The 72,089-nt window shown below is 42.3% G+C and overlaps 1 protein-coding gene across 3 annotated transcripts; it reads right to left on the bottom strand.

Moving 5' to 3' along the window:
• Window positions 1-24,807: 24,807 nt before the first annotated feature.
• Window positions 24,808-35,770, bottom strand: LOC110692134 (probable serine incorporator). Of its 3 annotated transcripts, none has more exons than XM_021869131.1 (7): window positions 35,637-35,770; window positions 35,141-35,366; window positions 32,694-32,933; window positions 28,488-28,599; window positions 28,193-28,367; window positions 27,044-27,284; window positions 24,808-25,524 (listed from the first exon to the last, which is right to left on the bottom strand). In XM_021869131.1, exons 2-7 carry the CDS (start codon window positions 35,322-35,324, stop codon window positions 25,235-25,237), a joined length of 1,242 nt encoding a protein of 413 aa, XP_021724823.1. In that variant the 5' UTR covers window positions 35,325-35,366; window positions 35,637-35,770; the 3' UTR covers window positions 24,808-25,234. The 3 variants fall into 3 exon arrangements, with proteins under 3 accessions (XP_021724823.1, XP_021724824.1, XP_021724825.1); XM_021869132.1 differs by lacking the exon at window positions 35,637-35,770 and adding an exon at window positions 35,473-35,626; XM_021869133.1 differs by lacking the exon at window positions 35,637-35,770 and adding an exon at window positions 35,463-35,617.
• Window positions 35,771-72,089: the final 36,319 nt, after the last annotated feature.

The following is a 72,089-nucleotide window of genomic DNA, read 5'->3' as shown; positions in this document are numbered from 1 at the left end:
TGTGGATAGTGAGGAAGAGGAGAGGCCAACATGGAATAACAAAGGGGATCCACTTCAAATCCATATTTCAGCTAAAGACAAGGCGAATCTGGAGAGGCACCTGGAGAAAGTTAAACTCAAGCGTCCTCTAGGAAAAGGGTACACCATCTGGGTGTCGTCTGAGCTAGGGACCATAACCTGGAATGATGACCAGCCCGACGCCAATAAATATTTCGACTGCTATGAGGCGGCATTTTTGGCTGGGCTCCGCTTCCCCCTTCACAATGCAATAAAGGCTATCCTGAGAGGATATGGCCTAGGTGCGTGGCAGTTAACCCCAAACTCCTGGGTTAACATCTTGGGCTACATCGGCGCCTGTGAGATGCAGGGTCTCCAACCCGGCTAGGAGGATTTGCCAAGATGCACTATTTAAGCCGAAGTCTAGGCGGGTGGAGGGCATGGTACACCTTAACCACCTACCCAAAATACTTGATGACCCTAGACAAACCGTCTAAGTGGTCAGACTATAAAAACCGCTTCTACCTGGTTTCTGCCCCCACTAAGCGAGAAAACTTTGAACTTCGCACATACAATCGAAAACTAGACCTGCTTGGGCAGAAGTGCAAGTTACCTCAAATCCCGGATGAGGATTATAAAAAAATAATAGAGGCGGGGTTTTTTGAACTTACAACCACCGCTCTCTCAACCGGAGAATTAATTAGTGTACCCAAAAACTAGGTACCTAAACATGAATTTTTGAGGGACGAGGCGCTTTTGTCCGCTTGTGGGTTGAGCACCCAATTTGACAGACGTATGTAGATTATTTTTCCGGCTATGTGTTGCCGTCTCTATCTTTTGTAACTTGTGTTTTTTTTTTCTTGCTTGATGATCTAAAAGACGATTTTCTTTTGCAGAAACTGCATTAAACATGCTTCTTGTCGAAAAAAACGCCTGCTAAGTCCGCTGTAGACATCCGTAGGGAGAATGCGGAGAAGAAGAGAGCTGCACAGGCGGTTAAAAACAAGGTATTAATCGCCTGAACCAACTTCCAATTTATTGCTTTATTTCAATGTGTACAGACGATGATAAACCGTTTGTATTGTTTGTGCCTGGTCCCAACTTTATGCCTAATTTCTGACTTGTTTTTCAGGAGGGAGACAGGGATCCTAGGTCCCTCTCCAAGGTCATCAGACCAAGGTCTGGTGAGGAGACTTCCGGCAACAAAACTAGGAAGACCTCGTCTGCTCAAACGGCTTCTCGAATGTTTGTTGGAGGAAAGAGTCTACCATTCTGCGTTGACCTTTCCTCCCAGCCGAATGCTGCTGCGGCGCCGTCTGGTGTCCTGCCCCCTAGGGCTGTAAGCGATTTGAACCTTTAGCCGCCTCTCCAAGGTACTGCTGAAACCTTCATCTCCTTTGAGCTTGGCTGGCCCATGCGGGTCAAGTCACATTCTCGTCTTCAGTCAGAAGGTTCCTCTGGCAGCCGCCAATCTATTGGAGGTGGTTATGTTGCTTTCTCACCATCTCTTTCTGGTGCAGATCTGTCTCCCCGGTGGCCGAATGTACAACAATTTTCCCGGGCCATGCTGAAGGCTGTCTCCAAGGAAGACAAGGAGGTCATCCTGGGTATACATGCGTTCAATGTTGACCGCATCCTGGCCCAGCTGTCTGAGGTATGAGTGTTTCACTTCTAATTTTTTAATGACATGTTCTACCGAATGTGTCGGTGTTTGCCAAATTTTGCTTCAATTTTTCAATTCTTGCAATTTTTGTTAAGTATCCGAATGCATGTGAATTTTTTGTTAAGTAACACATGCGGTTTACCGGATGCATTGGCTTTATCTGCCCCTGGAAAGTTGTTTGCTTGGTAATTGCCCCACCCCAAGCAGGCAGTCGTCCAGTCAAGCATCCGGCCGGAAAGTTAGACGGTCATTGATCGCCTCTTAAGAAATTCTTCAAATTAATTTCTAAGTTGGAATAGCAGACGGTTTTGGCTAGGGTCCTACCTAGATTACTCGATTAACCGACTGTGAATTAACCCTTAGGATAATCAGTCTTCGCCGATTGTTTAATAGCAAGCGGCCATTGGCCGTGTGTAGATGCCATAACCAAGTTATGTTTTAGCTGCTAAGGTTTTGACTTAGCTTAATTTTTCAATTATAACCGTCTATAGTGCCTTTGAGCAAAGACCGGTTATATCTAACCAAGATATCAGTTACCGTCTGTAGTGCCTTTGAGTAAAGACCGGTTTTATCTAGGTCTCAATTGATTATTCAAACGGCCTTGAGTTATCTTTAATCTAGACAGGCGGTTAAATCCGTTTGAGTTAAGATTTATAGAACAATGTACCACCCAAATGGGAGATGCTCTCTTCGACGAATTCACCCGAATGGGCGTCGCCGGCTGCTTGCTCATGTTGGAGCAGGTGGCGCTGCTAAGTTTTTGGACTCAGCTTATATCTACGCACGTTGGTGCAGACGTAAAATATTTAGATAAGTCCGTCTGTACATTGTATAGACGGTATATATGCAGAAAGCAATAAACATGTGAAAATAAAGCTTCTTTTATTGATAAACTTTATTTACAAAAAATTAACAAGTCTCAGAAGTAGTACGTTTTCATGTTGTCTACATTCCAAGTTCTGGCTAGCTGCCTACCATCTGGAGTTTCTAGACGGTAGGTGCCGCCTCTCACTTCTTCATAAACCCGGTAGGGGCCTTCCCAATTGGGAGTCAACTTTCCTTGCTCATTGGCCCTACCGGTTGCCTCCATTTTCCGTAACACAAAGTCCCCCACTTTCAAGAGCCGTTTGTGTAATATTTTGTTATAAGCTCTTGTCATTCTCAGACAATAAATCTCATGACGCAGGGCGGCATTGCGCCTGCGCTCAGGAAGTGAGTCCAATGCTAGCCGCATGGCCTCCCAATTTGCCACTTCATCATAGAGCATGAATCGAAGAGTTGGTTCATAATGCTCAATAGGCAGGACGGCTTCTGTACCATATGTCATGAGAAACGGGGTTTCACCGATTGCCCCTTTTTCAGTTGTCCTGATGGCCCATAAGACATGAGGCAACTCATCTGCCCATAGACCGCCAGCCCTTTCAATTTTCTTCTTAATGCCATCTAAGATGAGTTTGTTGAAGGCTCCAAGTTGGTCGTTTGCTTGGGGACGGCCGACTAATGCAAAACAATATGAGATCCCTTGATCTCCCAACCAAATTTTGTGGGTAGGCATCTCAAACTAAGGGCCATTGTCAAAAACCATAGACATAGGTACCCCAAACCGAGTGATGATATTCCTCCAAATGAAGGAGATGACATCCTTTGTCTTTATGCCCTTGACCGCCTCTGCCTCTACCCATTTGGTAAAGTAATCAACGGCAACTAGAATGTACCTCCATCCTCCTGCAGTAGGCGTATATGGACCTAGAATGTCCATACCCCGTTTGGCGAATGGCGCTGGGCTGTAGATAGCCGTTAAATCAGTAGCCGGACGGTGTATTAGTTTACTGAATTTTTGACATTTATCACACTTCTTCACCATTTCCATGGCATCGGCCTCAAGAGTGGGCCAAAAGTAGTCTTGCCGCCTAGCCCTTTTTGCTAGAGTCCTGCCGCCTATATGTGATGCACAAAAGTCCGAGTACAGATCCTCCAGAACCTCTTTCCCCCTTTCTGGGGTAACACATTTCAGCAACGGCTTGAGGTAACCCTTCTTGAAGAGTTCTCCATTATGGATCTTGTTTGAGGTGAAATTACCCTATGCCACGTGGCCCAATGGGATCCAATCGGATGCTGACACGTGGTAGTGTAACCTTATAGGGAAACTGATCCTCTTCTACTACAAATAGAGGAAAATCCACATTTATTACACATTCACAAATACAAACACAAAAAACCGAGCAATATTAATTGCAAGATTCTCTCTGAATCAGAGAGAAAATCCATTTACTTTCCGCACATTTATACATCTGGAGACGTTCTAACTTGATCGTCGGAGGCGGAACTCCACCCAACCGGAGTTTCGTGGTTTTGCAGGTACAGACGGTCAGCGCGCATTCCCGGTATTTTAATTCTCCCGAAGGACTCCAAAAACCCCGAAACATTTGGCGCCGTCTGTGGGGAGAGTACTTCTGAGATGGCATCCGATTCTGTACCGCCTGATGAGGGCAAGTGGCTTACGACCGAACCTGAGGTTCATACGGACCAGGATAGTGGTAACGACTATGAGGTCGACACCTATGTGGCCCTAGACGGGTCATTCCGGACAAGGCGCACCCGTTCCAAAGAAACAAGGGAACGGGGCAAAGATAAAGCTAGCCCCAACAACCCAGCCGGCAAGCCTGCTGGACAACCCCAGGCGGCGGAGGGCACAACCCCCGTCACCAGAGACGAGCTCATGAAATTCATGACGAGTTTCAAAGGGGAAATCAAAGACATAATAAAGAAGTTAACTGGCTCCAACAAGGATCAGTCGACCAAGAAGCCTTCTCCCTCCGGCAAGAAGCACATCAAAGACCGGGTGCCTACTCCTCACCCTAAACCAAAGGGGGCCGATGGACCCCTGATTGACCTTTCCATACTCCGTTTCCCTGAATCAGGGCAAAGGAAGGCCATCTGGCAAGTTTAGCCGGATGGGTAAAAAAAGAGTTACTCTGACGCCCGGATGTTCATCCAGGAGAAGAGAAGTCAACAAATGTCTGAGTCGGCCTCAACTTCGACTTACCCAGATAGTCTCTGTAATACTTCAATGAAGTATTTGGAAACAAACCGAGAGATTCAGTCACGCGGCATGTCCGCACGTACTGGCCCTCAGATAATCCATCCGGCTCCGTATGTGCCCCAATAGCCATACATGCCGTATGGATCACCATACATGCAGGCGGCCTCTTAGGGGGTCCGGCGGCACAGCAGGTCCAGCCTATGGACTGGCAGTTCCGGCTGCTAAACCTTGGGGAACAGCCGTCGGCGTTCTCCAGGGAGATAACCGAGGCGGTTCAGCCGACCAAGGTTAAGAATGTGTTGGTTGGTACCTACTACGGTACCACCAACCTGGAAGACCACCTAATGGCTTACACCAACCTCATGTACCTACAGGGGTTGGATGACGCCGCCTGGTGCCGATGCTTCCCGGCAACGCTAAAGGGCATAGCCCAACAATGGTTTGACAATCTGCCAGCCGGGTGCATCAACAATTTTAAGACACTTGCATACCTGTTTGCGTCCAACTTCTCCATGAACATCCCTGCCAAAAAGACAAGTCTCGATTTAGGGGATATTCAGCAAGGAGACAAGGAGGGACTACGGTTCTATGTCAGGCGGTTCAATTTGATGAGAATTCAGATTCAAGGGCTGTCTGACAAGTTTCCTATATAGACTTCTTCAAGGTTCTGAAGGACGGGTCGACCTTTAAGTTCGACCTGGTCCGCAAGAGGGTTGCCACCCTCCAAGAGGCATTGATGAAGCCAAAGCCTACATACAAGCGACGGAGCGTTGCGCCATCAAGCATTCGTCGGAACCTAAGAGGTCTGACAGGAAAGAGAGCCGGTCTGCTCAGCCGGCCAAGAAAGAAGAGAGCAAGAAAAGAAAAGAAGTCTGGGCGGCGGATCGTTCTGGTCAGCCGTCCCAGAAGAAAAAGAGAGAGTTGAAGCCATACGTCCCTAAGTACCATCAACAGTCGGGACAAGAGCAAGTATTGTCAGTTCCATGAGGATGTCGGCCATGACACCAATGGTTGCTATAGCCTCAGGCGGCTATTGGACCGTCTGGCTGATGAAGGAGCTTTAAAGTCCTGTATGGTGAAGTCTAAGGGTAACCCCAAAACAAACAATGGACAACCGTCCAAGAAGCCAGCTGTGAGCTCTAACACTGATGAAGAGCACATCTTTACCATGGCAGGTGGCTTCGCGGGCGGGGGGCCTACCATCCGGGGCACCAAGGACAACATCTGGAAGCTGGTCAACTCAGTGGATGAGGTTTAGGCGTCGAAAGACACCTTCCCTGAGGTCCTCATCTCTAAGAAGGATCGGGGCAAGGTCAGGCGGCCTCATGACGACCCAACTGTCATCGAGTGTAAGGTTGCCAACCAGCGGGTGGGTCGGATCCTCATTGATACCAGGAGCTCATCTGACCTTATCAGCTATCAGTGCTTGGCAAAGCTTAAGTACAAGCCTAGCAGCATGCACAAGGCTTCTCACCCCCTAGTCGGCTTTGGGGGAGGAGTAGTGCATCCGGTGGGGAGGATTGCCTACCCATCCGGCTAGGAGAGAAGGGGGAAGGACGACACATGGTCGTCAAGTTTTTGGTGTTCGAGGAATTGACCGCCTACAATCTGATTCTGGGTCGTCCAACCCTCAACGAGTCCAAGGCAGTCATCATCCCATCCCTCATGCTGATCAAGTTTGAGAGGGATGACGGGTCAGTGGGTTCCCTGAGCAGGGATTAGAAGACGGCTAGGGAGTGTTACCTCTCAGACGTTAAGCCTAATGTGGCCACAGCCGGCCAAGGTGAGGAACCCATTGACCTTGATGACTTTGAGGAAGTCGCGCGTGCTCCCAAAGTAGCCGGCAAAAAGAGAAAGGCAGACCACCTGATGGCCGTAAAAAAAGAGAAGCAATAGCAATCACTGATCGGGGACGATCAGAGGATCTCCGTCCCCAGCCGGCTGGTGAAAATATTGATATTGTTCTAGATGACAGCCGTTCGAAACAAACCGTAAAAGTGGGGATGGTTGCTTTTGCAAAGTTGGGTGCAGATTTGCACCAACTGCTGAAGGAATTCACGAACATCTTTTCCTTGAAGTGGAAGAGATGCCAGGCGTCAGCCTAGATCTTGCTGTCCTCAAACTTCCCGTGGATCCAAAAAAGAATCCGGTTAGGCAAAAGAAAAGGAACCACGGCGAGGAAAGATCTCAGGCGGCAGCCGCCGAGGTCAAGAAGCTGCTGCATGCTGGGTTCATTCGGCAATGCTACTATCCGGATTGGGTAGCTAATGTCGTCCTTGTCAAAAAGCTGAATGGGACCTGGCGGATGTGTGTTGATTACACAGATCTGAACAAGGCATGTCCGAAGGATAGCTATCCACTTCCAAAGATCGACAGCCTAGTCGACTCTACAGCCGGTCATGCCTTGATGAGCTTCATGGACGCCTACTCAGGCTTCCATCAGATACCCTTGTGGAAAAAAGATCAAGAAAAGACGACATTCGTCGCTGATCAAGGGTTGTTCTGTTATACGGTGATGGTTTTTGGGCTGAAGAATGTGCCTACTACCTTCCAACGGATGATTAATACGGTCTTCATTAATCAAATTGGGAGGAATGTAAAGGCGTACATTGATGACATGATAGTCAAATCTAGGCTCCAAATGGATCACCTTGCTGACCTCCGAGAAACCTTCACCACCCTCAGGCGGCATAAGGTCATGCTTAATCCCAAAAAGTGCGTCTTTGGTGTTGAGTCTGGGAAGTTTCTCGGATTCTTAATTGACCAAAGGGGAATAGAGGCCAATTCGGAAAAGTTACAGGTGGTAATTGACATGAAGTCACCCGTCACTTTCAAGGAAGTCCAAAAGCTTACCGGTTGTCTGGCGGCATTGGGGAGATTCCTCAGCCGGTCAGGTGACAAGTGCCTCTACTTCTTCCAGGCAATCAAGAAGAAGACTGGATTTGAATGGGGGGGGGGGGGAATGCTGAGGCGGCATTCCAGTAATTGAAGGAGCACCTTCACTCGTTGACACGGCTGGTCGGCCCTCTAGCAGGAGAGGTTCTCTATATGTATTTGCCCGTGTCAGATCATGCCCTTAGTGCCGTTCTCTTAGCTAAGAGAGACGACATTCAGCTCCCGGTCTATTTCATTAGCCTTGTTCTCCGAAATGCTGAGCTGCAGTACCCCTTGGTTGAAAATTTTGGTCTCGCCCTGTTCATGGCAGTCAAGAAGTTGAAGCCATACTTCTTGGCACATCCGATGGTGGTCTACACAGACCAACACCTTAAGCGGCCAATGACAACCTTGGAGTCATCAGGTAGAATGCTCAAGTGGGCTATTGAAATGCAAAGTCTGGAAATTTCCTTCGAACCTAGAAAGGCAGTGAAGGGTCAGGCGTTTTCCGATTTCATTGTTGAAATGACAAGACCGGCTCAGCCGGACAATGTTGATCAGGTTTGGAAGGTTTATGTAGACGGGAGCTCTACTATGAACGGTTGTGGTGCAGGCATAATTTGCAAGTCTCCGGAAGGGGACAAATATGAATACACACTACGGTTCAAGTTCCAAGCCTTAAATAATGAGGCGGAATACGAGGCCCTGCTAGTCGGTATACGCATGTGTAAGGCGGCAGGGGCAAGAAAAGTTGACGCCTGCTCAGATTCTCTATTGTTCGTTAGCCAATACCATGGTGACTATGAGGCCACCCATTCGACGATGATCAAGTATCTGCAGGAGGTCAAAGATGAGGCCAAGACACTTGATGAATTTCATCTAAGTCAGGTACCCAGGTCAAAAAGCAATCAGGCGTATGCATTGTCCAAATTGGCATCATCCGCCACTTGTGATGCGCCTAGGTCAATCTTCTGGGAAGTCATAGAAAAAAGAAGCATTGAACATGACCCCATTAGAGTTCTTGACCGAAGCTCTACCTAGATGGATGCCATCCGGGATTATCTAGCAGACGACACTTTGCCGGACGCCCCTTCAAAAGCGGCTGCGCTATAAAAGCGAGCCTCAGGTTTTGAAATCTACAAGGGATAGCTCTTCAGAAAGGGTTACCTCCAGCCGTTGCTGAAGTGTGTTACCCTTGAAAGGGGAAAGAAGGTTCTAGAGGATCTGCACTCGAGCTTTTGTGCATCACATATAGGCGGCAGAACTCTAGCAAAAAGGGCTAGACGACAAGGCTACTTTTGGCCCACTCTTGAGGCAGACGCCATAGAAATGGTGAAAAAGTGTGACAAGTGCCAAAGATTTTGCCAACTCATACACCGTCTGGCCACAGACTTGACGGCTATCTACAGCCCGGTTCCATTTGCAAAATGGGGCATGGACATCTTAGGTCCATATACGCCTGCCACAGGCGGGCGGAGGTACATCCTGGTGGCTGTAGATTACTTCACCAAATGGGTTGAGGCAAAGGCGGTCAAGGGCATTAAGACAAATGATGTCATCTCCTTCATCTGGAGGATCATCATTACCCGATTTGGGGTTCCTATGTCTATGGTCTTTGAAAATAGCCCTCAGTTCGAAACGCTTACCCTCAAGAGCTGGTTAGGAGATCAAGGGATCTCACATTGCTTTGCATCAGTTGGATGCCCCTAAGAAAACGACCAAGTTGAAGCCTTCAACAAGTTCATCTCAGACGGCATTAAGAAAAAAATTAAAAGGGTTGGCTGTCTATGGGTGGATGAGTTGCGTCATGTACTATGGGCCATCAGAACAACTGAAAAGGGGGCAACCGGTGAAACCCCGTTTCTCATGACATACGACACTGAAGCCGTCCTGCCAATTGAACTTTATGAGCCAACACTCCGAATCATGCTCTACCGGATTTTTGAAGAAGTTAGAGGCAGCACCTACCGCCTGGAAACTCCAAACGGCAGGCAGCTAGCTAGAACCTGGAATGTAGATAACTTGAAAAAGTACTACTTTTAAGGACTTGTAAATTTTTTGTAAATAAAATATATTAATGAAAGAGTGTTTTACTTTTATTATCTTTTGTATAATATCCCATCTGTGGAATGCACAACCGGGCAACCGTTTGCTCTAATTGAGTAGAAGGCTAAGTATTGAACTTAGTTATTCATAAGGTCAATGACCAACATATTATAAACCGCCTGCTCCAACATGAGCAGGCATCCGGCGACGCCTATTTGGGTGAATTCGTCAAAGAGAACATCTCCCTTCCGGGTGGTACATTGTTACACAGGTCATAACTCAAACGACTTTAACCGGTTAGGTTGAAGATAACTCATGGTCGTTCGAATGATCTATCGAAATCAAGATACAACCAGTCATTACCTCAAGGCAATACAGACGGTGAATTAAATCTTGGTGTGCAACCGACCTTTGCCAAAAAGCACTACAACCGGCTACAATTTCCATAAATAAGGTCAAAACCTTGTCATTTAATCTGCGATTGGTTAAATTGCATACGTCCGGCCACAGGCTGCCTACATACCAATAAACGGCACTGGAGGATACCCAAAGGGTAAACCGCAGCCGATTAAGCGAGTAATCTAGGATGGGTTTAGCCGGCACCGCCAGCAGATCCAACTTAGGAATAATTCTGTTTTAAAAACGATCAAGGACCGCCTATTTATTAGTCTGGATGCTTGTATGGACGTCTGCCTGCTTAGAGTTGGACTAACTATAAGCAAACAACCATCCAGGGGCAGACAGAGCCAATGTACCCGGCGTACCGCATGTATCAATTCAAATCGCAACTGAAAAAGAAGATATTTCATTCAAGGCAAAAATTGCAAAAAATTGAAGCAAATAGTATCAAGGCATAACCGACACAGTCGGCAATTATATTAATAGAAGATTGTTAGCCAGACCTACGTCTAGGGAAATTAGATACATGCTAAAAAGTACACTGCACGCAGTTCGGATGAAGGCAGGAAGTATAAAAAATGTTAAGCTACTGTTGTTGCTGTTGTGACGGCTGGCCCTAGCCGGCAGGAGGGGCTTCTTGAGTTTACTGGGTTTGGGCTTCTCCAGCCTCACCCAGCACTATCTCTTCCGCGTGCTCCTCCTCCTCGATGCCGACCCATTCTTCAAAGGGCGTCGGCTTCTCTGTCCCGAGAATCTGAGCGTCAAATACTTCAGTAGCGTATTTGTACCTTAAGTCGAAGAAGGCATAGTCGGTGTCTGGATGGATCATGGACCAGGCCATCTTTATGCACTCCTTGCATTCACGCTCGTTCTCGGTGACCAGTCGGTCCTGCTTAGCCGTCAACTGGTCCTTGTACCCCATCTGGGTCTGGGCCAGCTCATTTTTCAGCCGGGTGACCTCAGCCTTCAACTCGGTGTTCTCCTTGTCAGCCTCCCCTAAGGTTTTGACGTCAGCCTTGAGTTTGTTGACTTGGAGTTCAAAGTCGGTTGCCTTTTTGTTGGCTGTATCAGCAGCAGCCGTGAGCTCCTTGATCAGCTCCTCCTGTTTCATCTCCCGGCTTTTAGTTTGGATTTAATACATTAGGGTTCTATATTGGGTAACATCAATAAGTTCGGCTGCCCGTCTCTGGGTATCCCTTACCTCCTCTTGCTTTTTCCGCAAGGGGACCTTCATCCCATCAACCCTCAACATCACCTACAAAGTCAGCCAGAAAGAAGTTAGCTTCTCAGTTATGCTACAACTGGCAATGAACAAAATTGCACAAAAGTACCCCAAGCGGTAAATTACCTTAGCCAGCATTGAGTTGATGCGGTCAATGTTGACCTGGTAGATACCCGGTACTGCCTCCTTTTCGGACCGGGTGAGAGTCCTCAGCATTCTCTTGGCATAGTTTTGCAGATCCGGCCAACGAGAAGAGACATATGCATCATGAGATTTAGTTGTTAAGTACTAAGCATATGCAGCGCCTACATTCTGCCGGCTGCCTGAAGAATCCCCTGATTGGGTAGCTTGGGACTTGACTCGAACAGGCCCAAGCGACCAGGGGGGATCAAAGGTGAGTAGTACCTTGATTTTCCAGCAGAGGGGTGATGCCACCCCCAGCCGCATTGGAACCGGATGCTACAGCAAGCACCCGTCTTGAGGGAACCTCAGGCTCCCCAGTTCTGGCCTCGGCCGTCCCTGAGCCTAAGCCTAAATCTCGCAGACTCTTTCCTGTTAAAGTAGGCCTCTCAGGAGCTAGCGGTCTTCCGGCAGAGGCAGGGGCAGGGGCAGCCGGGACCCTCCGCCTTTGTGAAGAAGGCTGGGCGGGCTCCTCCCCCGGCCTCTTCAGCATTTGCCTTAGAGAGCGAGGGACGTTCTTGCTCCCCGTCTGCAAAAGAAAACAAAGCAACCGGTTAGTATTAAAATGGGCTACAAGTCATACAGACGGTACAAAGATCAGCCGGTGCTTACCCCATCGTCTTTGGCCGCCAGTTGGGCCTTCTTTTTCTCTATTTGTTCTTTTCTGATCTCAGCGGCTGACTTAGTCGAAGTCTTTTCTAAAGGAACCATTTCCAGACCTTTCTCTGCAAAAAGGAAGAATAAAATTAGAAATCATTCAAACACCATACAGGCAGCATAAGATGCCGGTTAGCAATCAACGTACGTTTGCTCCAAAAGGTGTTAAGACCGCAGGCAGAAAGGAACGCCTCGTCTTTAAACCAGTCCAGATGAGGGACCTAGAATTTAGGGACAATGACTTGTGTCCCATCATCCAGAGGCAGTGTGGTCTTCTTGAAAAGACCCAGCTCCATTATTTGATCCCAGGCCCTCTCTGGTATTTTGGGGAGGGAACACTTCTTTCCCAAGAGAGCCGGGTGTTTATTGTAGCGACGCAGCCGGTGGTTAACAGACGGAGAAGGGGAAGAGACCATGTAAAACTTGCTCTTCCACCTGCTCCACTTAGACAGCTTTTCCAACGTCATCATGTACTCCGGATGCGTGGTCAATGTTGTACCACGCATTCCAGCCGCCTGGGGCACGGCTGAGAAAATGCATATGTGCAAACGCCTCCCAGCTAGGCGTTATGTCCTGCATTTCACAGGCGACTATGTACCGAAAAATGTTCACCCAAGAGTTGGGTGTGATCTTCCAAACACAAAGGTCGTAACCCCTTAGAATGGCTTTAATTGTGTTATGGAGGAGGAACCGGAGGTCAGCTTTGAATGCCGCCTCATAGGATCCGAAGTAATCATCGGCGTGATCCAAGTCGTCATCCCAGACGACGGCTGCCTCCACAGGTGGAACAACGACTTCCCATCCGGTCTCTACCGGGCGCTTTTCCAAAAATGCCGGGAAGGTAGCGTTTAGAGTAACAACGTCCCGGGCGTTCATGTGCGCCTCCGTTGGATTATTTATTGAAGGCCAATTATATGCCTCCTCATCCTCTTGAGGGGCATCCGGCTCCATCGTTGACTCAGTGGAGTCGGATAGCTGGACGGTTTCCTCACCGTCTGAGCTCCCGAATTCCTCAAGAATCTCATCTCCGGGCGTGCTAGGAACGCCCGGTTGGTCATAAGGAGCATCATCAACCGGAGTTCCGGCTGAATCACCTGATTGGTAATCAGGGTCTACAGCCGTCTACCTTGTCCGAGCCATTATGTCCTGCACATGAACAGAGATGGTCGGATTCGCAAAAGAGTAAGGATGGTACAAACACCCCCAGACGGCATCCCCAGTCCTAGATTTAGCCGTGTATGGTAACCGGTTGACAACTGCCCTAGGCCGTGTCGTGTGTGTGTTGGGTGAGTCCATTATTCTCTAACAACCTATACAACTAGGAAAAACTCAAAAAAGTTGCAAGGGGCAGAGACGGTACCTTGAAGTTGTGAAAAGACTTGGAAGGTGGTTGACTCCTTTGAGCTAGTAGACGGAACTCTGAATTGTTGCTTGAAGATACCCCAGACGGTGCCCGGATGTACCCCTTTGAAGAGCAACTAAAATTTGTAGAAGATTCAACCGTTTTCCCAAAATGTTGCTTGAAGATACCACAGGCGGTATAGACCGGATGTGGGTGTTTTGAAAGGTAAAGAAAATAAACGGATGGTCAGGCATTTTTGAAGTAAATTGCTTAAAGATGCCCTAAACGGTATAAGACCGGCTGCGGGTCTATCGAAAGCAAGAAGAGATAATTGACTAAGTCAGGCGGTACCTTAGTGAGTTGAGCAAAGAGCACTTAAACGGTATCCGGATGTGTCTGAAAAGAAGAAGCTGGTTGAACGCAAAAGCAGCCGGTGTTAGAGATTTTTACTCTCAAAGAAGTTTTTGCGAAAATTTGTAAAGTGTGAAATAAGAGGAGGAAGCCTCCCATTTATAGGAGGGGGCAGAAAGCGAACCGTCACCTCCCCCTTTAATTCAAATTCGGAATTCGAATTAAAAAAAAAATTGGAGGGAAGGAGACGAACCGTCACCTTCCCAGAATGTGACACGTGTCACAGGTGCCATGTGGCAAGCCACGTCACACCTGTGAGGGGCAAATGTTTGGGGTAAAATTACCCTATGCCACGTGGCCCAATGGCATGCTGACACGTGTCAACCCTAGAGAGGCCCAATGGGATCCAATCGGATGCTGACACGTGGCAGTGTAACCCTAATAGGGGAACCGATCCTCTTCTACTATAAATAGAGGAAAATCCTCATTTATTACACATTCACAAATACAAACACAAAAAGCCGAGCAATATTAATTGCAGAATTCTCTCGGAATCAGAGAGAAAATCCATTTACATTCCGCACATTTATACATCAGGAGACGTTCTAACTTGATCGTCGGAGGCGGAACTCCACCCAACCGGAGTATCGTGGTTTTGCAGGTACAGACGGTCGACGCGCATTCCTGGAATTATTGTAACTCTCCCGAGGGACTCCAAAAACCCCGAAACAGATCTCAAAACTTGTGGCCCGTTTTTTTATTGCAGCCGCTTCTGAATAGGCATCCGGCAAAGTGCCGTCTGTAAGATAAGCCTGGATGCCATCCATCCAAGTCGAGCTTCGGTCTAGAACTCCAATGGAATCATGTTCAATATTTATCTTTTCCATGACTTCCAAAAAGACAGACCTAGGCGTATCACAGGAGGCGGATGATGCCAGTTTAGAGAGAGCATCCGTCTGATTGTTTTCTGACATGGGCACTTGACTCAGATGAAATTCATCAAGTGTTCTGGCCTCATCTTTGACCGCCTGCAAATATTTGATCATAGCCGAATGGGTGGCCTCATAGTCACCATGGTATATGCTAACAATCAGTTGTGAATTAGAGCAAGCGTCAACTTTTCTTGCTCCTGCCGCCTTACACATTCGGATACCAGCTAGTAGAGCCTCATATTCTACCTCATTTTTTGAGGCTTGAAACTTGAACCGTAGCGCATATTCATACTTGTCCCCTTCAGGAGACTGACATATAACTCCTACACCACAGCCGTTCATGGTAGAGCTCCCATCTACATACACCTTCCAAACCTGGTCAAGATTCTCCAGCTCAGCCGGCCTTGTCATTTCGACAATGAAGTCGGCAAACGCTTGACTCTTCAGTGCCTTCCTAGGTTTGAAAGTGATTTTAAGACTTTGCATTTCAATAGCCCATTTGAGCATCCTGCCGGATGACTCCAAAGTTGTCATTGGCCGCTTGAGAGGTTGATCTGTATAAACCACAACCGGATGCGTCAGGAAGTAAGGTTTTAACTTCTTGATTGCCATGAAAAGACCGAGGCCAAAATTTTCAACCATGGTGTACTGTAGTTCAGCATTTCTAAGAACATGGCTAATGAAGTAAACCGAAAGCTGGATGTCGTCTCTTTCAGCCAAGAGTACGGCACTAAGGGCATGGTCTGAGACGGCCAAATACATGTAAAGCACCTCCTATGGTAGAGGGCTTACAAGCCTTGGCAAAGTATGCAAGTGCTCCTTCATTTTCTGAAATGTCGCCTCAGCATCCTCTTCCCATTCAAATCTTGTCTTCTTTTTAATTGATTGGAAAAAATAGAGGCACTTGTCACCTGACTGGCTGAGGAATCTCCCCAATGCTGCCAGGCAACCGGTTAACTTTTGAACTTCTTTGACAGTGCAAGGTGACTTCATGTCAATTACCGCTTGTACCTTTTCTGGATTGGCCTCTATCCCCCTTTGATCAATCAAAAATCCGAGAAACTTCCCGAACTCAACACCAAAGACACACTTCTTGGGATTGAGCATGACCTTGTGCCGCCTGAGGGTGGTGAACGTTTCTCGGAGGTCGATAAGGTGATCCGCTTGTTGCTTAGATTGTACTATCATGTCATCTATGTACGCCTCTACATTCCTCCCAATTTGATGAATGAAGACTATATTAATCATTCGTTGGAAAGTAGCAAGCGTGTTCTTCAAGCCAAACGGCATCACAGTGTAACAAAATAACCCTTAATCAGTGACGAATGTCGTCTTTTCTTGATTTTTTTTCCACAAGGGTATCTAATGAAAGCCTGAGTAAGCGTCCATGAAGCTCATCAAGGCATGGCCGATTGTAGAGTCAACCAGACTGTCAATCTTTAGAAGGGGATAAGTATCCTTCGAACATGTCTTTTTCAGATCTGTGTAGTCAACACATATGCGCCAGGTTCCATTCGGCTTTTTAATAAGAGAAACATTTGCTACCCAGTCCGAGTAGTAACATTGCCGAATGAACCCAACTTCCATCAGCTTCTTTACCTCGGCAGCTACTGCCTGTGATCTTTCTTCACCATGGTTTCTTTTCTTTTGCCTAACATGCTTCTTTTTTGGATCCACGACGAGTTTGTGGACAACGAGATCCGGGCTCATTCCTGGCATCTCTTCCACTTTAAAGGCAAAAATGTCTTTAAATTCTTTCAGTAGTTGGTGCAAGTGTGCACCCAACTTTGCAAATGCAACCGTCCCAACCTTAACAGTTCGCTCCGGACGTGTATCGTCCATAGGGATGTCAATATGTTCACCAGCCGACTGGGGACTTAGATCATCTGACCGTTCCCCGATCAGTGGTTGCTATTGCTTCTCTTTTTTTACGGCCACCAACTGGTCCACCTTCCTCTTTTTTCCGACTGCCGTGGAAGCAGGCGCAACTTCCTTGAAGTCATCAAAGTCAATGGGTTTCTTCACCTTGGCCGGCTGCGGCCACAGTAGGCTTGACGTCTGAGAGATAACACTCCCTTGCCGCCTTTTGATCCCCATTCAATGATCCCACGGACCTGTCATCCCTCTCGAATTTCAGCAGCATGAGGGATGGGATGATGACAGCCTTGGATTCATTGAGGGTTGGACGACCCAATATCAGGTTATAGGTAGTCAATTCTTCAACAACCAAGAATTTGACGACCATATGGCGCCCTTCTTCCTTCTCTCCTAGCCAAATGGGTAGGTCAATCCTCCCTATCGGATGCACTACCCCACCCCCAAAACCAACCAAAGGGTGAGAGACTTTGTGCATGCTGCTGGGCTTGTACTTGAGCTTCACCAAGAACTTGTAGCTGATAAGGTCAGACGAGCTCTCGATGTCAATAAGGATCCGGCCCACTCTTTGGTTAGCGACCTTACATTCGATGACTTTGGGGACATCATGTAGCCGCCTTACCTTACCCATGTCCTTCTTAGTGATAATGACCCCAGGAAAGGTGTCTTTTGACTCCTGGTCCTCATTAACTGAATTGACATCCAGCCGCCTGACATAGTCTTTGGTGCCCCGGATGGTTGGACCCCCTCCAGCAAAACCGCCTGATATAGTATAGATTTGTTCTTCGTCAGTGTACGAACTAATAGCAAGTTGGTCTGCTTTTTTGGACGGCTGTCTATCGTTTGTTTTTAGGGTCACCTTGGACTTCAGGATGTAGGACTTCAGCACCCCTTTATCAGCCAGACGGTCCAACAACCGTTTGAGGCTATAACAATCGTTGGTGTCGTGACCTATATCCTCATGAAAATTACAGTATTTGTTTTTGTTCCGACTTTTGGCGGAACCTTTCATTACAGCCGGTTTTTTCAATTGTCACCCGGTCTTTGATATCCATGAGGATGGAGTAGCAGTCATTGTTAAACTCGCACTTGGGGACGTACAATTTTAACTCTTTCTTTTTCTTCTGGGATGGCTAATCAGTGTTATCTGCCACCTAGACTTCTTTTCGTTTTTTTCTCTCTTCTTTTTTAGCCGGCTGAGCAGACCGACTATCTTTTTTGTCGGAATTCTTAGTGTCCGGAAGTTTGCTGATGGCACAGAGTTCGTAGGCTTCCGCCTCCATCAGCGCCTCTTGGAGGGTAGCAACCCTCTTTCTGACAAGGTCGAACTTAAAGGGCGACCCGTCTTTCAGACCTTTAAAAAAGTATGTGTAAGCCACTTCATCAGACAACCCTTGAATCTGAATTCTCATTAGATTGAACCGCCTGACGTAGGACCTAAGCCCTTCTCTATCTCCCTGCTATATAGCACCCAAGTCTAGACTTGTTTTCTTTGCAGGAATGTTCATAGAGAAGTTGGAAGCAAACAAATACGCAAGCATCTTGAAGCTATTTATGCATCTGGTTAGCAGGTTGCCAAACCATTGTTGGGCAATACCCTTCAATGTAGCCGGGAAGCATCGTCACCAGGTGGCATCGTCCAACCCCAGTAGGTACATGAGGTTGGTGTAGGCCATCAGGTGGTCTTCAAGGTTAGTGGTACCATCATAAGTACCTTCCAACACATTTTTAACCTTGGCCGGCTGAGCCGCCTCGGTTATCTCCTTGGAGAACGCAGAAGGTTGTTCCCCAAGCTTGAGCAGACGAAGCTGCCAGTCCAAAGGTTGGACATTATGTGCCGCCTGACCCCCAAAGAGAGCCGACTGCAAGTATTGTTGCCCATACGGCATGTATGGCTGTTGAGGCACATATGGAGCCGAATGGATTATTTGAGGGCCAGAGTGGACAAACAGGCCGCCTGACTGACCCTCAGATAGTTGTTGACTTTTCTTTTGCTGGATTAACATCCCGACATCCGAATAAGTCTTCTTTCATCCATCCCGCTGAACCTGTTGGATGACCTTCCTCTTCCCTGTTTCAGGGAATCAGATCTTAGACAGATCAATCAAGGGCCGGTTCTCATCTTTTGGTTTGGGATGTGGAGTAGGCACACGGTCCTTGACTGGCTTTTTCTTCTTGGCCGACTGACCCTTGCTGGAGCCAGCCGTCTTCTTGTTAATCAGATCCTTGATTTCCCCTTTGAAACTTGTCATGAATTCCATGAGCTCATTTCGAGTGACAGGGGCTGCGCCTTCTGCTGCCTGGGGTTCAAACGACTTTACAATTGGCACACTTGGGCCAGCTTGACCAGTACCTCGTTCCTTTATTTCTAGGGGACGGGTGCGCCTTGATCTGAGTGACCCATCTGGGGCCACATAGGTGTCAACATCAAAGTCGTCACCACTGTCTTGGTCTGTATAGACTTCTACTCCAGCCAAAGGTCGTTTCTCATTATCAGGCGGTACAGACTCATGCGAAGCCATCTTAGAAGTACTCTCCCCATAGACGGTGCCAAAATGTTTTGAGGTTTTCTGTGTACCTCGGGAGAGTTACAACACCAAGACTGGATTCTGGACGCCTGTACCTACAAAACAACGGAGAATCCGGTTTGGTGGAGTTCCGCCTCCGACGATCAAGTTAGAACGTGTATAGAGTTTGTAAAAAGTGCGGAAAGTAAAGTATCTTCTCTGATTCCGAGATAATATCTGCAATTAATGATTGCTCTGTTTTTTTGTGAATATTTATGAATGTGTACCATGATGGGAACATCTCCCTATTTATAGGGTCTCAAAATACGTGTCGCCATCCTAGATTACGGAAACCTAGGAATGGTGGGCTTCCTCGGGAATTGGGCCAGAAAGGCCGCCATTTTTCCCAATCATTAGAGATGCCACGTGTTAATAGGGGATTGGTTCTCTGGGAACCTCTCTTGAAGTGACACGTGTCACCTTCCCATTGGACCACGTGTCCTGGGTAAAAAAATACCCAAAACAATAAGGGTTACTTCTTAGTGTTATAGGTGTTACTAGGTTAGTGTTACAAGGGTTACTTCGTTAGTGTTATATGGGGTTACTCGATTAGTGTTATATGGGTTACTCAGTCAGCATTACAGGGTTTACTCGATTATAATTATAAGGGTTATTATTCTTTTACAAGCAATCACATAGTGTGGCCAAACGCAAGCGACCACATAGTATGGCCAAACATGCTAATTTTTGTATGGTGAAGAGAACATGACCTAACACCACTTACAAAAAACAAATTTTTTTTCTCCTACAACCCTGCACATGCAACTTTTTTTTTCAATTGCATATGAATATTTTTCAACACAAAACAAAAATTGACATGAATATTATGACCTTTGCCCTGTCTGCCATAAAAATAAAAATAAATAAATAAATAAACATCTTCTGATAATCCCCAAATAAAAAGACCTTTGCACATGATCTTTCATAAATAGGAAAAATCGGTTGGTAACCTGTTTAATGGTTTAGTATGACACATTTCCCTTTGTAATTGGTTAGTTTTTTTTTTTTTTTGTTTTTACAATTTTCTTATTTAAAAAAAAATGATTTTAATACAAAAAATTGATTTAAATTTTAAAAAAAAAATCCCCCTAGGCCACATTCTCTCTCATCCCTCCGCCGCACTCTCCACTCACCCCCACCACCTTTTGCCTTAAACTCCACCTCTCCCACCCAAACTCCAACCTCGCTTTCTCTCTCCTCACCGCCATCCCTGTAATACCCCGTATTTTTGAAAGGTATTTTCTAAATTAAAGAGTATTTTAGTCTCGTATTTTTGACGTATTATCTAAATTAATTATTTTCCTAAGAAGTATTTTAGTTTGGAGCCAAAATGATATTTAAATTTTGGCGCCTAAATCATTATTTTACAAAACTAATTAAATTGGATAATCCAATAAATGAAACTATTTTATACTTATGTTATAAATAGTATTTTTGATTTTCTCAAAATTAAATAGCTAAACCAAAATTATATTAATTCGGTAGATTAATTAAATTGTATTTTTGGTTTTCATAGAATAAAAATCTAAATTGTTTTAATATCTTTCCAAATTAATTATTTTCATGAAATATATTTTTAACGAATTAATTTTCAGATTTTATATAATAAAAATCTGATTTAATTAATTATTATAAGTCAAATTTTCGGCCACCCCAATTATTTAATAAAAATCTGATTTTATTCTTTCAAGTATTAATTTTCACAAAATAAATTTTATTGGATTATTAATTTTAGGCAAATAAATTATTTTACAAAATCCCTAAACTAACATAAGAGGACCGAAAATATTGAACAATATTTAGCTCAATATTTTCGGCCACTCATGAATTTTCTAAAGGATTTTTAATTTATTTTATTAAAAATAAAATCCTTTAAATTTCCTTATTTCTATTCTTAAATATAAAAATTATTTGATCCTATTCTATACTTGCACTCCAAGCTCAAAACCTACCAAACGAAATTTCATGATCAAATAAAATCTAATATCCTTCCATACATTTAAAACCCTAATTTCTATTCTTTAAATTTCCATAAATTATACAACCCTAAATTGCTATAAACTCATCACCTAAACACCTATAAATACCCCCTCATACCTCTCATATTCTTCCCACCAAAAACTCAATTCCCTTCTTTTCTTTTACTCTTCTTTTCCCTCAAACTTTTCCTATTTTTCTTTTCCTCTTTTCTAAAAGAAAATCTGCCCGTATATCTTTGGAGCCAATTTTCTGGCATTTATGGTCGGTTTTTGGATTTTTATATTTCACAAAAAATTATTGCTCTTGAAAAATACTTGAGGTTAGGCTCAAGAATCACCCAATTATGAGTTATATCAAAGGAGTTATGACCTCTGCAAGTTCTGCCTATCCTTTCCAACGCAAATTCAATTTCCTTTAATCCTATTCATTTGTTTTCTTCATGGTTAGTTTTCTAAAATATAGTTACCTATTTCACAGTTATAATTTTATATTAAAATATTATTTTTAAAAGAGTTTTATAGTCCATGCACATTAGATTTGGGTTTATGTCTAAAGATGTTGTGATAACCGTATGGTTATGTTAATTGCAAGGTGTATTTGTGATTGAACTTTGAAAGTGCGAAGTGTTGATTGATATTCAGAATTAAGGTACGTTATGTGGTTTGATACCTTCGAAAGTTGTCCATGAAATTGTATCTTATTATGTTCCTTATAAAATTATGTTTCATGATGGTTTGAATTAATGATTTTTGGTTAATCAAAATAGACTTTGAATTATGATTAAAATTATTAAAAAGGATTGGATTAAAATTGATTTACAGGTTTCTTAATATTCAAGAATGATGGATTTTTTTTAAAAGGTGCTTTTAAGTAAATCAATCGATATGGTTATGAATCCCACTTAGGGAATGGATTAGAGAAGACTATGGACTTTGCATGACCTAGTCTTTCCTCAAGATTGGCCTTTGTTCATAAAGTAAACCACTTGGGGGGTGTGCACACTTAGTGAGGAAATGGTTTTGGAACGTAATCGATTGAGTTTTAAACTTGTCTTGAAAGCATTGAATTGGAAAAGCTCTTACATGAGTATGGCATTGGAATTCTTTGAATTAAACTTAAATGATTTAAATTATGTTTTACTTATCTTACACATAACCTACTTAGCATAATTGCTAATACGTGCTTTTGTTTTGGCTTTGCCCTGTTTACCATTTATGGTAAGCAGGTGAATATTTCAGGTGGAAGTTGATTGATGCATACGGGAGTCCACGGGAATTTTACCTAGCTTAGGAAAAGTTGGAGTCGTTTTTGTGTCACAATTTATGAACAAGTTTATTTAAAGTTTTATTAATAAGAATAAAGAATTTCCGCTGCAAAAGTATTTTCAAAGTATGAGCCTTGCGTTATCACGCGGCGGTAATACGCCCAAGTCTATCTCTACGGTATTTATACGTATTTTCTACATATTCCGTAGAGGGAGATTTGGGGGTATTACAATCCCCTTCCAACTTCTTCACCATCTCCCACAATCCACCTGTCGGATTTTGGAGGGGAAGGGGTGGTCGAATTTGGGAGGGGAACGTGGTGGGGCTGCCGAATTTCTCCGACTTCGCTTTCTCTCTCCTCACCGCCATCCCCATTTAGCTTCTTCACCATCTCCCACAATCTTCCCATCAAATTTTGGAGGGGAAGGGGTGGGGTGGTCGAATTTGGGAGGGGAACGTGGTGAGGCTGCCAAATTTTGGAGGGGAAGGTGGTGAGCTGTCAAATTTGAGAAGGGAAGGGGGTGCACTGGTCGAAATTTGGTGGGAAAGGGGGTGGGGTGGTTGGATTTGGGAGAGGAATGTGGTGGGGCTGCCGGATTTGGGAAGGGAAGGGAAGGCGGTGCGGTGGTCGGAATTTGGAGGGAAAGGGGATGAGCTGCCAGAATTAGGCGGTGGGAGAGGAAGAGATGGCTGGGAAGGAGGGGGAGGGTGGTGGTAGGATGTATTAAGATTGTGGTTGGTGGGGAAGGAGTTTTTTTTTTAATTAATTTTTTTATAAATTAAATATTTTTTTAAAAGAAATATGTTAAAATTAAAATAAAAAAATCTAACTAATCGTAATGTGACAGTGTCCTTCCTTAACCTATTACACAGGTTACAGGTTTTTTATCCTATTTTTGGAAAATCATGTGCAAAGGTCGTTTTATTAGGGTATTATCAAAAGGTGGTTTATTTATGGCAGATCGAGCAAAGGTCATAATATTCATGTCAATTTTTCCATAATAATTAAATATGCCTCCACTAATTATCTTATAAATTTCCTCAATTGGTCACACCCTATAATTTGTCTAAAACTTTATTTAATGTCTAGTGTTCAATCATTAGAGGGAATACTCTTAAATATTTTCACATAAAACTTTTAACAGTTTTTAACAATTGATAACATAAGATATTAACGGTCAAAGATACACATTATAAATTATACATGTAAATTGTAATAGTTAAATTGTTGCATTTTTTTTTAAAAAAAAAAGGAATATTAATCTTCAACAAGGTTGTTTTAACTCATGTAAATTGGTTAGCTGAACAATTATCTGAGTTTGAGCAATTGCTATATAATACTCCCTCTGTCCCTTTTTATTGCCCCATCCCACAAATCTGCTTTATTAAGAATTGGTAAGGGAAGAAAAGGAAGTGTGATCCCAAGTCAATATTAGTGGTTTTAATTAAATGAATTAGAGAGAGAGGGAAGTACTTATAATTAGATTAACTCTTCACGCGGGGGAGAGGTTGACTATAAAGCAAACTCATTTTCCACCAACTTTACAATTGCACAAGGTCACACAATTTTCTGAAAATTTTAAAATTTCAACACTTTTTAAATTTGGTACCTAGATCGCCTCACCCCAATCCTCCTGGAACTGTTGCCTCCTTTAGCTGGTACTCGGTATAACTCATGCACACCGTCTCCGGTGTGTCAGGTGCCTGAAGTGGGGCTAGAGGAGATGTCGTACACACAACGATTGGGGGGTGTTGGGGATGAACTCCTCTTCATCATCATCAGAGTTAACTTGGGATGGGTTATGATAAAATTGAAGTTTATCCTTCAAAAATACATAATCCTCACTATTTAGCTCTGAATCAAATCCGCCCTTACCATAGATTTGTGGGTCGATTTTTTTTTGAAAATTATTGAAATTAAAATTCATGGTAATCAAATTTGGGAATGAACTATCAAAACAAACAAATACCCACACTATGAAGGAGAATTACACAAGGATAGATCTTAAGAAAGAGATTTCTACAGAAAAATAAAAAATAAAATTCTGGAATTGTAGAACTGAATTTTAGGTTCATCAACAGAGGAGAGAGAAAATACCAAATGAGTTAAAAAAAATAGGGTTTTTTACTTTTATAAAGGTAGTGAGAAAATAGAGGTAGTTGGGGGAGATGAGAGTTAAATTAATGGTGGAAGAAAATTACAGAAGAAGATAGATGGAGAGGACATTATTTTGAATGAGGAGAGAAAAAACATTAACCAGAAGAGAGAGAAAAAGTGAAGTGATAGAGGAGAGAGGGTAATTAGTGGGTTGGAGGGAGCTCTGAGGAGAAATAATACCGTGACATGACTGAGTTATAAAAATTAAATAGAGGTTAAGAAGATGGGAACCATGGCCCAAAATGGAATGGGGCAATTAATAAGGGGCATCCATTTATAGCAAATGGAGCAATTAAAAATAAACAAAGGGAGTACAAGTATTAAAAAGCAAACAATTTTGTTACGTGTTCACAACCCTCCATCCCCAAAGAAATGGGTTCAACAACTGCCCTTTCCTAAAGATGATTTAGTGACTAACCCTGAGTAAATAATTCGGCTAGTATCATTTCATATTACGTTGGGTCCATCTTGCTTGTGGTTTTGGCTTTAGTTGATTCACTCATTCCAGTTCAATTGTGTTTGCAAATTTTACATTCTTATTTACAAGAGCATTCAACGAGTAGGATACTCATGCATAACCAAATTTAACATTCTTCACAAAGCTGTAACAAAGCATTAGCAATAGAACTTCAGCAGAACATCTATAGATATGACTCCGCGGATAACATCATACAAGTTGCCAATTAGAACTCTCGATCAGGGAAAAGAACTGGCGCTACCAAGGACCATATGTACAAAGCTGCAGTTGCCCATCCGGTGACTATGCGGACCCAAACAGATGACCACCCCACATCTATCAGCTTACCACTTTCCCCAACAGACGCTGACCACCCAGTCAGAAGCATGGCCGAATACATGCTAGCGAGAGAGAAGATGATATGGAAGAAAGTGTAAGAGTAAGTGACTGGCTTAGCCTTTTCTTTTTCTTCTTCCTCAGCAGCTTTGTCGAGAGGAAGTAAGGGCCTTCCAGCACCTTCACAAAAACCAGAGAACACGTCAATAAAAGAAATTGATATACTATAATCCCTAGAACAAGTCATATATTTTGCATGTGAGCTTAACAAAACCATAATAAACAAAATGCTAAAGCACAAAGATCCAACAGCAGAAGATCACCAACAAACACATCAAGAGTAGATGTAGAGCTAAGCCCGTTACATTAACTAAATAAATAGTGCATTAACTTAACATGCCAGTCTAATTTAGTCAGCTGTGTGCAAAACCAAACAATGGTAAATCTCTAGCTCCATTGGATTTTGGAATTAGAACAGCGATCCTAGAGTTGAGCAAAGATCACAGCAACAGCAGCAGCAGCAACATCAACAACAACAAAGCCTTGGTCCCCAAATGATTACCGGGTTGGCTAACATTAATCCTCACATGATCTCTACTTTTAAGTCACATGGTGAGAAAGCCTTCTCTCAAACTAAGTGTTCATTATACCCAAGCCGTATCACTCGTATGCCAACAAAAAAGCCAAATAATCATCATTTCCTACTTCATTCGTTTTTGAACCCAAAACCAACTTACAAAAAAATAAGGATTTGAAAATATTTCTTAATTTTAAGGAGAGAGAGAAAACACACACACACACCCATCTAAAACCATGTTTTCATGGCATATATCAGAATTGTGGGCGAATATAGGCCAATAGTAATTTCTTTTTTATCACAATTTTTAAATATACGGATCACGGGCCATTAGAACTATAAAAAAGTAGGGCCAAGCGCTGATCGGATATATGATCCAATATTACATTTCAAATATATTCATATCCAAAATTTATGATGGGCATTTGTCGTTTGAGTTATTTTACTGTGGAATAATGAAAGAGATCAATTACAGGAGAGGAGACCAGGAGAAAAAAGATAGGTAGGCTAATGGATCTTGAATTTTTGAAAATTTGTCTCATTAGAGGATAGAGTAGGGGGAGTAGAAGAAGAAAAGGAATAATATATAAATAAGCGTGAGTTTTGAGCTGTGTGATTAGGTAAACGCTTTCATTAAAGACTTAAGTGCTTTCATAATTGATCCAAAGACTTTGATGCTTTGGATATTATTCCAATGATATCCACAAGTACCCGATATTTGAAAATTCTGATCAAATATCTTGAACCAATATCAAATTTTTGGTCGAAAATCCAAAAAAGCAGATTTTTGGATTTTCAGATAACATTGTTTGGCAAAGAAAGTAGGAATTGGATCCAAACCAAATTTTACTTTGGATTGTAACAGATTAGATTTGGTGAAAAATTCGGATCGGATTGGATCCAAACCAAATCTTACTTCGGATTGGATTAGACTAAATTTGGTGGGAAATTCAGAACGGATTGGATACATCAAAACCAAGTTGACCAAAAACCAAAAGTAACCCTAGTTTAATAGAGTAAAAGATATGTATACTCTCAAACCACCAACAATGCATGTGATATAAAATGTATAACCAAGAAAATATGCTATAATTGCCAAACCAAAACAGCACATAAGTTTACCAGCACGAGGTGAGCTAGGAGGGGAGAGAAGAGTTGTTGAAGAACCAGCACGAACAGCAGAGTAGACAACCGATAGCACAGTAGTAAGCAGCCCAATGGTAAGTGAAGTTGTTGAAACAGCTTGAGAATGCTTGTGAAGACCATTGCACTGATAATCCCGAGGCTCACTGGCAAGTCCATTATAACAGAGGTACATGCAATATAGTGATATAACAGACGCAGGCAAAATGCTACCATTGACCTGCAACAAAGTTCAGATTGCAAAATTGATCATATCCATACAGTTGACAACTTAGAAACATAATCTTGGAAAAACTATAAACTTCATAATTTGGTACAATTGTACATAACTATCTTTTATGCATTTAATCACTCAACTCTCCCGAAATCACCTTCAACCTCCCCCCCACACCCCCCCCCCCCAAAAAAAAAAAAAAAAAAAAAAAAAAAAAAAAAAAAAAAAAAAAAACAAGAGCAATTGCTTGCGAAATATTCCCTATGTCCTACATTAGTTTTAACACTTATCATAACACATAGTTTTAGATGTTTAACTGTTTGTTTATAAACCATTAATTTATAGGAAAAGTAGATGTGAAAGGAGATGATTGGAGTATTAGTTTATTGAAATAGTAGATGTGATAGAAGATAGTGGGGTATACTTCTATTGAATGTGAGAGTATCCGACTCTAATTTTTGGTTAAGTAAAAAAAGATATACTTCATATTAAAATAATAGTGGGGTGTTTCCTTAAAACAAAAGTTCAAAAACTAATCTCGGACGAAGGGAAAATTGATTTGTTCAGCTCATTCAGCAGCATAAAAAACAAATTGATGTACATAATAATTTGTTGACAAAAGAACCCAAAACACCAAACCAAAAGAAAAGCCACAGAAAGGAGAAGATAGAAGTAAAGACACAACATATAATTGTCCTAAGACCCGCAAAAAAGTCTACTCTTTATACTTGAACTTTGTGAAGTACAGCACTAGAAAGAAATATCTAGACTGCTTTAGTCTTGATGAACGATATGCAACAAGTAACACTAAATTTACTTAAAAGTGTAACATATACTGCAACTGATTTAATGAACGAGAGAATGAAGGACAAAATTTAGCAGTAAACAGAAAATTTGGTATAAGAGTAACTCACCGCTGGGTGTAGAGCTACTATTGCAAAAATGAAGGCAAACATAAGGGTTGTCACGATGAAAAAGGTGTTCAGCCCACAATCTTGTCCAGATGGAGTAAACCAATGGAAGAGTACAGCCGAAAAGGAAAAGGTTGCCAAGTAACAAATGAGTGAAACAACAAACAGAGCAGTGTACCTATGATTCCACGGAGATTCACAACATAAAGTCAGGAAGATCATAAATTACAAAATTTATCAAGAAAAAGCTACTTTTCATTAATATAACGGTGTTCAATAAAAGAGTAAGACAAACTACCAGAATTGCTCATTGTATCCAACCCATTTGTCATTCCACCCATGAACAAAATCTAGCAACAACACAACTTGAACAAAAAGAAATAATCCTGCCCCAAACTTCGAAGTTGCCTCTGCAAAACAGATTTACATGAACATTAACTACAAATATTCAAACAGTATAAAATGAAAAGCCAACCCTGTTTTATTCTTTTTCAAGGATCACTACAAAGGTATTGAATGCATGTCAGACTTAGGTATAGCAAGGTATTTTGGGAATCTGAATAATGAACAAAAACTAGCAACAAGAAACAATCAACTCTAAGGACGTTTACCTAAAGTTTAAGACAATATTGATACTTAGACAGCAAATGCTATACTCCAAGGCATCATAATTAGGACAGCAAGATAAAAATCATTAATAGCAATCACTATTCCCCTCTTGATGTCTATGCATACTTTTAATATAAATCAAACTTCCTAAGGAAAAGACTAGAATCTACCAACTTTTTAGGTTCAAAGAATTAATATATATTTTCATTAGAGGACCTAATCACAATTGCTACATTTGTTACCCTACCCTTTCCAAAATTACAGACACATTGCTTGCAGTAAATGCATAAGCCCAAAGTCAACAACACTACCATACCCACCACTTTCATTCCGCAGCCACATCTCGTGTGTCTGCTTCCAATTGCTATTCTCACAAAAGTACCATAATTGCAATCATCTCTCCTCTAGATAACCACCACCACAACCTCTGCACCCAGACACACCAACCACCACCATCAAAAAACATTGCCACTTCAAGAGAGATAGAGAAGCTCACCAGAAAAATAAAGATTTTAGGAAATTGACATCAACCAAAATACATCAGCCAAAGTATTAGCCAACTTGATATCATCAAGCCGTGGTATGCAATGGCCCATCCATAGCTGAAAATTGCATATGTAGAGGAAGAGTGCACTTGATGAAAGAGAGTTCAACTTGGTTCAAAGAGTAGTAGGGTCAAGGCATCACAATAAGATGTGCCCATCAAGGTGAATACATGAGAGAGAGAGAATAGAGGAGGCAGGAGGGGTAATGGAAACAGTGAAGAGGAAGTTTGGTGGAGGTTGAGAAAGATTTAATACAAAGGCTACAAGCCTACAAATAAATAAAGGGATTTCTTCACTTGTATAAATCTAGCCTGTTTCCCTTTCTATATTCCCCTAAACCAACTGGGCCTTTTAAGTTTTCAATATAATTTTGCTAGTCATAGCAAAAAGAAAGTAAATAACAAAAGACCTAACAAAACAAATCAATAACTTTGCATGAGCTTATATTGAATTTAGTGATTTGCTGACATAAGACTACTACAGGACAATCTACAAGGGCAAAAGTTCTATAACAAGTATCACATCTCAAATGAAAACACTGAATAACTAGAATAAAGAACTACATAGCAAGAACCATGAACTCCAGGTATACTAAGATAAATGTGTCAAGTTGATTTAATCAACAAATGGGTTACTATCAATTATAATTCCAATTTTCCCATCTTGATATCAGTTAACAATAACATTGATACAAGTACATTAGATCCAGTACAATTACATTTGGATATTTTGTTTACCTTTGTTGTGGGACATGATACAAGGGACTACGTAGACAATCCTAATTCGTTCAACTATTGGTTTTTCCTGGTTCACAAGTTTTACTAATGTTGCCATTTATCAACATTGCATCTTAGTGCTAAAAAACTCAAGGAGCAAAGAGTCCCTGAAGCCATGGCGCGAGGCACAAAGGGTTCCTAGAGCCCAAGGTGCAAGGCAACTTTATTTTTTAGTTTGAAATTTTATTTTATTTCATTCAAGCATGAAAAAAATAGTAAAATAAAAAGTTTTCAAAATTAATAAATTAACAATTTAAAACAATCAGAAGGGGGAGGGGGTATTACGTAACTAGTAAAATCAGTGTGGGGATACCTGTCAATATCTTACCAAAAAAATTTAGCAGCAGATCAGAGGAGAAAGAATTTAGAGAAGAAGCTTCAAGATTGAAAAGCAGAAGAGTGAAAATTGAAGAGGGCGATGAAGACAGAAAAAGAGAGGAGAATACAAGAACAAAGGGAGAGAATGAAGAAAAAAGTGCAGCTCGAAGAGAGAGAAAGACCTGGGATTCCTTGACCGAGGATGACCACTGGTAGATATGGTGCCAACAACCATGGGAGTCTCACCAGAAACGTAATCGCTTCCCAACCGTGATTTAGGATTTCCAATAGTTAGGGCTTTCAATTTGGGGGTTAAAATCAAGTATATCCATGCAATTAATAAAGGGTTTTTGCTCAAATTAGTCTACTGGAGGGTAAGAGTTGATTTGGATTTTTTTTGGGTAGTTTTAAGGTTTACCTCAAATTTCCCCCCGCAAGTCCTCACTCTTGCTTTTGAACAAATAGTGCACAAAGCGCAGAGCATCGGACCTTGAATAGGCGTGCTCCTCTGACCCTCTTAACACTTTTTGAATGTGTAACACCTAGGTAGGGGAGAGGTGCCTTTCACCTAGCTTTATAAAACTAAGCATAAGCTTCCGTGCTAGGTTGTAAAACAAGGGATGCAACAATTAACCATTAAAGGGGAGAAAAATTTTCGATCCCACAGCAAAATTACCACTTTATGTTCCACTTTTTTCATTGATCCATATTAGCAGGGTTTTATTATACATTATTCTATTTTAACTTTATAAAAAAAAAATAATAATAAAAAAAAAAAAAAATACGAAAAAAAAACACGAAAAAAAAAATGAATAAATAAAAATTCAGGAGTTAAGGACATAAAGAAGTTGGGCTTGCAGGGGCATTAGATTGAAATGAAGGAAATGAAAGGAGAGGAACATGGTTGGTGAGTACAAAAGATAAATCTTGGTTCATGTAGCCAACCCCATCTTTGGGATTCATTGTAATAATATTAGAATGCAGTCATGTTGTTTGATTGCCCTTCCGAACTTATACATTTAGCAGCAAGACTCACAGTCAGCACCAGCGGTGAGCCATACCCAATACCAATTCAAATTCAAAATTACCACCAAGTAATATTTCCTTTTTTTTTCAGCAACCCAATTTCACTACCATTTTTGGTAATTGATAGCAATAATAGTTTTGAAATCCAGATTTTACAACTCAAACCACACCCTTCTTTCCCGTCGTTCATAAAGATGGTCACTGTAGGGGGTTAATTAAATTCTTTTTGGAAAATAGGGTAGGTTTTCAAGTGTTTCCAAATGGTTGATAAATGATAACCAGCACACAGGCAATCTTTTAGATTTTGGTGATGCTTTTGGAGACTTCCAGATGAGAGTATTGCTAATGCAAATTACCAACAATACAGGTGAGGTTGGGAATCGGGCGCAAATGCTCGACTCGCCAATTGAAGTAGCTATAGTTTGCTGGATTTCATGGCAGGATGAACACAAGAAAGAAGGATAAAAATACCTTTTTTTTTCTTTGAGAAAACTTATTAATGAAGTTAAAACAAATGATGATGTGATTCAATGGGAGAGTGGCACAAGTTGTAGGGAAATCTTATGGGGCAGAAAATTAGGACTCCCATACTATCAACCAATCAATCAAAGCCTTAATCCCATAAGTGGGGTCGGCTACATGAACCAAAAGTGATTATTCCATATAGTCATCCACAAAAATCTTTCTCCTCCATCCCTTACGATCAAATAACTCATTTTCACGCAAATCCATATGCTTCATATCCATATGCAAATCCAATTTGGACTCCCATACTAGACACTACAAAATCAAAGCAAGTCACTCAATCTGAGACATATTCTACATGGTGCCAAACCATCACTTCATAGATGATAAGAAATCAATAAACATCAGCAAAACACTACATAAATTATGCCTGCTCAATATATTTTATTTATACAAAGATAAAAACCTTATGAAAGGACAAACAAATGCTCTCTCTAAACCCAAGTAATACAATTCCTCAAATTAACACTATGTAATTGTGTCATCAATTTTCAAATCCTATTTAAATTGTAAATACAACACTTCATCGAAAAATAAAAAATAAAAATAAATAAAAAGAGGGCGTATTTTGGGGGAGAGGGGGGGGGGGTTCAAAAGCTTAAACCAGAAAGAGAGGGGGGAGGGAAGAATTATAAGAAAGAAACTGAGACAACAACAAACATGCAGTTGATAGGGGAAATCCAAGAAAAATAAATAGGCTCATACCATAGAGGCTGATGATTTCATTGGGAAGGAAAAACATCAAGAGTACAAGGAGACACCAACATATTATTTTCATCATCCATCCACCATGATGCAAGCTATCACGAGGATCCTTTTGGTTTTTCACACCAATCATTAGGACAGCTAAAATGGTGAAAAATAGAAAATTTCCCAGACTAACTCGCAGCACAGCATCTGTTTGAAACCATTCCTTGTCAGGTGTTTGGTGAAAATAATTGATCCCTGCGGAAACAATGAAGATGTCACTTTCCACGTTTATGTATAAACACAATGCCAGTAGGAACCACAGGACTATTGCAGCTAAGATAAGAACATGACACGGATACATTAAGATAATATCACCCCAAGTGTTCAATCAACACAGCCAAATCCTTTTTTGTTATATCCATGCTTTCTATAAACATTATGAGTGTTTTCTCAAGATGTTTCAGAAATAAACATGCTCAGTCCTTGGATCCTGGGAGCATTTCAGAGCCATAGGATTCAGACCTGAATTAACTAAAAGAAGTCAAAATCAAGAAATTCAAACTAAACCCCAATTCATTGACATTGAGAAATTGCATCAAAGATTCCCCTTATTCCCTTAGCCTTTATAAAGCTTTAATCACAGTTCACAACTGATAGAATATATGCAAATATATTCTTGCTTGTATGACTGGTAAATAATAGGAGTACTGTTGAAACCATGTCATCACCGGATTCAGATTTAAACATATTTACAATTATATATATATAAAAAAAAAAAAAAAAAAAAGAATGAATAATAATTAAATAGTAGAATATTAGAGAAGCTGGATAAAAATTTAAAATCATAAGGAAATCAGGTGGACCATTTTAATTGGGTTGAGATACCAGTGTTTAAAAAAACTTTAAGGCACACTACAGCAAGGAGTCCCAAAAGCTTAAGGCGATAGGGGTTCCAAGTGCCAGCCATTTGAGCCAGGTTAAAGTAATAAGTGTTTTAGAAGGCTTAAGGCACAATAAAGCAATAAGGGTCCCAAAGTCTAGATTCTATTGTTCTAAGAGCAAGCGTAAGGTACAGGCCTTGTTGAAGTGAGACATAATTTTAAAAGATTATGTGAAATGAAATTCATCCAATATGCCTTTGGCATTACTCTAGTACGCTTGAGGCTAGGTGCGAATGAGCCTAATGTGTTGGCAACTCTACCTAAGACATGCTTAACAAACCAAACAAGCCAAGCAATGAATTATTTAAATTGAGGGTTCAATCATGGGGTTTTTTTTAATCATAAAGATATTGCGCATATATGAATGACATTGAACTAATGTAGTTAATCCTATGTGACTAGGAGACAAGGTAGAGAGTGACAAGGGATAGAAAAATGAGAACTAACAGAACTTATCATGACAAGTGTGCCTTACATATGACAAAAGGAGAGGAGCGACAGGGATGTATAAAACAACAAATTGTGGCCTGAATACTTCAAGAAAAAGTATAAGAGAGCAATAAAGGAAGCATTAAACATTTGGAGGGAGCCACTATGTGTCAAGTATCCAATTCTAGGTTTAAGATACCAGGATTCTAGTCTGAGGATACAAAAACTCAGCAAGGGCAAGAGTGGAATAATCTACAAAATCTAGTTCATTTCTGGTATCTTCTTTTGCCATTCATCTACATAAGGTCACCTCTAACTTCAGACTCCAAACAGATAGCAACAAAATAAATGCTTGCATTAAAAAGATGATTTCATTTTCTAAAGAAAACATAATTGTTAAAAGGGTTTTCCTTTGTTTGTTTGAATATAGAAGTAAAAGGGAGGGGAAGAATAGGAGAGAAAATAAAGGAAAATGGAGAAATGAAGGAAATAAAATTTTCAAGAAAATGTTTTTCACCAAAACAAACATAGCCTTAGTATGATATGCGCAAATTAGGATACATCATTTATGCATAGTTGGGGCTTCCATCATGGGTTCAAATTAAGCTATATCATGCAATAAGATTCAGAGAGGGTTCTTTCTCAAATTTGTATCTTACATGGAAAATGTGATAAAAAAAAAAAAGAAAAGATTGGTCAGTTTACCATTTTCAACAGTCTTTTGACTCCTTCCTAACTCTAATTTGTACAATAAGAAGAAACACGTGGTGCACTAACTCTAACTTGATAGGAGGTCGGTATGAGAAGCAAGCCTACACACTTTTCGGAAAGATATGCGCAGGGCGGCTGGAAGCTAGTGGGTCATCAAATCTTTAGAAATCCTTCAGCAATCTTAAACCCCAAACATATATAAAGCTTATTGTTTAGCTTCATCAATTTCAAACCAATAAACCTTAATTACTAAAATGATCTTCTATATCATGAAATTATTATACTAAACAAACAAACTACTAACACTATTCGACAATTTCGCAACAAATCTAAAAAGCTAAATACAAAAAGACCCGTAAATAGGCGAATGTGGGAGCTTACAAGGGATCTTCTCCATAAGAGGAGCCGCAACCTCACGAAGAATATAGGCAACAATCAAGGACAGCGCAAAGACACCGCAGTAAGCTATACGAGCTGAACGGCGGCTGATCCCGGAGACCACTGTACGACAAGCATCACAAGCGCAAGCTGCGCAGCATGACGCTAGACACGAAGCTGCCCACATCCTTTCAGAACTCTTCCGTCACCACACAAATACTGCAAAAACCTGAAAATTCATATAATTATGTAATTCAGAATACAACGTAATATCTATAAATTGATAAAATTGCTTGAATTGACATAAATAGATAGGGAATTTTACAAAGCAAAACCTAGAAAGGTTGATCAAGTAATAGAAATAGAACCCTAATTTTTTGGGGTTTTTTGGGGATTGAATTAGTTTTAGAATTAAATTTGGAGGTTGAAAACGTGTTTTCGGAAAAGATCGAAGAAATAGAAAATGGAAATGGAGGAGAAAGAGAGAGAAGAGAGTAACCTTTGGATGAATGAGGAAACGATCAAGCGTCAACAATAAAGTTGGTTGTGGCTTCTGACGGGCGAGTTGGAATTACCGAATCACGATGACTTCAGGAACATTATTAGAGCAACTACAAAAGTCCCGTGAAAAAAAAAAAAATTGTAAATTAAGGACTTGTTTGTAATTTACAAAATTAATAGGAAAAATTACCTGAAATAATCCGATCTTGTTAGATAATATATGTATTTAGTGGATGTCCATTATACCCTTATGATTATTGTAGGATATTCTAGATATACTAAACTTATTATTTTACAAGGAAACCCTAATTGTATTACATGTATATATACATATGTACTCCTACATCATTCAATAATAAGAATATCAATCTATTCTCTCCCCCACTTTTCCTATTTCTCTTTAATTTCATAACACGTAATCAGCACCAAGCCCTAGCCTATTGAGCAACCATAGCCGATTAAGCAATTGATGGAAGAGCGACTACTAACTGAGAAACGATGAGTCAATCAGACTCGCATACATCACCATGAAGCCTTAATCGAATGTTTAATTAATTACCAAGGGAATGCTCATAGCGTTAATCATAATGTGATCACTCTACACATCCGATTAAAAATCATATTCGAAATCTATGAAAGCCACACTCCACGTATATTGTTGTTGGTGGAAATATTATGCAATTCTCCTCCGGCAATTTAGAAGAATACACTAAACTGTATTTTCTGTGGGCTATGATCATTGTTAAAGGCGCAACTGAATTATATATATTTGTCCTCGGTATATGAACGCAACCAGATAAGTTCCTTCTTAATTTTATCTTATTATTAACTATCATCTTGCCTAATAAATTTTATCATGTATGTGCCCTTTTATGCATTATTTATTTATTATGATATCTTGCTTTTAAAATGTGGTGGTAGAGTTATGTTTTAGACTAACTAATAAACTAGTGTAACTAACCTTGACGAAGTAACAAAGGAAATTAATCTTGATTAAGCATTTACCTTAGTCATTACCTTACTAACTAATAAAATGCAAAGGAATAGATGCGAAGGTTGGAGAAAATGGCAAAAATGAATGAGAGATTATGAAATATTTTCCTTAGTCATTATCATTGATTGCCTCAGAATATATACAACGTATATGCCTAGCAAAAGGCTTGATTCTAGGCTACAAACTAGGAAGCAATATACAAAACATACGCTTAACCAAAGGCTACAAAATAGGAAGCTATTTATCTACTTTGACTAATATACTTACAATATAATTAACAATGAATTCTTAACTGTTCCCAAACATATAGTAATGCTGAACAACGATGAAAAGGATGAACCAAAAAAAATTGTTTTTTTTTTTTAAATATCAGGTGAAAAAGATAGACAAAAATAAATAAATAAATTTGTTTTTTTTTTAAAAAAATAACAAAATAATGCTACATTGTAAATGACAAAACAATTTCAATTTAAATTTTGGGGTTCAAATTTTGGGTTGGAATTCAAAATGAAATTTGGTTTTTATTAATTAAAAGTGGGGCCCAAATTTCTGACCAATACAATAATACCAACACATATTATATATGGGCTACTACATACAACCATTGTATGTGTAGTCTTTTCCTATTTTTGGACATGTCTCATATAGTTTTAACTATGTTTAATAGTTGAAAATCACCCACTTAACTCTAATTTCTTTACCAACAAAGCCCCTAGCCAGAGTTATTTAACTCCCTCTAAAACACCGAACCACCATATATTCTCTCTCCTCCTTCCTCCTTGCTCCCTGAACCAACAACCCTCGCCTCTGCCACCACCACCGTTACATGCACTTTGTCTCTCCTCATCACCACCACCGTTACACTTTGTCATTTCACTTTCTCTCCTCCATTCAAAAATCTCTCTTCTCTAGTCACTAACCACCAACAATTCTAGATCTGACAGTGGTGTTAGTGCACCCTAAACAACAAAATTTTAGATCAGATTTAAAAAAAAAAAAATATATTAACCATGATAAATGTAAAGGGGAAGGGAAATCAATCATTAGATCTAGAATTTTTTTTGCCAATTTCGACCGGATCAAGGTCGAATTCGGACAAGGGTTGGCTTACGGCTTTGAAATTAATGGTACTAGTTGTAATTATACATGCAAGGTGGTGGTTGTGGGTTTTTTTTTTTTTTTTTTTTTAAGGTAAAGGTAAGGTAAGGTACATATGCCTAATAATTCCCCCTTCACAGGGAAGGATCATTAGAACCTAAAAGTTTCCCTATCACTGAAAAGACTAATAGATTAGAAGAAAAAAGAAAAATACATAATACTACTAAAAAAAAGCTTCTCAAGGAAGTGAAACACAACGCCTCTTAAAGAAGCTAGCCAAAAGGGGGAAACTGAACCACCACATCTACGATCACTGACGACTAGAAAACCACGACCAAGATCGATGGCAAGACGATGACTATAGACACCCAAAAATGTCTCCCCGACCGAAATCCGGTGATGAGGGAAGCCTTTCATTGCCATTTAGTTCGGGTTTAGTATTGAAATAAAGGAGTAATTAATTTTATTTCTAGATCCATTTAATTTAACTTTAGTAGCCCATATTTATTTTAATCTTGAGCCCAATTCATTTGTTTTAATTTCCAACTCAATTTTCTAAAAATCATCTAATTCATAAAGTAATTTGAGTTTGAAACGAACTTCTAAAGATCTAAACGCGTTCAAAAACCATATAAAAATAGATAAATTTTTATAATCGGGACGTGCAAAAGACTAATTTTAATAAAACACAAAAACTGAAATCTGACGCATGGCGCCAGGTTTTGTCGCACAGTGACGATTTTCATCGTTACGCCGTGATTTTCGTCGCCGCATGATGATTTTGAGTTAGCGCGATGAAATTCTAATTTAGACGCGATTTTTTTTATTTTATATCATTTTCCCATTTATTTTCTATAAATACCGTGGCCTTTTGTGGGTTACATGCACTATTTTCTGCTCGCATATTCTCTCATGCTCTAAATCTCTCCATCTCTCTTACATAATCTTTCAAAATTCCTCCTCTGAGTGCTCCTCGACATCAATACTTCACTTGAAACTCTATTGGCGGTCCACAGCGTGAGAGGTTGATCATAAACCTTGAGGGTTTCAATCTCAAGTCAATTTATTTTTTAAATTTAATTTAGTTTCTTTTGATTTATTATTTATATTAAAGTTACTAACTGTTTATTCATAATATAGTTTCTAGGTTTCGTAATTGAAGTAGGTAGATTTAATTATTCCTTTTTTTTTAATTAATTCTACAATATTTGTTCTTACTAGCATAATGTTTAGGAATTGTGTTTTGAATTATAGTATCATGTTTAGGCGTTATATTAATCATGTTAGTATCATGCCTAGGATTTTATTAATAATTATTTAGTATCATGATTAGTTGTGATGAGGGGATTTTTCCCCGCCACATGGACCAATGGAGCCCTACCACGTGTCATCCACGTGGATCAACTAGAGCCCGCCACATGTCACCTCGTGAGAGGTCCAAGGTGGACCAATCAGGTCACGACACATGGCAGACATATTGCCAACTAGGAAGGTGGCCTTTAATGCACTACAAAAAAAATGAGAATAGGAAACAATAAACATTGTAACACTTTTATACATGTTATCTTTTGTAGTAAATGGCAACAATATTTTTTTGTTACCTTGATATTAACAATCTATACTACATTACAATGCAACAATTAAAAAAGTGTTGCTTTAGGGTATGTAAGACCACAATATCATAAAATGTTGCCCACTAAGAATCAGTTACTCATAATTAACCTCACGTTTCATCATATCTCAGAGCGCTCTCACTCAAAACTGCTTCCTTCCTACATTTCCCTTTTAACCCAACTGTGCTCCACCGAAACCAAGCTAAGCTTCTTAAAAATTCTAATGAAAATTTTAGAAATGGATGGAAATTCATCAATGACAACGTTTGACGGTTACCGGCGTGATTGTCAGAAACTGCGATCTTGAATTCATAACACTAATAGAATAAAAGAAATAGGCAACCCCCCTATGGCAACGGTTCATGAAAACCGTTGCCAACTTAAGTGAGCGCCATTTTAAATATGATCAAAATGATTAACATTGGCAACGGTTAACCATTGCCAACTGCGTTTTTTTTTAAAAAAAATAATAAAATAAAAGGTAAAGGTTTGGCAACGGTTAACCGTTGCAAAATTTTAAAAAAAATTGCGGGTTTTCCCTACTCTTCCACTGTTCATCGTCTTCATTCAATTGCAAAAAAAAAAAAAAAAAAAACGCAAGTGGCCTCCATTTTCCCTCCTTCTGCGTTTTCCCTCCTCCTTCTTCATTCAACTTGCTCCCCTCTTTGTTCCTCCATTGAAGTGGCCTGGTGCGAGGTACCTCCATTGAAGACAATTTCCCCTCCTCTCTTCTCCTTAGCACGCTGCTTCATTCAACTCATCTCCCCTCTTCGTCGTTCCTCCATTGAAGCTAAGTGTTTCGGGGTTTTCTGATGTCCTGCGGGAGAGTTACAATTCCGAAACTGGAACCGGGCGCCTGTACCTGCAAAACAAACGGATGCTCCGGATGATTGGAGATCCGCCTCCTACGGTCAAGTTAGTACTTGATTAAGGAGTAATTAGTGCGGAAATTAAAGTGATTGGGTCTCTCTAGGTGAGAGAGTTTAATGTGTGTAATCTGCGTTTTTTGCGTAATCCCCCTTAATGAGGATTAAGGGAGGTATTTATAACCTCGGGAAACGTGCCAATCTAGGTTTAGGTTAACCTTGGGCTGATTGGGCTTCCCTCGGAAGTTGGGCCTAGGTGACCGGTTATCCTAGGTGTCATGGGAAGGACACGTGTCGTGTCGTAATTGGTCCATACTGGACGGACCATTGCTTGACACGTGGCAGGCTCCTATTGGCCCATGTGACGGACACATGGCGGAACCTGATTGGTCCACTTGTCAGATGGTGATTGGTGGGGAAAAATCCCCTAATCATTTGCCCCTCACAGGTGGCACGTGACTGGTCACGTGTTACCTGTGACAGGTATCGCCCTGTAACAGGCGACGACCTGCTACAGGTGTCACTCGGCGAGAGGCCGAGAGATTCTCCTGCCAAAATTTTGAATTCTGGAAGTGACCCTTCGCCTTCTCACTTCGCCTATATAAAGGAGTGTTGACTTCGGTCATTTTCACACTTGAAAACTTTGAGAGAACATTCGGACCCCTGAACTTGCTCTGACATTTTGGACCCTTTCTGCCTACCGCCTGCTCTGACAAGCCGACTGCAAAGGATTTTCAGAACTTCATCAATCGTCACTCGTTCAGGTAACCGTCGGTTCTCTTACTCTTAATTTTCTCTTTACTTTATTCTTTTTTGAAATGGCACCACGGAAGCACTCGACACGACCTAGGTTAGTGATCAGCCGGTCACCGGGGACGGCTGAATCTAGGACTAGGAGTGCCGCCTGCCCTTTTCTGGACCCATCTTGCCCTTTATACAAAGTCCGACTGTATCTGTATCTGTGTCTATGCAGAGCATGATGGCCAGAACAAAAAAGACTGCCAGGATCTCAAACTCAGACGGCTCCTCCCACAGGGTGCCGATTAGTGAAACATCTGACCAGGCGCCAGATGTGGAAGTAAAACAAAGCGGCTTGAAAGCCGGCAATTCTGAGGGAGGAGTCAAAGTGACCCCTTCCCATTTTACAGTTGACAATTCTACATTCTCTCCTGCTCCTTTTAAAGGAGAGGAGGCGGGCCCCTCCGGGAGAGGGGAGGAGTCGTCCTCTTCGGACTCGTCAGAGGACGATCCCGAGTCTAGCTCTTCTGGCCATGCTTCTCTGGACACAGAAGAGAAAAACAGTCGCCTACAAGAGGCGAGGCTTTCTCACGCAGTTGAGAAGGGGGACGATTGGGCGGAGCCATCCGCCTCTCACCGAGAGCAAAATACCCCCTACTACTGCACGGTACCTCGGGGCCGGATCACAGCCATGCAAGAGAAAGTGGAGAGCTTTATCGCAAACCACACAATGGGCCCCGGCTTTTTAGTGTTCGTGTCGGATCCAGAAGACACAGTCGTCTGGCCGGCTGGTACCAGTTATGATGGCGCCTGCTTTGGCTGCTACGAGGCGGCCATCAAGGCTGGGCTGCGCTTCCCACTACATCCGGCTGTTCAGCGGATCTTGGATGGGTATGAGTTGGGGTTATGGCAGTTAGCCCCGAACTCCTGGGTCAACGTACTCGGCTATGTGGCCGGGTGCGAACTACACGGGGTGGAGCCGAACTTCGAGGCTTTCGCCCACATGAACTACCTCAGCCGGACCCCTAAGGCAGGCGGTACCGGCTGGTATCAATTGACGAGCCACAGGGGCTACCTCATGACGAGAGGTAAAGCAAACAAATGGAAGGACTGGCGGAGCACCTTCCTTATCATTGAGAGTTCAGACACAGAGCTGAACAAGCGCTTCAACAGGTGGAACAGGAATCCGCCCCTTCTTGCAGGCGGCCGCATCATGCCGCGTGTTCCCCCCAAGGCTAAGAAAGAGATCCTAGATAAAGGACTCTTCAAAGTAGAGTCGAAGGTGAACTCTACTTCAGGGGTACGAGAGCAAGTACCCCTGCACTGCGTCCCGAGCTTCAAATGGCTCTACAACGAGTACTTTTTGGCCGCCTGTGGCCTCAGCAGTCGGTGCTCAAGAGGTAGCCGGCCTGTCGAATACTCTGTTGTTCCGTGCATTTCTTGTTATGACTTTTATTAACTTTGCTATTTGTTTTTGCAGCGGACGCCATGAGCAAAATTACCGCCTCCAATACTGCGGCGGCCATGTTGCGGGCCTCCATCATGCAACAGTCTTCAACCGACTCCCCCAACAAGGGGGCACCCTTGGTGGGCTTCGAACCTTTCACCCTCTTTTTAGAGTTGTGTTTATGCATATACTGACTCTTTTCTTCTTTTTTAGACGGGCGCTCCAAGAGCTTCTTCTTCCCAACAGCCGGACCCCAAGGCCCGGAGGACGACTGTTGCGAGCTCTCCTGGTTCTGCCAGGAAACATGTGGCGGCTGAGAAGCAGCTGACCACTTCTTCTAAAACTCTAGCTGGGCCACCTAGAAGTATGAAATTATTCTTGTAAATTTTAGACTTGCTCCCTTCTTTACTAGGTCTAATCCGTTTGTTTATGCTTGATGCAGCCAGCCTTCAGGAGCCTGACTTGGTCGAGGTGGCCAAGTCTATGATCAAGGTCGTTCCTCCAGCTAAAAGGGAGGCGGTCAGGGGTGTCGGCACCCTTGACCTAGACGGGATTGCAGGGGTCCTTGCTGAGGTATAATTAGCATATTTTTGAGTATTTGAATTCCAGGACGCCTGTTTTCTTTTTTGTTTGGAAACTGACGCCTGTTCCCCTTTTTACTTAGGCCCTGCTCCGAGTGAACGGCCTTCGCAAGCCGCTTGACCGGAAGAACAAAGAGGTAAAGGATGCAAAAGCTATGGCCGCCTCTGACTGTGATAAGGCAATGTTTCAAATTGCCCAAAATGAAGTTCTGACCATTGATATTCTTTATTATCAGGCGCAGGCTACTGCCGCTATCCGGGCTCAGTTAAAGGCGGCCCAGAAGAGGAATAGCGAGCTGGAGGCGACCATCAACAACCTCAAGGCCGAGCTGAGACCTCTTCGCCAAAAGATGTCCTCATACGAAACCTTGGAGAAATCCTTGGCGAGCGTATAGGTACGGCTGGTGACCTAGGAGAAGAGTCTTACTCAGGAGCTCTCGGAAAAGGCCGAGCAAGAAAAGAAAGAGCTGGTCCGGGAGATGATGGAAGACTCTGCTCAAATCCAGCGCATGACTTGGGGCCGCCTCTTCCCCAATGCCGACTTTGCCTCATGGGAAAAAACGTACCGCCAGTGTTCTGATAGATATAATCAAGAGATCCTGGCGGCTGCTGAGGAAGAGGCGTTGCAGGAGGAGGAGCAGCCGGTAGTGGCGATTGTGCCGCTTGGGGGTAATGCATCAAAGAAGGATGCAGCTGAAGCCGAGTCTAGCAGGAAGAGTGCTGACCAGGCGGCAACTGCTAATATTGAAGATCTGCCCCCTTCTTAAGCTTTATGTCTTCTTTCCACGGCCTGTGTGCCGTTTGTTTGTATTTACCCGGCCAGGGGGCCGGGGCTCTGAATATTTTGTCGGTCTTTAATGACCGGCTTCTTTTTAATGAATTTTTTTTGTTCTGCTTCAAATTTGTTCAAGTATGGAATTATTCTGATATCCAATTGTACACTATACCGACTGTTTTACATGGCCGATAGTTGCAGACAGGTACGGATAGTTAGTCACGCCGCCTATGCCCCTGGACGACTGGTTGTCTGTTTCCAGGCTAGACAATCAGTCGGCCATTTATCCAATCGGTATTCGAACCATTTTAAAGACTGGATCCCATTTAGGCAGGCGGTCCTGTCATTTGTAAAATTAACCAAGTAGGGAAATTGTTTCATACTTGTCATGCTTTTAGGCTAGAGACTTTAGGCCGTCTAGGCCGACTGTATGAACACCTTTTTAGTTTCAAACTAAAATTTTTAGGGAGTGACCAAGTAAACATGATTGTTACTAGTCGCCAAGTAACTGAGTAGTAGAGGTATCAAGCGGTGGGTACCGGTTGTCCCCCTTTATTCGCCAATGTTTGTTGGCTTTTAACTCATAGGTTGTTAACTTAGCAGGAGTAGTGGTTGAGAGCCCCTGTTTGCTAAAAACAGGCGGACGACTCATACCTTTTAGGCTCCATACTAAGTTTGAGAGAATGACTATGAGTTAACTTTGGTGTTACTCAGTCGCCGTCACTCCTGCTTGAGTAGTAAAGGTACCAGGCGGCGGAGGCCGGCTGAACCTTTTGATTCGCCAATGTTTGTTGGCTATTAACTCAAGAGGTACCCCCTGCATTTATCCCAAGTAATACAGGAGGTCATCTGACTCAGATGCCTACTGCTACCACTGGTTTGGTTAGTAGTTATCCTTGTCTCAAAAACGGCTACGTGGTTGCCCTTGGGGTCAGTCGTATAGGTGTCGTGTAATTAGTTTATAGAGCAATGTTCCACCCAAAAGGGAGCTGCTCTCTGCGACGAATTTCATCCGGAGGGATGCCGCCGGACGCCTGCTATGATGTTGGGACAGGTCGTATTAGTTTTGAAGATTGGATTAGTTGGCTTGGCGCCTGGTCTGATCATTCGGCCTGTGGCCTTGGTTAGTTCTTAGTGAACGTAGGTGCTAAGTAAAAGGAGGGTAGCCGCCTGTTTAGGCACAGGGTCGGCTAGACCCTGATCATTTTTAGCTAAGTATAAGGGGGGTGGCTGTGTGTTTGGAACCAGTCGGCCCTCTTCTATGGAGAGTAGCCGACTATATGTCCAGACGGCATGCCCCTATGGTGAGAGTAAAATATTCAATGGAGAGTAGCCGACTGTAAAGGTACAGGCGGCATGCCCCTCTGAAGATAGAGTAAAATACTCAATGGAGAGTAGCCGACTGTAAAGGTACAGACGGCATGCCCCTCTTAAGTAAGAATAAAAACTGAGTATGGAGAGTAGCCGACCGTTTGTTAGTAGGCGTGCCCCTCTTAGTACAAAATTGAATATTAAGTATGCAAACTTTTATTAAGTAGCCCTTGAATATTTACATCATTCAAAAGAAATATTTCTTAAGATTATCTACATTCCAAGTTCGAGGCAACGGTTGTCCGTCTGGTGTTCCCAGACGGTAGGTACCGTCCCTGACCTCTTCACAGATTCGGTAGGGTCCTTCCCAGTTGGGAGTTAGTTTGCCAGACTCATTAGCCCTTCCAACTGCTTCCATTTTTCTAAGTACAAAGTCCCTCACTTTGAGTGGACGCCTGTGTACTTTTTTGTTGTATGATCTAGTCATTCTCAGGCGGTAAATTTCATGGCGCAAGACAGCATTGCCCCTCCTTTCAGGAAGTGAGTCTAATGCCAGGCGCATGGCTTCCCAGTTTGCCTCTTCGTCATATAGCATTACTCGAAGAGTCGGCTCGTAGTGTTCTATTGGAAGAACAGCTTCCGCACCATAAGTTAGGAGGAATGGAGTTTCTCCAGTCGCCCCTTTTTCAGTCGTCCTAATGGCCCAGAGAACATGTGGTAATTCATCCGCCCATAGGCCGCCTGCTCGTTCAACCTTTTTCTTGAGACCGTCTGAGATGATTTTATTAAAGGCTTCTACCTGGCCGTTTGCTTGTGGACGGCTGACAGATGCAAAGTAGTGTGCAATTCCTTGGTCACCCAACCAGCTTTTGAGAACAGGCGTCTCAAACTGGGGACCATTATCAAAAACCATAGACATGGGAACCCCGAACCGAGTGATGACATTTTTCCAAATGAATGAAATTACATCTTTCGTCTTGATTCCCTTTACAGCCTCCGCCTCTACCCATTTAGTGAAGTAGTCGACGGCAACAAGTATGTACCTCCTTCCGCCTGTAGCAGGCGTATATGGACCTAGAATATCCATGCCCCACTTAGCAAACGGTAGTGGGCTATGAATGGTAGTGAGGTCAGTAGCCGGGCGGTGAATTAGCTTGACACACCTTTGGCACTTGTCACATTTTTTCACCATCTCCATTGCATCTGCTTCTAAAGTAGGCCAAAAGTAGCCCTGCCGCCTTGCCCGTTGAGCAAGCGTCCTACCGCCTATATGGGAAGCACAGTAACCAGAGTGAAGATCGTCTAGTATCTCTCGTCCCTTTTCTGGAGTAACACACTTTAAGAAGGGTTGAAGGTACCCCCTTTTGTGAAGTTCTCCCTTTATTATTTCAAAACTGGTTGCTCGTTTTTTCAGTGCTGCCGCCTGTTGATGATCATCCGGCAGGGTACCATTTGTCAGATATGCCCTGATTGGATCCATCCAGGTTGAGCTTCTGTCTAGGATTCCAATAGGGTCTTCCTCGATGCTTCTCTTCTCCATTACTTCCCAAAAAACAGTTCGAGGAGTATCGCAGGAGGCGGATGATGCTAATTTTGACAGTGCATCCGCCTGATTGTTTTCTGATCTCGGCACTTGGGTCAGATGGAAATCCTCAAGGGAGCCGACTGCTTGTCGGACCGCCTTTAAATACTTGATCATGGCCGGATGGGTTGCTTCGTATTCGCCATTGTACTGACTCACTATCAATTGTGAATCGGAACAGGCGTCTATTTTTCTTGCCCCTGCCGCCTTGCACATGCGGATTCCGGCTAGTAAAGCTTCATATTCTGCCTCATTGTTTGAGGCCTGAAAACTGAAGCGTAGAGCATACTCGTACATGTCGCCCTCTGGCGACTGACATATGACGCCTGCTCCACAACCATTTGAAGTAGAGCTTCCGTCCACATATACCCTCCAGACTTGGTCTGTAACTTGAGAGTCAGGAGGACGAGTCATCTCAACAATAAAGTCAGCAAAGGCTTGCCCCTTCACTGCTTTTCTAGGCTCGAAGGTAACTTCGAGGCTCTGTATTTCTATGGCCCATTTGATCATTCGGCCTGACGACTCCATGATGGTCAGTGGCCGCTTGATAGGTTGGTCTGTATACACGGCGACTGCATGTGCCAAAAAGTAGGGCTTCAATTTTTTAACAGCCATGAAGAGTGCAAGACCAAATTTCTCCACTAAGGGATACCTCAACTCGGCATTTTTCAGTACATGACTGACAAAGTAGACCGGGAGCTGACAGCCGTCTCTTTCAGCAAGGAGAACAACGCTTAACGCATGATCAGAGACGGCCAGGTACATGTAGAGTACTTCTCTGGGCAAATGGCTGACCAGTCTCGACAAGGAATGCAAGTGAACTTTCAATTTCTGGAAGGCCGCCTCAGCATCCGGCCCCCATTCAAACCTTGCCTTTTTCTTAATTGCCTGGAAAAAGTATAGGCATTTGTCGCCTGATCGGCTTAGAAATCTTCCCAAAGCCGCCAGACAACCTGTTAACTTCTGAACCTCTCGGACGGTACGAGGCGACTGCATGTCGATGACCGCCTGCACCTTCTCAAGGTTCGCCTCTATTCCTCTCTGATTGATAAGGAATCCGAGAAATTTCCCAAACTCAACTCCAAAGACACATTTCTTGGGATTGAGCATGACATGGTGCTGCCTGAGTGTGGCGAAAGTTTCTCGGAGGTCCCACAGATGATCTTTCTGAAGTTTAGACTTGACAATCATATCATCAATATATGCCTCGACATTTCTCCCTATCTGATCAAATAACACAGTGTTTATCATTCGCTGGAAAGTGGCCGGGGTATTCTTAAGATCAAACGGCATGACCGTGTAACAGTATAACCCCTGATCAGTGACGAAGGCTGTCTTCTCCTGATCTTTCTCCCATAAATGAATTTGATGGAAACCAGAGTAGGCGTCCATAAAGCTCATCAAAGCATGGCCGGCTGTTGAGTGGACCAGGTTATCAATTTTAGGCAGAGGGTAACTGTCTTTGGGGCACGCCTTGTTTAAGTCTGTGAAGTCTACACACATTCGCCAGGTGCCATTTGGCTTTTTAACAAGCACCACATTTGCAACCCAGTCTAGGAAGTAACATTGCCGAATGAACCCTGCATCAAGTAATTTTTTAACTTCGGCGGCTGCCGCCTGACTTCTTTTTTCGCCATGGTTCCGCTTCTTCTGCCGTACCGGCTTCTTTTTCGGATCCACGGCCAGTTTATGTACTGCCAGATTAGGACTAATGCCTAGCATTTCATGGACTTCGAATGCAAAGATGTCCTTGTATTCTTTCAATAGTTTGTGAAAATCGTCACCCAGGTCCCTTAGAGCAGTCGTCCCAACCTTGATTGTTCTGTTAGGACGCGAGTCATCTAACATCAGGTCCGTATGCTCACCAGCTGGCTGAGGGCGGAATTCATCCGACCGCTCCTCTGCCAATGATTGCTATTTTCTGTCTTTTCTTGCGGCCCCTGTCTGGGATGCCTTTCTCTTCTTGCCGCCTGCTTCTTGAACAGGCGCACTCTCCTTGACATTGTCAAGGTCTATTTTTCCACCGCTCGACATAGTGGCCATAACAGTGGGCTTGATATCCGAGAGATAGCACTCTCGGGCCATCCTCTGATCTCCCCTTAGGGACCCGACTGTTCCATTATCCCTCTCAAACTTGAGCAACATAAGAGATGGGATTATAACAGCCTTGGAATTATTCAGGGTTGGTCGTCCCAGAATCATGTTGTAGGCCGAGAGTTCTTTTACTACCAGGAACCGGACTACCATGTGTCGTCCTTCCCCTTTTTCAACCAGGCGGATGGGTAAATCCACTCGTCCAACTGGGTGGACGACTCCTCCTCCAAACCCTACTAAAGGGTGGGATGCCGGATGTATGCAATCAGTCTGATATTTTAGTTTCGACAGACATTTGCTACTGATGAGATATGAGGAGCTTCCGGTATCTATGAGGATTCGGCCAACTCTCTGGTTGGCCACTTTACATTCAATAACGATAGGGTCGTCATGCGGCCCTCTTACCCCTCCTAGATCTTCTTCAGTGATGACAATCTCAGGAAATGAATATTTAGAGGGCCGTTCTTGGTGAACGGAATTTACATCTAACCGTCTGATATTGTCTTTGTTGCCCCTAATAGTGGGGCCGCCTCCTGAGAAGCCGCCTGCAATGGTGTAGACGACTGCATCATCTGTATCTGAACTTTCGGCCTGCTGATTCTTTTTGGCCGACTGCTTTTTCGAGGAAGTGTTCCCCGTAGATTTCCTGACATAAGTGTCAAGATCACCTTGCTCAGCCAGGCGGTCCAGATACCGCATGAGACTGATGCATTCATTGGTGTGATGACCAACATCTTCATGATAATCACAGAATTTTTCTTGGTTCCGGTTGTTTGCAGAACCCTTCATGGGGACCGGCTTCTCAATTGAGATCCGTTCCCTGATTTCCTTTAGGATAAATTGGCTATCCTTGTTAAACACATACTTTGGGGAGTATGGTTTGAATTCTTTTTTCTTTTTCTGGGCCAGCTGTTTAGAGGAATCAGCCGCCCAGACCTCTTTTCTCTTCTCGTCTTTGTTTGACGACTGTTTTTGTCGTCCTTCTCTTTTGTCGGACCTTCTCCCGTCTGACTGTTTTACCGTACTACAAAGATCAGTCGCCTGTATATAAGCTTCCGCTTCAATCAAGGCCTCTTGAAGAGTCGCCACCCTCTTTCGGACCAAATCAAATTTGAAGGTCGACCCATCTTTGAGACCTCTGAAAAAGTCAGTATAGGCTACTTCATCCGGTAACCCTTGAATCTGTATTCTCATCAGGTTAAACCGCCTGATGTAAGAATGAAGCCCCTCCTTCTCGCCCTGCTGAATTGTTCCTAAATCAAGGGTCGTCTCGCAGGGATGTTCATGGCGAAGTTGGAGGTGAATAAGTAAGCAAGCGTCTTGAAGTTATTTACACAACCAGTCGGCAGGTTGCCGAACCATTGTTGTGCGATTCCTTTGAGAGTCGCTGGGAAACACTTGCACCAAGTGGGATCATCCAACCCTTGAAGGTACATCAGGTTGGTGAATGCCATCAGATGGTCTTCTGGGTTAGTAGTGCCGTCATAGGCGCCTACTAATACATTTTTCACTTTGGCCGGCTGAGCGGCTTCAGTAATTTCCTTGGAGAAGGCCGACGATTGTTCGCCAATTCTAAGCAACCGTAGCTGCCAGTCCATAGGTTGGACGTTTTTTGCTGCTTGTCCACCAAACGGAGGTGGCTGTAAAAAATACTGTTGTTGCGGTACAAACGGTAAGTTTGGTACCGCCTGGTCGCTATGATAACCGGACTGACGGGAGGTGCCGCCTGACTGACTCTCATGATACGACTGAGTATGCCTCATCGAGGTATTTCGCAGACGGTCTTGGAAGTTTGAAGTAGAGGCCGACTCTGACAATCGGTCACTCTTCTTCTGCTCTAGCAGTAGCCGAGCGTCTGTGTATGTTTTTCTCGACCCGTCCGCCTGAATATGACGAACAGGTTTCCTATTTCCTGGAGTAGGAAAACGGTATTTTGAGAAATCAAGGGCAGGTGGCTCCCACTTCCTAGATTTAGGATGAGGGGTCGCCTCTCGCCCTTGAACTGGCTTCCTCTTCCGTGAAGTGGAGGGTTTCTTAGCCGACTGCTCCTTGTCCAGAGCAGGCGGCTTCTTGTTGATCAACTCTTGAATTTCTCCCTTGAAGTCCCTCATGAAGGTCATGAGTTCGTTCCTTGTGATGGGAGCAGACCCATCAGTCGGCTGCTGCCAAACAGGCGGTGCGCCTGCTGGCTCGCTTCCAGCTTGAAGATGTTCCCGTTCCCTCCTTTCGGTATGACGAGTACGTCGGGCCCTTAGGGTCCCGTCTGAAGCTGTGTGAGCTTCAACTTCAAATTCATTCTCAGTATCGTGGTCCGACTGAACTTGAGGGTCGTCTAGGGGACGCCTCTCTTCAGGAGCCGGTACAAACGTGGATGCCATCTCAGAAGTACTCTCCCCACAGACGGCGCCAAGATGTTTCGGGGTTTTCTGATGTCCTGCGGGAGAGTTACAATTCCGAAACTGGAACCGGGCGCCTGTACCTGCAAAACAAACGGATGCTCCGGATGATTGGAGATCCGCCTCCGACGGTCAAGTTAGTACTTGATTAAGGAGTAATTAGTGCGGAAATTAAAGTGATTGGGTCTCTCTAGGTGAGAGAGTTTAATGTGTGTAATCTGCGTTTTTTGCGTAATCCCCCTTAATGAGGATTAAGGGAGGTATTTATAACCTCGGGAAACGTGCCAATCTAGGTTTAGGTTAACCTTGGGCTGATTGGGCTTCCCTCGGAAGTTGGGCCTAGGTGACCGGTTATCCCAGGTGTCATGGGAAGGACACGTGTCGTGTCGTAATTGGTCCATAGTGGACGGATCATTGCTTGACACGTGGCAGACTCCTATTGGCCCATGTGACGGACACATGGCGGAACCTGATTGGTCCACTTGTCAGATGGTGATTAGTGGGGAAAAATCCCCTAATCACTAAGTGTTGCGAGCTTTCTCACCTCCATTGAAGCTAACTCCCTCCATTGTCTTCAACCTAAGGTAAGTAGCAATTAGGTTTTATTTATATCCCTCCATTGATGAATTCCTTCGACTTTTTGGTGGATTTGCTTTACAATGTAGTAATTATAAGTTCCTGTAGTCTAGGGTTTGTCAATATAGACGTGCATTGCCCCCCCTCCACGTACAACAACCTTCTTGCTTGCTCTCACGGTTGGTCTAAGGCGCCATTTCAGGTATAATTTCGAAACCCATTATTCATGACATACAATTATACAAAGTACTCTTTATATTAAGCATTATTGATTTAATGGTATGGTAGATTTATAGTTGTGGTAGATTTATAGTTGTGAATTAAAATATGTTATAGTTAAGTCTAAATTTAATTTGTCTAATTTAAATGTATGAATTATAAACTTCTCTAAGCTATAAATATTTCTTTCTCTCTATTATTGTTTTAATAAACGTTTTTTCCTGCTAGCTATTAGATTTGTGTATTATATAATGACAAACTAAATACAACAATAAATATATGAAATGTTTGCATCATCATATGCCTAGATACCCGTTCAAGGTTTTCTCATTAGGAGAAAGTCTTGAATAGTCCCCGGTTGGGACTGTTCTTGAACGTTTACTCTCACTTAGGTGGTGAATGTATGTCTTTTTTTCGATTGGTTTTTTTTTTTTAGTGTAAAGGAAATGAATTATCTCTGTTAATATCTTCATCTCCATTTTTGAAAATACTCAAGGGTGGGACAAAGAACCCTTAAGAAATTTAGCTCTGTTGCATTATTACTAAGACTAGAGCTCTAATCATCTGAAATTTCAATTTGGATTTCTTAGTAAGTTGTTCTTTTTCTTTTTTTAATTTGAATTGCTCTTTATTTTCTTGTTTGGTCTTAATTTTTCTTTTTTAAAATTTCCATGTAGTGATATTTGGTGCTGATAAAACCTTTGTAATACTTCACACAATCACACGGGTATTTCATGATCTCCTTTTTCATCTAATTAATGCCCTTTATCATTAATCATTTAATTGCTTTCACTATTTGTTAAACTTATTGCTTTATTTAATTGCTTTTATATTTTTATAGATGTGTTATTTAAATCAAAATTTCTTGAGTCAAATTTCATGTTTCAGGAGAGAAAAACGCACTCACTAGAATCCCTTTACCCTTGTGTGCTTCCGTACTACCATCTTTTTGTATAGGATAAGTTTTGTAGATTATCTAGGATAAAAGAGATGGTGAGTTTATCGAAAGCTGTTGGTCGTGCATCACTCCTGGCCCCTTTGTTTTAACTTTGCGTTCTCTTGAGTTGAGAAGTCTATATTTATGTGATTATGATCTGTGATCGAATGCTGCAATATTTATTGTTCTTAATATTCAGTTTGAGATGTTAATTTTGGAATTAGCTATGAAAAACCCTTTTTGTTCTCAGCTTTTCATTCGTTGTTTATTTTCTTTCCTGCTTTCTGCCCCTGTTCCTTTCCTTTTTTACCTTACAATTTTCAGTTGTGAGTATTATTGGAGCTGAGGTGCAACTTAAGTTCCAAAGGTTGCATGTTATAATTCTAATGAGAGGGAAAACTATGTCCCTAGATCACCTTGTCTCCTTTGCTCTGATTAGGCAAGTGAGTGGAATTAAATTTACTATGTATAAGGGAGTTGATAGGTTGGCGTTCATTTGGTTCATTCCTTCTTTTGTGGTTTCATTTTTAGCAAGTCTTATTAGTTGTTGAGATACTATTTTTTTGCTGATAATTATTTGAATGTAATTTGTCTAATTCTTCTCAGTTAAGTTCCTTGTTGAAAGTTTTCCTAAGGAACTTTTTTTTATTTACATATATAGGTTAGGAGTTGATACATGCTAAATTAGACACTTGCCTTTTGTGTTGGTATTTGCTTGTTATATGGCTAACATTTTTTTTTGTTCATTAAGTGTAGGAACGAGAACAATTGGTGTAATTAGCAAAATACATCAAGCCACCTAAGAACCTTATGCGTGCTCTCTTGTTGCTATCCAAGCCTTGTTGTGCCAGGGACCAAGAAGCACTACTGAGATTCCATGGGGTTCTTTAATTATCTTTTTCAATTTCTCAAAATCTGCTAGGCGAGAACCTCAAGTTTATCGTATTTGGGCTGCCCAAGGCAATGTTAGAACAGCTTAGTTCGAATATTTAGCTACATAAATACACAACTATATGAAAGCTATGCTTCCAAGTTCTTTCTGGGTATATACTATTTCAGCCTTTGCTTATGTTCGATCTCTCTACTAAGGAATTGAAGTTTTATAATTTGCCAATGCCTTGCGTTGTGTGCACAAGTTCTCTATGCTGGTCACTGCAGCTACTAGTGCTCAACCTTACTGGTGTTGGTTCCACTGATGCTGCTACAAATGCTTCTTGTTGTGCTCGCTGCTGGTTACTATGATGTTGTAATGTGTTGTAGTTTATTTACATTTTTTTGTACAGATGCTAGTAATTTTAGTGCGTTAGGTTGTAATATTACAATCATTTAATAATTTAAAATTTTAATATTTTTAAATATATATACTACTGTAAGGAAAAAAAAATGGCAAAAAAAACATAAATAAAAGTTGAAATGCTAAACACAGGAAGTGAAAAAAGTAGCAATTTTTTATTTCTTTTGAAGATAATAGGCAACATTCTTGTATTATTACCAGCAAATATAGCAAGTAAAAAAGGTTATGACTAAGCTTAGGTTACAGTTTTGAATTGTTACCTATGGTTGCAACATTTGTTACTTGTTGCCTTTGTAAAATTGTTGCCTTATGTATCATTTTACTTTGCCTTATAAAATTGTTGCCTTTGAATAAAAATGTGTTGCCTTATGAATAGACAACAGGGGCATAAACTACACCTCATAAGTGTTGCCTTAAGTACAAGGCAACACTTTTTTTATATTAGGCAATGGTTTTTCGATGTTACCTTTGCTTAATTTTGTTGTAGTGATGGCCCAACTGCCTAGGCAAGCCCAGTTAGTCCTAGGTTTCTGAAAACCTAGTACTGGGCACACATTTCAAGACCTTATAAAAGGGAGATGTTCCCTCTGAGGAACATCATTCAGAAAATTCCAAAACACACGTGTACATTGATTGCTGCGCATTAACCCCAGCATTAATTGCACTCCTCGAGAGCTAAGGCTCGGATTTTCAGATTGTCTCAGATAGTAGGATGATCACTCCCCTTCCGAGAGGAGCCTGATCCCCTTTACTTTCTGCATCTTTACTTCCGAACACGTTCTAACTTGATTGTCGGAGGCAGAACTCCCACCACAAGAGTCTCTGTTGTTTTGCAGGTACATGCGTCCAGAGGTCAGTCTTGGTGTTGTAACTCTCTCGCATGACATCCAAAAAACCCCGAAACATTTGGCGCTGTCTGTGGGGAGAGTACTTCTAAGATGAGTTCACAAGAACCTGTACCGCCTCTTAATGAGAAACGACCTATGGCCGACATCTAGGTCTATACAGATCAGGATACAGACAACGACTGTGAAGTTGACACACACACGGACCCTGACGGGTCCCTGAGAACTAGGCGCATCCGTCCCATCGAAAGGAGGAACGGAATGGTGAACAGGCGGGCCCTAGTGAACCAGTCAACCATTTGATAAACGAGCTCATGACCCTCATGACAAGTTTCAAAGGGGAGATTAAGGACGTGATCGATAAACGGACGACTGTCCCTACCAAGGAACAATCGGCCAAAAAGCCCTCCCATTTTGGAAGGAATAAGCTGGTTAAAGACCGAGAGGCCACTCCTTACCCTAAACCAAGGGAGTGACAAAATCCCTTTATATATTTGGCCAGACTTCGGTTCCCTGAGCCAGGGAAGAAGAAGGCTATCCGGCATGTACAGCCGGATGGTTCAAAGAAAACTTATTCTGATGCCCGGATGTTAATCCGGCAAAAGAAGAACATACAACTGTCGGAGTTGGCTTCAACGTCGAACTTGCAAGACAGCTTTCAGAATACCTCAAAGAGGTATTCACAATCAAACTGAGAGAACCAGACAGGCGGCATGTCCGCCCACTCTAGTCCTCAAATGTTCCATGCGGCCCCGTATGCGCCTCAACAACTGTACATGCCGTATGGAAAGCCTTACGTGAAGCCGACTCTCTTCGGGGGGCAGACAACACATAATGTCCAACCCTTGGACTGACAGCTTCGAGTGCTAAGACTTGGAGAATAACCCTTTGCGTTCTCCAAGGAAATAACTGAGGCCGCAAAGCCGGCCAAGGTGAAAAATGTGCTGGTAGGTGCCTATGACGGTACCACCAACCCAGAAGACCACCTGATGGCATACACTAACCTTATGTATCTTCAAGGGTTGGATGATGCCGTATGGTGTAGATGCTTCCCGGCTACATTGAAGGGCGTCGCCCAACAATGGTTCGACAACTTGCCAGCCGGATGCATCAATAACTTCAGGATGCTTGCATACTTGTTTGCGTCCAACTTCTTAATGAACATCCCTGCGAAGAAAACAAGTCTTGACTTAGAAACTATACAGCAGGGAGAGAAGGAAGGCCTACGATCATACATCAGGCGGTTCAATATGATGAAAATTCTGATTCAAGGACTGTCTGATTAGGTGGCCTATACAAACTTTTTCAAAGGTCTAAAAGACGGGTCGGCCTTCAAGTTCGACCTTGTCAAGAAGAGGGTTGCTACCCTCCAAGAGGCGCTGATAGAGGCGGACGCCTATATACAGGCGACCGAGCTTTGCAACATCAGTAAGCAGTCGGACTCAAAGAAGTCTGACAAAAAAGAGAGTCGGCCATTACAGCCGGCTAAGTCTGGGTGGCCGATACTTCTGAACAGCCGTCCCAAAAGAAAAAGAAGGAAACAAAAACATACTCTCCAAAGTATGAATTCAATAAAGACTGTTACTCCATCCTCATGGAGATTAAGGACCGAGTGTCTATTGACAAGCCGGCTACTATGAAAGGTTCCGCCAAAAACCAGAACAAAAATAAGTATTGCCACTACCATGAGGATATTGGCCATGACACCAATGAATTCTTTAGTCTCAAGCGGTTGTTGGACCATCTGGCTGATAAAGGAGTTCTCAAGTCTTATGTTTTGAGGTCCAAGGTTACTTTGCAAACCAACCCTGGGCAATCGTCTAAAAAGAAGCCCTATTCTACTAATAGTTCGGACACTGAAGAAACTTCGATCTATACAATAGCAGGTGGCTATGTTGGAGGCGGCCCAACGATTCGGGGTAACAAGGACTACATTAGACGGCTCAACGTCAACTCGGTCGACGAGGGGCAGGCGTCCAAGGACTCCTTCCCCGAAGTTGTAATTACTGAGGATGACAGGGGCAAAGTCAGGAGGCCGCATGATGACCCTATTGTCATCGAATGCAAAGTGGCCAACCAAAGAGTTGGCCGAATCCTCATCAACACAAGGATTTCGTCTGATCTCATCAGTCACAAGTGCCTGGCCAAACTCAAGTACGCGCCCGAAACCATGCACCAGGTCTCTCATCCCTTAGTAGGATTTGGAGGTGGTGTGGTACATCTGGTAGGTCGAATAGACCTACCCATTTGTCTAGGCAAAAAAGGGGAGGGACGCCACATGGTGGTCCGGTTCTTAGATGTTGAAGAGCTGACGACCTATAACATGATTTTGGGGCATCCCACTCTGAATGAATCTAAGGATGTTATCATTCCTTCTCTTATGCTCCTCAAGTATGAAAATGATGATGTAACAGTCGGCTCCCTTTGGGGAGACCGAAAGATGGCTAGGGAGTGTTATCTCTCTGATGTCAAACCCACTGTGGTCGCAGCTGGCCCTAGTGGGGACACTACTGACCTTGACCAAGTTAAAGAAGCCGCGCCTGCTGCCACAGCAGCCGGCAAGAAGAGAAAGGCCATCCAAATGATGGCCGAGAAAAATAACAAGCAATAGCAATCATTGACTGGTGAACGGCCGGATGAACTCCATCCCCAGCTGGCTGGTGAAAACATGGACATCGTTCTGGATGACACTCGTCCAGAACGAACTATCAAGGTGGGGACGACTGCTTTTGCTAAACTTGGTGCAGACTTGCGTAACTTGCTAAAGGAATTCAAAGACATCTTTGCCTTTGAGGGGGACGAGATGCCAGGCATCAGCCCGGATCTAGCCGTCCACAAACTTGCTGTGGATCCTAAAAAGAAGCTGGTAAGGCAAAAAAGAGGAACCATGGTGAGGAAAGAAGCCAGGCGGCAGCCGCTGAAGTGAAAAAACTTCTAGACGCTGGATTCATTCGGTAATGCTACTTCCCTGATTGGGTTGCCAATGTTGTACTGGTGAAAAAGCCGAATGGTACCTGGCGCATGTGTGTAAATTACACAGACTTGAACAAAGCATGTCCGAAGGATAGCTATCCTCTCCTAAAGATCGACAGTCTGGTCGACTCTATAGCCGGCCATGCCTTGATGAGCTTTATGGACGCTTATTCAGGCTTTCACCTGATACCTTTATGGAAGAGAGATCAAGAAAAGACAACATTCGTCACTGATCAGGGGTTATTCTGTTACACTGTGATGCCGTTTGGTTTGAAGAATGCGCCTGCTAACTTCCAGAGAATGATTAATACAGTCTTCATTAATTAAATTGGAAGGAATGTGGAGGCGTACATTGATGATATGACAGTCAAATCCAAACTACAAACGGACCATCTTTATAGACCTCTGAGAAACATTCGCCACACTCAGGCGGCACCAGGTCATGCTCAATCCCAAAAAGTGTGTCTTTGGTGTTGAGTCTGGAAAGTTCCTCCGATTTATGATTGATCAAAGGGGGATAGAGGCCAACCCGGAAAAAATACAGGCGGTCATAGACATGTAGTTGCCCCGCACTGTAAAAAAGAAGTTCAAAAATTAACAGGTTGTCTAGCGGCATTGGGGAGATCCCTCATTCGGTCAGGCGACAAGTGCCTTTTATTTCTTCCAAGCAATTAAGAATAAGATTATGTTTTAATGGGGGGTGGATGTAGAGTCGGCCTTCTAAAAGTTGAAGGAACACTTGTACTCTCTACCAAGGCTGGTTAGTCCTTTGCCAAAAGAAGTGTTGTACATGTACCTAGCCGTCTTTGACCATGCGCTTAGTGCTGTTCTCCTTGCTGAAAGAGGCGGCACCCAGCTCTCGGTCTATTTAATCAGTCATGTTCTTCGGAATGCAGAGCTAAGGTACCCCGTGGTTGAAAAATTTGGACTTGCCCTCTTCATGGCAGTCAAGAAGTTAAAGCCTTACTTCTTGGCGCATCCGGTCGTGGTCTACACTCAACCAATCAAGCAGCCACTAACAACCATGGAATCATCTGGCCGAATGATCAAATGGGCGATTGAGATTCAAAGCCTTGAAATAACTTTTGAGCCAAGGAAAGCAGTGAAGGGGCAGGCGTTTGCCGACTTCATTGTTGAAATGACTAGGCCGACTAATCTAGAAAATCTTGAACAAGTCTAGAAGGTATACGTGGACGGGAGCTCCACAATGAATGGTTGTGGTGTAGGCGTCATATGTCTCCTGAAGGAGACAAGTACGAGTATACACTACGGTTTAAGTTCCAGGCCTCGAATAACGAGGCAGAGTATGAAGCCCTACTAGCCGACATCTGCATGTGTAAGGCGGCTGGGGCAAAGAAAGTTGACGCCTGTTCTGATTCACAATTGATTGTTAGCCAATACCATGATGACTATGAAGCCACGCATCCGGCTATGATCAAGTATTTACAGGTGGTCAAAGAGGAGGCTGAGACACTTGATGAATTTCATCTAAGTCAGGTGCCCAGATCTGAGAACAATCAGGCGGATGCTCTCTCCAAACTTGCATCGTCCGCCTCTTGTGATACGCCTAGGTCAGTATTCTGGGAAGTGATGGAAAAAAGGAGCATCGAAGAGGAACCCATTGGAATCCTAGATTGATGTTCAACCACGATGGATGGCATCTGGGCTTACTTAACAGACGACACTTTGCCGGATACCTACCCGAAGATGGTCGCAATGAAAAAACGTGCAGCCAATTTTGAAATCCACAATGGAGAGCTTTTTAAGAAAGATTATCTCTAACCTTTTTTGAAATGTGTTACACCAGAGAAGGGATGAGAGGTCCTAGAAGACTTGCACTCAGGCTTCTGCGCCTCCCACATAGGCGGCAGGACCCTAGCAAAGAGAGCTAGGCGGCAAGGCTACTTCTGGCCTACCCTAGAAGCAGACGCCATGGAGATGGTGAAAAAATGTGACAAGTGTCAAAGGTTTGGCAAGCTCATCCATTGTCCGGCCACTAACCTGACGGCTATCCATAGCCCAGTACCATTCACCAAATGGGGCATGGACATTCTGGATCCGTATACGCCTGCTACAGGTGGACGGAGATACATTCTGGTTGCTGTCAACTACTTCACCAAGTGGGTAGAGGCGGAGGCAGTCAAAGGCATTAAAACAAAAGATGTTATCTCCTTTATCTAGAGAAATGTCATTACTCGGTATGGGGTACCCATGTCTATGGTCTTTGAAAATGGTCCTCAATTTGAGACGCCTGCTCTCAAGAACTGGTTGGGAGACCAAGGGATCTCTCACTGTTTTACATCAGTCGGTCGTCTCCAAGCAAACGGCTAGGTTGAAGCCTTCAACAAGTTAATCTCTGATGGCATCAAAAAGAAGATTGAAAGAGCCGGTGGCCTATGGGCTGACGAGCTGCCGCATGTTCTGTGGGCCATCAGGACGACCGAAAAAGGGGCGACTGGTGAAACCCCATTTCTCATGTTTATGGGGCAGAAGTTGTTTTGCCTATTGAGCACTATGAGCCGACTCTTTGAGTCATGCTTTATGACGAAGAGGCTAACTAGGAGGCCATGCGGCTAGAATTGGACTCACTTTTAAAATGCAGGGGCTATGTGGCCTTGCATCATGAGATCTACCGTTTGAGAATGACAAGAGCTTACAATAAAAGAGTGCACAAGCGCCCCTGAAATTAGGGGACTTTGTGTTACGAAAAACGGAAGTAGTCGGTAGGGCTAACAAGCAGGGGAAAGCTGACTCCTAATTGAGATGTCCCCTACCGAATCTATGAAGAAGTTAGAGGCGACACCTACCGCCTGGAAACACCAGACGGCAGGCAGCTAGCCAGAACTTGGAACGTAGACAACTTGAAAAAGTACTACTTCTGAGATTTTGTAGATTATTTGTACATAAAAGTTTATCAATAAAATTTGCAATTTATTTCTTAGTATTTTGTAAGTCTCCTCCTAGTGGGGCAAACCGCCTATGCAATACAAAGTCGGCCTTATTTCTTTTAATCACCTACTCACGTAAGTAAAAATGTGTTCTTTTCTGAACTCGGCAACTATGTTCTTTTCTGAACAACCTAATGAGGCCTATGGCCGGATGATCAACTTGAGGCCCATGGCCAAATGATCCTAATAAAATTAAACTAATACGTCTGTCCCAAACTTGAGCAGGCGTCCAACGACATCCATCCTGGTGAATTCGTCGCAGAGAGCATCTCCCATTTGGGTGGAACATTGCTCTATAAACCTAAAACAAATGGCCCTACCGAATGTCTCTAAGACAACCTCGCATTCGTTTGACATGAGACAAAGATAAACGTGCTGCTTACTTCAAACAAGCGGTAGACAGTTAAAATATAAGTCAGAAACTGCCTGCTATTGCTTTGGACAATACAATCGGCATAAGCTGAGTTCTAAACCAGGCAGCTATTTGGGTAATAAGCTAAGTCTAACTTAGCAAAAAGAGAAACAACATGCGGCCACATCCGAATGTTTCCTCTATTTACTTAAGATTCAAGTGACGGAGACTGATTAACCCCAAAGGTTAACTCATAGTTGCTCGACCTAGCTAACCTAAAATGGAACCTAAACGGTATGAAAGGAGCCGCCTTTCCTTTTGATAAACAAACGACATTCGACCACTATTCCTATTTAGGTTAGCCTAATAATTCAAGCTACCACCTGTATCTCATCAAGCAGTTGCAACTTTGGTTGAACGTCTCGTTTGGCGCCTGTTTCTGTACAGGTACCAAAAAAACAGAAAAATCACAATCAATAAAGTAAACTAAGTACAAAACTTAGTGGATAAGTGTGGTTCGTCTAAAGAACTATATTGAGGCCTAGAGCCGGATCATGATGAGTGTATAACCGTCTGTCCAATGGCCGTCTGTTTGCCTGGTTTAGGGCAATCACCATAGTGATTGATTGACTTAGAAATCAGCCATACTCTAAAGTATCAAAGTTTTCCAAGTCTATCCATCAGCGTTTGAAAACCAGGCGCACAACTGCCCAGGGGAAAAAACAGTCGGTATACCTAAGACAGTCGGCATATGGAAAGTATTCAAAGCATTCATACGAAAAGTGAAGCTAGACTTAGCAAAATCTATGAAATGCAAAAACTCAAAACAAAGTGCAAATTGGAAAATTCGACAAAACTGCCGGATGATTCATATAAACGGTCGGCCAGGAGACTGACAAAAATGTTAAAATTGTCAACAAACTCCTACCCTTTGGTCGGGTAATGATACAAAGCATGCGGCATGTAGGCTGAAGAAAAGTTAAGTTAAAAAACGAAAGCTTAAGCAGCCGGAGGGGGTAGATCAACATCAGCACCCGCATCCTTCTAGTCCCTAGTCAGCCGGTGTTCTTTTTCATTAACCTCCCCCTCCTTCTCCTCTCCCTGGCCCGACTCCCCTGAAGCAGAATCAGACGACTCCTCCTCCTCTCCCTTGCCCTCTTGGGCTTGGTTCAGGATTTTTTCATTATATTCCTTGGAGGAGGCGACAAACTGATTCTCCTGATTCCCATAGCTCGTCTCTGGGAAGAGAGCCCCCCATGTCATCTTCATGATGGCGTTGTTGTCGTCCATCATTTCCTTGACCAAGGCCTCCTTTTCTTCATCAGCCCTTGAGAGGTACTTCTTGGCAAGCTGGGTCTCCTGGTTCTGCAGGCGGAGTTTAAGCTTGTCCACCTTAGTGCGAAGGCCGGCTGCTTCTTGGTCCGCCTCTTTAAGAGGCTCGAGCTTAGCCTTGAGGTCTTTAACGGACGACTCCAGCTCAGAGATCCTCTTCTTGGCCGCCTTTAAATCCACTTTGACCTGCAAGTAGTCAGATGTTCATTTTGAGCAATTTGGAACATAGCTTTGTCAGAATCAGAAGCGGCCCGGGCCTTCGCAACCTTCACCTTTTTGTCTTTTCGTTTAGGGGCTTGCGGAGACCATACACTCGCAACATAGACTGCACTCGGCCAAAAACTAGACGTTAGTTACAGGAGACCAGGCAATTATTTATACAACAAAAAAGAATTTTTCACTAAGTATACCTCAGCCAGGAGAGCCAGGATGGCTTCCAGGTTAAGGGTGCCGACTCCCTTAACAGTCTCGTTGTCCTCGACGGGGATGACCCTCGGCATGGACTTAGCCATCTGAACCAGATCCGACCTTTGAGAGACATCTGCACAATCAATACCTTATAAGTACTTGGTGTAAATTCGGCCAATAGACCGACTGCCCTCAGAGGTGTTAGACGATTGCTGATTAAATTTGACCCTCAAAGGGTAAGGGAAAGCAAAAAAGTCTTTGATACCTTCAGCAGCCGCCTGCTTCTACTTCTCAGGCCGACTGCCAACATGGACGGCTGGAGATTTTGGAGGTGGGTTGCTCCCTGGTCATGAGGCCAAATGTTTCCTAGCTCTCCCAAGGGTCATTATGTCACCAGCCATCTGTTTCCTAATTTTAAGATCCGGCTGGGAGGAGGAGGAAGGCTTTGCTAAGTTGCCCTACAAAAATAACCACAATAAGTAAGAATCAGGTGGCAGAAAAGCTAAATGAGATTTGTTCAGTTGAAAGTTCACCTTGGGCGCCTGCACAGCAGGCGACTCTTCAGTTGACCGCTTGCCAAAGATGGCCGAGTGGTACTGGGCAGCAGCTTTCTTTGAGGCCGAGAGCTTTTCCATGGCTTTGTCTGCAATAGATGAATCAAGGAGTTAGTTTGGCACAAAATTAATCAAGCTTTACAAGACACTTGAACAGGCGGTCAGCTACCTCTCGGCATCTCTTCACTAAGGCCACAGGCGGCCAGATATGTCCCATCGTATAACCAGTTATACTTGGGAATATAATTTTGAGGATTGAACTCCCTCGCCCCAATCTCAGGGTTCGCCTGGATGTCTACTTTGAAGAGCCCTCTGTTAAGGATCTCTTCTTTTGCTTTACGGGGAACAGGCGGCAGCTCAAATTCGCTTGTTAGGAAAGGTGGGTTCTGTTCTACCTGTTGAATTTTTTGTTCTTGACTGTGTCAGGGCTGGAGACAATGTAGAAAGTGTTCCTCAAACCTTTCCACTTGTTCTCCTTCCCCACAGTTATCATATAGCCCTTGTAGCTAGATAGTTGATACCAGCCGGTCCCGCTTGTCTTCGGGGTTCGACTGAGGTAGTGCAAATGAGAGAATGCTTTAAAGCTTGGCTCTACCTCATGCATTTCACAGCCGAAAACATAGCCTAAGATGTTGAACCAAGAGTTTGGGGCCAGTTGCCATACACCTAGCTGGTATCCATCCAAAATATTCTCCACAGCTGGATGCAGAGGAAATCTCAGGCTAGACTTTATAGCCGCCTTATAGCAGCCAAAACATGCGTCCCCGTAGCTGGACTGCTCGGGCCAAACTACAGTGTCCTCGGTATCCGGCGTGCATAGGACATAACCATGCCCCATGGCATAGTCAGCTCTGAAGCTCCTAATTTTTTCCGCCATCATTTTCCGCCTGCCTGCGGGAACATGATGATAGTAGGCGACATATTGCTCTTGGTTGGTGGCAGACGGCTTCGCCCAGTTTGCTCCCAATTCTACTGAGAGGGACTCTCGCGCAGTCTCTAGCCGAGAGTGCCTCTCTTTAGATTCATCCGAGAATTTGCTGGAAGTACTTGGCTCAGAGTCGTTGTCTGAGCTCTTGGATGTGATGTCCTCCTGGTGGGCTATATCAACAAAGCCTGACATATCATTTTGAACCTCCTCCCCTGATTCTTCTAAAATGGAATCACTAGGAGTGCTTGGGGCACTAGGCGGCACGTCAGACAATTCACTGACAGGCGCGTAAAAGGAGGAGCCGTCTGAATTTGTTACCCTTGCTTTTCTTTTTTTTTTTTCTGGCCATGGTGTCCTGCACAGACACATAGACAGTCACACTTGGGGCAGTTCACAAAGGGTGATTCAGCAAGGGACAGTTGGCACTCCTAGGCCATGTCGTGTGCTTTTGGGAAACCATTTTCAAAAACAAAAAGAGAAACAAAGAGAAAATGCAAAAGAAAGCAGGCGGTAACCTTTAAGAAAAGAAGACTGGGAGTCTTTGAGAAACGGGCGGCTGTTTGAGCAGGCGGTCCAAAAGCAAGCAGCAGTCGTCCACAATGTCAAAGCTTTTGAGTCAAAAATTCTGTCCGAAAAAAATTCTAGAATGTCCGAATGATTTGGACACCCGCTATTTATAGGAGGAGAATTTCAAGGGTCAGTAAAAAAAAAAAAGGTAAAAAACAGTTAGCCAATCAGAGCGTGACACTTGTCACAGGTGCCGCATGGGAAGCCACGTCACCCCTGTGATGGGCAAATGATGAGGGGATTTTTCCCCGCCACGTGGACCAATGGAGCCCTTCCACGTGTCATCCACGTGGACCAACCAGAGCCCGCCACGTGTCACCTCGTGAGAGGTCCAAGGTGGACCAATCAGGTCACTACACGTGGCAAGCAGATTGCTAACTAGGAAGGTGACCTTTGATGGCCCAGCTGCCCAGGCAAGCCCAGTCAGTCCTAGGTTTTTGAAAACATAGTACTGGGCACACATTTTAAGACCTTATAAAAGGGAGATGTTCCCTCTGAGGAACATCATTTAGAAAATTCCAAAACACACGTGATTGCTGTGCATTAACCCCAGCATTAATTACACTCCTCGAGAGCTAAGGCTCGGATATTGAGACTGTCTCAGATAGTAGGATGATCACTCCCCTTCCGAGAGGAGCCTAATCCCCTTTACTTTCCGCATCTTTACTTCCAAACACAATCTAACTTGATCGTCGGAGGCGGAACTCTCACCCACAGGAGTCTCCTTTGTTTAGCAGGTACATGCGTCCAGAGGTCAGTCTTGGTATTGTAACTCTCCCGTAGGACATCCAAAAAACCCCGAAACAGGATGCATGCTTTTAATTCGTTCTATAATTATTGAGTTGCTTCCTGTTTTTTTATGCATGCTTATTTATTTATTTATTTTGATCACCTATATTGCATCTTTAATTGGGAATATGTAATTGAAAATCACGCCTAATAAGATAATTTGGACAATCGATTTAGGTTCCCAATAATCTTGTTGCTAAATTCAAGTGATCACAATATTTAGATTTATGTGTGCATTAAATATTCAACCGACTTAGATTAACTAGTTTGAAGCAAATTGAATCTTGTTTGTGTGTCTTTTGGGTTGCAAATAATACATGTCGGCATGTCGCTGTAAGAATCAAGTAGAGGCCAATTCGGGCGACATTGGGTTCATGACTCAATCTGTTCCATCATCTCTGAATATCCAGTTATGATTCAGGACCACTATAGAGTTAGTAATCTCATGGATTATGAATGGGGTGTAACCTTCATGGATCAAATCGTTGTTGCCTTCGGTTTTGTCTCTTTTAGTGGTTGCCTTTAATGATCCATGAACGGTTTACAAGTTCCTTAAAAAATTGTTGGCGGCTCCCTATTTTTTTTTGTCCCTATCCAACTTCCTATAATTGCCAAGTATATTCACCTATGCTCCACGTAGGCGCACTTCGAGAGATGCCTAGTGTTTGGCAACTCCACCGAGGAGGATTCTTGGTTACTTATCGATTTGAGTGATCGGTATTTAATTGAGATGAGTGGATAAGACTCAAACGATTCTTGACATGTATTTTTGAAACTTAATTGACATTGTCTCATGTGCATTATCCGTATTAGGGGCATCATTGGAATCGTCCGTGGTCCTCGAAATACGTTGATTTTTTAGGGCCACTTTAATCGGAACGACTCAAACTATAATCGCAAGGAATTTCAGAAGCATCGCGCAAAAATAGTTATCATCGCACAACAATAATTTCGTCGCGTAACACAAGTATCTAGCACGACGCGACAGTATCTGACGTGGCGCGATGGTTTCCGTTTTCACGCGACACTTCTGAAAATTCTTTATTATTATTATTTTTTTTCTAGAGTTTTTCTGTTACGTATGTGTTCTACATACGTTAGCCATGGGGATTTATGCTTTACCGACCTGAAAACGCTCAGGGCAATAAGGGTCGGTCTTAGATGTTAAATCCACCAAGCCGCAGAGTCGGGTTGGATTTCATCACGAACCCGCAGAGCAGTTTAAAAGCATACACCCTCATAGGTAGGCTGCCTTGCTTTATTTCGCACCAAAACTCTTAACCGCGGTACCTTTTGGACACCTTATTGGACTGACTATAGTATGAAGTTATGAACGTAGATCCTTGGTTAGGTTGTGGAACTTTATTGCATCATGTGTGACTACGTGGTTACTTGTGCATCTTGATGTGTTTTTGCTAGCTCTTTCATGATGTTTTACTTCTTTTTTGACTAATGACTTTATCGAGAGATTTTCTAATTAATTATATCACTAAGTAATATAGGTCGGACTTAAAATATGTAAAACTTGTATAATTTAGCATGTACAAACTGGAAGCAAGTCATTGTGACACGTGAGTAACTGGTGCGTCACGACGATTTTTGTCGCAACACGACAGTTTTGTAGCTACGCGACGATTATGTTTTGACACGATGCTTGTGCCATTCACATGGTACTCCAGTTTTGCGTGTGTTTGTGCTATTTGGTATGTATGTCTGTCTCGTGTCACATCATTCTAGAGTTACGGTCATAACATACGTCTAAATAATTCCTTTAGTCACATAAATGTTGAGTCATCGCACACACCGTGTATGAGTCGAGTCGTCACGTATGTCATTAGTCATAGAGTTGGATAGTCAAGTTGTATTGTCATGCACACCATATTCTATGACCGTAGTTAAGAGCATGCATGTGTCCATTTTCCGTCATTTTTTAAGGGGAGTAAGTCGGATATACATCCTCCCATACATATTTTTATCTATAACTTTACGTAACTTTTTTTTTTCAAAAATAGTCTTCTCTTTAAAACTTTTTACGTGAGTCAAGTCGAGTCAAATCATTGAATCAATCTTGTGTGATTTCTACAGCAAGTGGACAAGAAGTAAAGGTAGACTAGTTCGCAGGAACACCACGTCCGCACAGCTACAATCGCCCCTTCGAACTAGAAGGAATACTCGAAAAACTCAATTCAAGTCATTTTAGCTCTACAAAAAACCGCTTCTCTTTCAAAGAATGGCTTCTAAAGAAGAAATTGATGGACTTAAGAAAGCAGTTGTGGGCATCACGCCTATGCTCCAAATTGTTACTACCAGAGTACGAACTATGGAAGAAGTTGCTTATGCTGCAAAAATTAAGAAGATGACTGAAAAGATTTGCAAGCTTGCTGATGAATACTCTTATGAAGTAGCAACGAGTCTTTCGGCTATTAGAGAAAATCTTCCGGAGAAATTCTCTACGACCGACATCCTTAAGTTCAAGCCTACTGACAAAAATCCAATTTTTCAATTCAAGGCATTCCAAGCAACTATGTCTCTCAAAGGGGTGGAAGTCTCTCTGTACCTTACAATGTTTGCTTTATCTCTTGAAACTGTGTGTCAACAATGGTTCTATTCTTTAGATTGCATTGACACTACAACATGGGATGATATCACTCGTCATTTTGTGGAAAGGTACAAGTGCAACATTCAAGCAAAGACTTTACAACGAGGGTTTCTCAAGCAAAAGGATAATGAAGGCTTTACCGCATACTAGTATAGGTGGAGACAAACCACTGCTCAAATGATTAAACCACCTAGTGAAAAAGACATGGTGCATTTGTTCATTGACAATCTACTGAACAAGTATAGGAAACATCTTAAATATTTGGGATTAAATAATTTTGAATATGTTTATACTATTGATATTGAACTTGAAAATGATTGAAAAATGTTGGTCCTAAATTCTACAAAGGCACGACCTAAAAGGAGGACATACACACCCTTTGGTATGACATATGATGTAGCTTTTGATCGGAGTAAAGTACAATACAAGGTACTAATGTTTTCTAAAAGTTGCAATTAGAGTACTGAAGTTTGAGAAGTTGCAATTAAGGTACTGAAACCTTGGTCGGAGGTAAAAAAAATTTGTAGTGACCTACATTAACCAGTTAAATCCCTTTTTAGCAAAAAAAAAAATAAATAAAAAAAGAAAATGAATAAAAAAAAAATCTATCAAGCTTTCCCACATTATTTCTTTAGTGTAAAACCAGAGCATTAAAAAAATCTAAGTCGATCAGACAAATGAATAAAAAACATGCAAATGAATCAATAAAAAATAAATAAAATTCAGTATTATCAACTGATTGATCAAAGATTGTATGCCAATTAATTAATTTTGTAAAAATGCAGACCCTAGAATTAACAGACGCAACAAAATTGAAAACTATAACAAATAAAATTGAAAGGGGATCAACTGATCCTCACCACTAAACCACTTCGGTGAAAGTTGATGAATTGAACTTGTGGGAGATTATAGATCTGGAAACTCGGAACAAATTAGATGATGTAGCGAAGAACAACAAATTTCCAGATTATATCATCTCATCACCATAAATGGAAGATGCGGTTTTTGTTGGGTTTTGGTTAAAATTAATTGACCCACCATTAATTTGCTTATGCCCTTTCCGAATTTCTTCACCAGATTGCTTTTAAAATTAAGCCTGAGGTATTCTATCTGAAGCAAGGAAGGGCCCTGATTTTTGAAGACATCAAGAAAGATTAGTACCTTTTGATGGGGTAAAGTAAATTTTCTTGAACAATTTCTCGCAAAGTATTTTAAAAATGGCTGCCGATCTTCTTTTGGTTTAAGTTTTTTTTGTTGTTGTTTGCTTTTTTTTTTGTTGGGTTTTGGATGAAATTCCTTGTAAATATTGTACTGTAAGTCAGTACCTTCATTAATTTGTGTCAGTCAATTACATTTTCTATTTTTTCTTACTAACTTTTACCGGTTGTATTAGGTCATTAGAAGAGGTTACCTGTTTCAGTACCATGTCTGCAACTTCTCTAACTTTGGTACCTAAATTGCAAATTCTTGCAAACTTTAGTACCTTCCATTTATGTTTACTCTTTTTAATCGCCTCCATGAACGAGGTCTAATCACACTAATTGGGCCAACCAAAGATCCCGCACCTGAGGATAGGTCTGAGAGGTGGGACCCTAATTCTTACTGCAAATATCATCGAGGCAATGGGCATACTACTGATGAATACTTCAAACTCAAAGATCGCATCCAAGATCTGGAAGACGCAAACGAGCTTCCTATCCCTCCGGGCGGCAAGAAGTCAACCTCTAAGTAGCTATGTAGATGGAGGCAGGCTTTTCATTTAGGATTTCATTTTTTTTATTTTTCTTATGTTTGTTTTTTCCTTTTCCTCTTAAGTTTAGCATTAGGTTTCCTTTTTAGTCATTTTTCCCATTTTCTATTATGTGTTTTCAAACTTTGTGTGCTCTCTTTTTTCGTCACCAATAAAATAAGCATTTAGTCCTTTGCATATGATTATTTCATTATAGCATCTCATTTCATTATTTAAAAAAAAATTGTCAAACTAAGCACAAAGTATATCAATGATTAGAGGCAACCTTTTTAGCCATAATATTTTCCTTAACCCTTTAAACACATATCCTCTTCTTTATTAGCCACTTTAAGCCTCGTCTAACAATTGACCTTTTATTTTTTCAACCCACATCTAACTAAACTTGGGATGGAATGGTGTGCAATCTGTGTAATGTACAAAATAGCAAGTAATAGTAATAAAAAATAAAAATAAACAATGTAGAAGGGCAAGTGTTCCAATGTTTTTGATATGAACACGTCTCAAATTGCGTCTCATATCGAGTGCTTGGTACCGTGCCTGAGAAACATGAATGCTAAGTGAGTGATGGACCGCATGATCGGGATTGCTCACATTGATTAAAAAAGACTTATGCAAAAAAAAAAAAAAAAATCAAAGCATAATAAACAAAAGCAAAATTCAAAACTGAAAATAAAGCTTGCAAAGTTTTAACAAATTTCGAAAACAAAATTGCACATCTCGGGGGGTTTATCAGGGTCTTGAGCCTTTTATCCTTTCTTCTTTAACCTTTATCCTAACCACGTTACAACCCTTAAAAGACCTCTTTGAGGTATACACACACTTGTGCGAGGTTTGGCTAGAGCTACGTTCGGGCTGATTCCTAATGGATACGTAGGCAACCTCACATCGAGGTGCGGCCAAAATTGTTATCACATTCCATTCATTGCATACATGATCATATTCAAGGGAATCCCAATGCTCATCCCTTCCATTTAGATCTAGACTTGGGGACTTGAACCCACATTATTATCCTACTCAGTCTAAAGAGTCATCATCTCTTGATTCTTCTCAAGTCATTTATTCCATAGCCATAACCTTTGCAGCCTAACCTTAGTATCAATTTCACACACATACATACATAGCCAAATCATCCTTCCTTTAGGAACCTTTTCATGGAATCTTGATTAAACATGCCTCATCATCTTTCGAGTCGATAGTTAGCAAAATAATCATATCGCACGACTAGTAACATGTTCATTCAATTCTACTCATTCGACTCACTCATACTCGCCTCATTTTTTTTCATTTTATTTTCTTTTTGGGGAAGCTCAAAACTTTTCCTTCTCTTTAATTTTCTTTTCGGGGAAGTCAAAAAAACTTTTCCCAATCATCTTTTCTTTTTGGAGAAATCCAAAATTTCTTCAAAATTGCTTCTGTTTTTTACGTCTTTCTTTTTCGGGAGAGAGTCAAAACCCTCCACTTGCTATAAAAATGACGACATTTTTTTGCATTTTCGTGTTTTTTTGTTCTTGCTTGCACACACGTACATACACTTTCACATAGCTCAAGTCATATACAATCTAAGTACTTATTACACCCAGTTATACACAAGTCAGTCATGTCAAGTCAAGTCTGGTCGAATAGGTCATTCGAGTCTTAAGTCAACCACAATCCATTCGAGTCTCTTGATAGAACTCTCCTTTTGTTGGTCTCAGGTACATCAATTTTTGTCTATAAAATCATACATACTTGACTTAAAGATATTATTATCATTACCATCACTTTCATCACCATCATTTCAACACTTATACAGTCAGATACACATGACTTGAAGGGGCCACCATCATCATCTTTATCATTACTTTCATCATCAACAATATCATCTTCTTCATTGAGAAGCATCTAT

The sequence above is a fragment of the Chenopodium quinoa genome, unplaced genomic scaffold (assembly GCF_001683475.1).
Source record: "Chenopodium quinoa cultivar QQ74 unplaced genomic scaffold, ASM168347v1, whole genome shotgun sequence".
NCBI classification, from domain to species: Eukaryota; Viridiplantae; Streptophyta; class Magnoliopsida; order Caryophyllales; family Amaranthaceae; genus Chenopodium; species Chenopodium quinoa.
The sequence above is the reverse complement of the archived record's forward strand: the minus strand, read 5'-3'. Positions and strand labels throughout refer to the sequence as shown.

Coding starts and splice junctions, on each gene's coding strand:
- LOC110692134 (XM_021869131.1), bottom strand. CDS start 35,324: ATGTGGGCAGCTTCGTGTCTAGCGTCATGCTGCGCAGCTTGCGCTTGT. Junction 32,934..35,140: donor TCTTATGGAGAAGATCCCTT/GTAAGCTCCCAC, acceptor TTGTTTCCGCAG/GGATCAATTATTTTCACCAA. Junction 27,285..28,192: donor TAGTAGCTCTACACCCAGCG/GTGAGTTACTCT, acceptor ACTTTGTTGCAG/GTCAATGGTAGCATTTTGCC.